Raw genomic sequence first — 72,089 nt, forward strand, 5'->3', positions numbered from 1 at the left:
CGCTCTTTATCCTCTCGCCACTGCCGCTGCTTTAATTCAGGTCCGCTCTCGGGCCGCTCTTTATCCTCTCGCCGCTGCTTTAATTCAGCTCTGCTCTCGGGCCGCTCTTTATCCTCTCACCGTTGCCGCTGCTTTAATTCAGCTCCGCTCCAGGACCGCTCTTTATCCTCTCGCCGCTGCTTTAATACAGCTCCACTCCAGGACCGCTCTTTATCCTCTCGCCGCTGCCGCTGTTTTAATTCAGCTCCACTCTCGGGCCACTCTTTATCCTCTCGCCGCTGCCGCTGTTTTAATTCAGGTCTGCTCTTGGGCCGCTCTTTATCCTCTCGCCGCTGCCGCTGCTTTAATTCAGCTCCGCTCCAGGACCGCTCTTTATCCTCTCGCCGCTGCCGCTGCTTTAATCTTCTTTTGAATTGGTTCTTCAAATCCCCTCCTGACCGGCCTCCCTACCTCCGCCCTTCATCAGCTTAATTTAATCAGGACCTCTGTGGGCCATCAGGCCCATCACCCTCGTCCTTCTAATACTGCACATTTCTTTGCATTGAACTGCAAAGACCATCTGCCCACTCCACTAACTTGTCCTTGTGCTCCTCATGAATACCTCTACTTTGACATCATCAGCAAACTTTGATATCATGTCCAAATGCTTCTTTGGTAGCCCCTCCCAAACCCGCGACCTCCACCACCTAGAAGGACCAGAGATTTTTCAAAATTTAAATTGAAACTAAAAGAGGTTCCAGCACAGATTCCCGGGGCACATCACTACCCTCACCCTGCCAATCTGACACTCATCCATCTTGGAATATGATGACACAAGTCATCTCAAAATAGCTCATTCCAACACGAAAAATTACAATGTAAATTGTCTATCATTATGAGTAAAATGGCACATGGCTGTTCCATTCTTCTCAATCAGCAGGCATGAAGTCAGTGCCTCTTTAATAATGTACGAGATTATAGAGAATCTCATCCTCTTTGTGCTCTCATGCTAATTTATGCTTTATGTCAGACGGATGCCAACTGCTGTGAAAAATCAAGATGAATCACAGGAGATAGGCATCAATCAGCAGCTCAGGTGACAATAAGACGTCCATTATCATAATCAATAGCAACTTGTGTCTCTAAAGAAATTGTCTCCTTTTGGGATTTTTTTTCTCTTTACTTCATTCCCTCTTCGCTGTCTCATTGTGAAGCAAAACGGCACAGTAACGCACGCTCGCTTCAGTGAGACACGATCTTATTCAAGCACTGAGGGAATCTGCCATTGGTGACATGCGTGGGGAACCGCGGCTGCGTTTTAAAAAAAAGCGCATGGAGGAATTTAGCGCCAGCGCGTCGAGCCGTGACGTGGGACCGGTGGCAGTCGCCATTTCCCCTGAGCGTTTAAAAATTTGTCAGTGCATTGCCATCAGATCTCATTAATAACGGCTTGGAAAGTGGCCTTGATTTTTGTTGCCCAGATATTGGCGGTCTTCAAATCGGGCGGACCACATTGTGCGCCTGATTCGCTGCCTGATCTTGTGAGGCATGATTTGAGCGAGCTGAGGGGAGAGGGGGCATGCGTCAGCCTCATACTAATACTTAGCTGCCCGTTAACAGGTCTTTATGCTGAACTTCAAGAACTTGAGCAAGGCTCCGTCCACCACTTTCAAGATGTTGAATAAAAAGCGAGGGAGATGTAAAACGTGCTGCCGATGTGCTGTCGCCTGTTTTGCACTAGCGTGCAAAGTCAAGATCTACCCCGAGTATTTCTTTCTACCAAATAAAAAATGCCAGTATTCCAAGCGTGTTGTTTACATATTCCCGTTGGGATGGCTGTAGTCATCTGGAACAAATTCTAAAGAAATTCTAGCAGATGAACTGTAAATCTAGTGGGATTTTCCAATGGATATAGAGTGGTGTAGTTAAATGGAGCATGTTGGTTGTATATATAATGTCACTTCTGCTTTACTCTTCATTTCATCCTTTAGTTCTTGCAGTGGGTTAAATCTCTCAGCGGCCTTGTCCCCCTCCCGTATCTTTGCAATCGCCTCCAGCGCTAAAGTCGCCCCCCGAACGGTAGGGGGGAACAGTTTGAACCCTACCCCCCCAGCGGAAAGCTGGCGAGTAGGGAGTTAAAATGCCCCGAGTTACCTAGCGGCCCTACAGCCACCAGGAGTCCGTCCATCTGCGATTTTAACCTACACTCCTGAGCAGGCGGCAAGGACACACACCCGAAGGTGTTGGGGTCCTTCTTCATGTACGGAGGCCGGGCCCCGCTGATATCACTGGGACCTGACTGCAACCTTAACTGAGGTCTGCCTGGGGAAGCCAAGTTATCTGATCTTACCTGGGTGGTGGTAGGGACACTGCAATTTGCCTTAGTGGTCCTGGAATCGTAGAAACTTACAGTACAGGAGGAAACCATTTGTGTGTGCTGTCTCTCTGAAAGTGCTATCCTCTTAATCCCATTCCCCATACCCTTTTAAATGTGTATTTTGCAAATATCTATCCACTTCCCTCGAAAAGCTGTTGGACCCTAATTTGCTGTAGCCGGGCATCGAACGTCATCTGCCCTTCGTTAGACTCAAGTTGCTGAAAGTGCGAGCTGACAACAGCACAGTGAGGGAAACAGGGCATCTGGGACCCGAGTGAAGAGGGCAAGCAACTGTGTATCTCCTTAATCAATCAGATTGAAGGATTGTGAAATTAACAGTGCAAGGACTGAGAAGGAAGTGTAAATAAGAGTGGGTGAATTCAGTGTCGATTTTTTAAATGATTTATTCACAGGATGTGGACGTCGCCAGCAAGGCCAGCCTTTATTGCCCATCCCTAGTTGCCCTTGAGAAGGTGGAGGTGAGTTGCCTTCACTGAATACATCCGAGTGGCCTGCTAAGCCATTTTAGAGAGCAGTTAAGTGTCAACCACATTGCTGTGGGTCTGGAGTCATATATAGGCCAGACCGGGTAATGATGGCAGATTTCCTCCCCTAAAGGACATCAGTGAACCAGATGGTTTTTTTTTTGACAACAATTCGGTAGTTTTAGACACTCGCTTAATGGCCCAGAAATTCCTGCGAGCGGAGGGCTGCGATTTGGAAAAATCTCCACCTGGACCGGAGAGCTCCCGGGAGGCGCAGAATTCTGTTGCTGTGCCTCTTCACACTGCCGGTGTGCAGGGCCCGCGTATCCCAGGGGCGCAGGTAGTTCGCAGCGTCCCTGGGATCACGTGGGCCATGGGGAGCCAATCAGAGCAGGGAATCTCCATTCATAGATTTGACAGGAAGACCTGTCAAATCTATGAATAGAGATCAGCCTCAAAACATAAGTAAAACTTCAAATACATTTTTTTTAAATCACGTTTTTAAAATGACTATAAATTACATAAATTAACTATTTTAAACAAAAATTTAAATTTTTGAAAAAATAATTAAAGTTTTTAGCAGGGCTAAAAATAAACTTACCTTTCTTTAAAGTATTTTAAAATGATAAATCAGTGGAAATTTTTTTTTAACTTTCTTCACCTCTTAGCCTGGTAAAAGCAGGCCTTGCGCCGAGGAGCTGTCGGCTGTGCGCCCGCTTTTCCAGGCGCAGCTGTTTCAGGCTTACCTGGACTGAAGCTACTGTGGAAGAAAATGGGAGTTCCAGCCGTACGCGCTGCCTCTCCGGTGCAGGCGTTTGACCAGTGAAGACCTTTCTTCAAAGAACGGAAGTTCTGGTTTCCAGCGCATGCGCAGTGCATGCCTAAAACCAGCACTTCCCTTGGCCCTACAGGTGAGTACCCAGCGCGTACACACCCGTAGGGAACGGAATTTATGGGCCTTTATTCCAGATTTATTGAATTGAATTTAAATTCCCCAGCTGCCACGGTGGGTATTTTGAACTCATTAGTCCAGGCCTCGGGAGTACTAGACCAGTAACATAATCACGATGCTACCGTACCCTTAGGAATCAGGTACAGGAAGAGAAATAAAGAGAGGGAAAGAAAGATTGGATTAAGAGAAAGATCAAAAAAGAGACTGAAAGGAAAAGTTAAAAAAATACGTTGTTAAAATCTCCAACAATAAATCAAACCTGAAGGAATGAGACTCCACACTTGTAATAGTTCATTTTCAGTGCCAGAGAGGTTGACTGGCAGTAGTTAACACTTATCACGTCGTTAAGAGGTATTAAACTGAAATGGACAAGACTTAACTTTCTGTGGCGGGTTTAGTCGGTATCTATTGCACAGATACAGCAGCTTCACACCGCATGAAGCATTTCAGCGGTGAGCCAGACCGCGAGATGTCGTTTCCGCAAAGCTAGCAGCGGAGCGGCGCAATTCAGGCAGCAACTTTTGGATATTTGAGTTTAACCACTGCCTCTGCCCCTCGCCTGCAGTTGCTGTGACGTTTACGCATAAATAACGGTCAGCTCCATTAGCCTCACCCTTATTTTGGCGGCAAACTATGGCCCGGTATGCATTTTGCTTCTGCCACTCTTTCATGTAAGGCATGGCATGTCCTAACCACACACTGTGTAAAAAAAATAAAATAGCCCCAACGTCCTCCTAAGTTCTTTTAGTGATAATCATAAACTTATGCCCTCAAGTTACTGACTCACCAACCAATGGAAATAGGTTTTCCTGATTTACCTTATCAAAGCTCCTAATTTTGAACACTTCTATCAGAAGGTCTGCTTGACGGTCTTTGTTCTAATGGAAAGAGCTCCAGTGTGTCTAGCCTCATCTGATAACTAAAGCCTCTCATCCCTGTTATCATCTTAGTGAATCTCTTCTGTGCCCTGTTCATGGCCATAACATCTTTTCTAAAATAAAACACACAAAACTGGTCACAATATTCTAACTGTGGTCTAACCAATGATTTGTTTAGGTTTAGCATTACCTAAAAGAAAGACTTTCATTTATAAAACGCCTTTAACGAGCTCAGAACGTCTCAAAGCACTTTACAGCCTATGAAGTACTTTAGAAGTGTAGTCACTGCTGTAATATAGGAAACGCAGCAGCCAATTTGCACACAGCAAGGTCCCACAAACGGCAATGTGATAATGACCAGATAATGTGTTTTTAGGTGTTGGTTGAAGAATAAATATTAGCCAGGGCACCAGGGCGAACTCAGCTGCTCTTCTTCGAAATAGTGCTCTGGGATCTATTTACATCAACCTGAGAGAGCAGGTTTAACGTCTCATCTGAAAGACAACACCTCTGACAGTGCAGCACTCCCTCAGTACTGCACTGGAGTACATCTTTGCTATTGTACTGTATACCCCTATTTATGTGTAACCCCTTCACGGTTCTCTAGGTATATGTGAGATGTGGTCTCTGTTGTAGACAGTATTCTATAGTCCAGTAAGGAGATCACTACTACAATGGCTTAATTCTAATGATCTTACTTTATAGTTTTAACGTCAGACAGTATAAGAAGATTACGGGTCAATGACCTAAATTAGACATTTGCATACATTAGAATGAATCTAGACATAATAAACATACATTCTCCATTTATATGGATTCAAAGGAGAATCTGTCCCTGTGTCCAAATTCGAGTGCACTCTTTCGTTGGCGCGCTTAAGTTGGAGCTCATGGTATGTATAATATCTGCAAGACTTACGACTCCGAACCCCTTCGTTGAATTCTCTTCACGATCACTGAATCCCACTTTGAGTTCTGGATGCAGAGCTACTAATACGAAGGGCGGCGGCCGAGTTTGGAAGCCCGGGACGGGATGCGGCAGCCATTTGCCTCCTGAGCCCTCTTTTTAGAGCTCCTGCCCTCTTTTCTTCCAGTCGCTCACGTTTCCCGCTCGAAAAACCCGACTCCACCCCTTCCTCCTGGGGTTTCTGCCTGGAGACTGCGCAGCCTCACTGTCTGCAACAGTTGATACTGGTGCAGAATTATGGAAAGTCTGCTCTTAGTCACATTGTGTCCTTAAAAGTTCTTGCTGTACCTTCACATGGGCAACTTTAACCCAGGGATTTATAACAATGATAATGAGTGTCTAAGTTAAAGATTGATAACCATACTTAGCGTACATAACATTTCCAGTGGGTATTACATATGAAACGTAGGATCCCAGTGAAACATAGAATCATAGAATCATAGAATGTTTACAGCACAGAAGGAGGCCATTTGGCCCATTGAGCCTGTGTCGGCTCTCTGCAAGAGCACTTCAGCTAGTCCCATTACCCCGTCCTTTCCCCATAGCCCTGCAATTTTTTTTCCTTCAGGTCCTTATCCAATTCCCTTTTGAAAGCCACGATTGAGTCTTTCTCCACCACCCTTTCAGGCAGTGTATTCCCGATCATAACCACTCGCTGCGTAAAAAAGTTTTTCCTCATGTCGCCTTTGGTTCTGTTGTCAATCACCTTGCATCTGTGTCCTCTAGTTCTCGACACTTCCGCCAATGGGAATAGTTTCTCTCTATCTACTCTGCCTAGACTGCTCATGATTTTGAACACCTCTATCAAATCTCTTCTCAACCTTCTCTGCTCTAATGAGAACAACCGCAGCTTCCCTAGTCTATCCACGTAACTGAAGTCCCTCATCCCGGGAACAACAACAGAAAATGCTGGAAACACTCAGCAGGTCAGGCAGCACCGTGGAGAGAGAAACAGAGTTAATGTTTCAGGGTAGTGGGAGGAGAGTGGAAAGGAGAGGAGAGGGAAGAGAGGAACAGAGGTAAGGAATGGAGGAGAGAAGATGGGAGGGGGAGGGTAGCAAGGGAGAGAACATGAGGGGCAGATGATAGGAGGGGAAAGGAGAGCGGGAGGAGAGGAGAGGAGAAGAAAGGGGAGGGGAAGAGATAGGAGAGGAGGGAGAGGAAAAGAGAGCAGAAGAGGAGAGGACAGAGGTGGGGAGGGGAGGGGATAGGAGAGAGGGAAAGGAAGAGGGAGAGGAGAGGGGGAGTGGAGGAGGCAAAGGAGAGGAGGAGGGAGAGGGAAAGAGAGCAGAAGAGGAGAGGACAGAGGTGGGGAGGGGAGGGGATAGGAGAGAGGGAAAGGAAGAGGGAGAGGAGAGGGGGAGTGGAGGATGCAAAGGAGAGGAGGAGGGAAAGGGAGAGGGAGAGGGAGAGGAAGACATGGACATAAATGTTACCAACCCCACTGTGGGTTAAATTAAACTTCCTCTATTTTAGGTTGTGGTGGTTGAAGGTCAATCATCACAGCACCAGGACATCGCAGTAGGAGTTCCTCACGGCAGTGTCCTAGGCCCAACCATCTTCAGCTGCTTCATCAATGACCTTCCTTCCAACATAAGGTCAGAAATGGGGATGTTTGTTGATGGCTGCACATTGTTCATTGCCATTCACAACTCCTCAGATAATGAAGCAGTCCATGCCTGCATACAACAAGACCTGGACGACGTTCAGGTTTGGGCTGATAAGTGGCAGGCAATGACGATCTCCAACAAGCGAGAGTCTAACCAACTCCCCTTGACATTCAATGGTATTAGCATCGCCAAATCCCCCACCATCAACATCCTGGGGGTCTCCATTGACCAGAAACTTAACTGGACCAGCCACATAAATACTGTGGCAACAAAAGCAGGTCAGAGGCTTAGTATTCTGCGTCGAGTGTCTCACCTCCTGACTCCCCAAAGCCTTTCCACCATCTACAAGGCACAAGTAAGGAGTGTGATGGAATACTCTCCACTTGCCTGGATGAGTGCAGCTCCAACAACACTCAAGAAGCTCAACACCATCCAGGACAAAGCAGCCCACTTGATTGGCACCCCATCCACCACCTTAAACATTCACTCCCTCCACCACCGGCGTACCGTGGCTGCAGTGTGTACCATCTACAAGATGCAATGCAGCAACTCGCCAAGGCTTCTTCGGCAGCACCTCCCAAACCTGCGACCTCTTCCACCTAGAAGGACAAGGGCAGCAGGTGCATGGGAACACCACCACCTCCAAGTTCCCCTCCAAGTCACACACCATCCTGACTTAGAAGTATATCGCCGATCCTTCATTGTCACTGGGTCAAAATCCTGGAACTCCCTCCCTAACAGCACTGTGGGAGTACCTTCACCACACGGACTGCAGCGGTTCAAGAAGGCAGCTCACCACCACCTTCTCAAGGGTAGTTAGGGATGGGCAATAAATGCTGGCCTTGCCCGCGACGCCCACATCCCATAAATGAATTTTTAAAAAGTCCAACTTGTCTATTACACCATATTCCATGATGGGAACTTGGTTTTAATTTAATCTAATGCAAAAACTGAAAGCCTTAATTGTTGCTCAATGCCAAAAGACTACTATTTTTACACAGCAAGTGAGAGTTTTAGCAGCATCAGATTTCCAAAGGTGTTGATGCATCTCCTGGGCAGCGACTGGCACTTACGCTTCTGCAGCCTGGCTCTGTCTCCTTTCCTCAGCTGTTGACACTGCCTGTGGCCTGGTTCCCACTAGGAAAACCTGCCGAATGAATAATGTATGAGCATGAGGTGGTGATGCATTGGCCACTACGCAAAGTAATGATATGCGGCAATCCCCAATTGCCAATCTAAAGGTGCCATTTCTTGGCTCTTCGTCAGGAACGTGTTGATGCTGGAGACATTGCTGCTTCCAAGGACATTGAGCTAACACCTTGACAGGGCTGGTGGTCGGGGCCTGATTGCATTCAGTTGCTCTTGGACACCATGGCCTCGCCCCCTCCCTCTCTCTGTAACCTCCTCCAGCCCCTACAACCCTCCGAGATATCTGCGCTCCTCCAATTCTGGCCTCTTGCGCATCCCCGATTTCAATTGCTCCACCATTGCCGGCTGTGCCTTCAGATGCCTGGGCCCTAAACTCTGGAATTCCCTTCCCTAAGCCTCTCTGCCTCTCTACCTCTCTCTCCTCCTTTCAGATGCTCCTTAAAACCTACCACTTTGACCAAGCTTTTGCTCATCGGTCCTAATATCTCGCCATGCGGCTCGGTGAGCAATTTTGTGTGATGACGCTCCTCTGAAGTGCCTCGGGAGGTTTACTCCCTTAAAGGCACTTTATAAATACAAGTTGTTGTTGTTCTTGACTAGTAACAAGAAAAATCAGCCAGGGCTGCTGCAGACAGTCGCTATCCATTGACTCATGCTGGAAAGTGCACCGGGTAGAATTTGACCTTTTGGCAACCGACCATCGGAGCGCACTGGTTGGCTGCCTGTTCCACCAACAAGGACCGTGTCAGCCATGGCTCAGTTGGTAGCACAATTGCCACTGAGTCAGAAGGTTGTAACTTCATAACCCCACTCCAGGGACTTGATCACGTAACCTAGGCTGACACTCCAGTGCAGTACTGAGGGAGTGCTGCACTGTTGGAGGTTTTTAAAAAAAATAAAATTTATTCGTTTTTATGGGATGTGGGCATCGCTGGCAAGGCCAGCATTTATTGCCCATCCCTAATTGCCCCTTGAGAAGGTGGTGGTGAGCCGTCTTCTTGAACCGCTGCAGTCCGTGTGGTGAAAGTACTCCCACAGTGCTGTTAAGGAGGGAGTTCCAGGATTTTGACCCAGCGACGATGAAGGATCGGCGATATACTTTTAAGTCAGGATGGTGTGTGACTTGGAGGGGAACTTGGAGGTGGTGGTGTTCCCATACGCCTGCTGCCCTTGTCCTTCTAGGTGGAAGAGGTCGCGGGTTTGGGAGGTGCTGCCGAAGAAGCCTTCGTGAGTTGCTGCAGTGCATCTTGTAGATGGTACACACTGCAGCCATGGTGCGCCGGTGGTGGAGGAAGTGAATGTTTAAGGTGGTGGATGAGGTGCCAATCAAGCGGGCTGCTTTTTCCTGGATGGTGTCGAGCTTCTTGAGTGTTGTTGGAGCTGCACTCATCCAGGCAAGTGGAGAGTATTCCATCACACTCCTGACTTGTGCCTTGTAGATGGTGGAAAGGCTTTGGGGAGTCAGGAGGTGAGACACTCGCCACAGAATACCTAGCCTCTGACCTGGTTATGTCTTTCGGATGAGATGTTAAACCGAGGCTCCGCCTGCCCACTGAGCTGGACGTGAAATATCCCATGGGACTATTTTGAAGAAGAGCAGGGGAGTTCTCCCTGGTGTCCTGGCCAATATTTATCCCTCAACCAACACCTAAAATCAGCCGACCTGGTCATTATCACATTGCTCTTTGTGGGAGCCTGTGGCGCAGAAATTAGTTGCCGCATTTCCCACATCACAACAGCGACTGCACTTCAGAAAAATCATTCATTTGGCTGTGAAGCGCTTTGGGGCGTCCTGAGGTCATGAAAGATGCCGTGGAAATATAAGCTATTTCTTTCTTAAAGGCGCTATCTAAAATGCAAGCTGTTGTTGCAGTGCGAAGGCTGGCAGGCCGGACCTAGAGCGCGTAGACGGGTGACAGAGGTTCCTGGGAACAAAATGGAGGCAGTCTCCCCAAAGCCGCGATTTGCCGACCTTCAGAATGATCGGTGGGAGGTCATGACCCTCCTCGACCCCTCTCTTCTCTCTTCTCTTAGGCAGCCCCTCGGCACCAAGGATGACTTGCTTCCACATTAAAAATGAGTTCTCAGGTGACTGGTGAGCCCAATGCGGGTGGGGGCAGACGGTGGTTGAAGGGGCGAGTGGGTGGGGTGCTTGGGTTGACGTGCCGCCTTCCGCTGTTTGTGCTTGGCTTCCGCTTGCTCCCGGTGAAGAGACTCGAGGTATTCGGTGCCTTCCCGGATGCTTCTCCTCCACTTTTTACGATCTTGGGCCAGGGATTCCCAGGTGTCGGTGGTGATATTGCACTTTTTCCAGGAGGCTTTGAGGGTGTCCTTGAAGTGTTTCCTCTGCCCACCTGGGGTTCTGTTGCCTTGTCGGAGCTATGAGTAAAGCGCTTCTTTTGGGAGTCTCGTATCGGGCATGCGGACGATGTGACCCGTCCATCGGAGCTGATCGAGCGTGGTCAAAGCTTCGATGCTGGGGATGTTGGCCTGAGCGAGAACACTGAAGTTGGTGCGCCTATCCTGCCAATGGATTTGCAGGATCTTGAGGAGGCAGCATTGGCGGCACCTCTCCAGTGCTTTGAGGTGCCTGCTGTACATGGTCCATGTCTCTGAAGCACACAGAAGGGCTGCTCTGTAGACCATGAGCTTGTTGCCAGGTTTGAGGTCCTGGTCTTCAAAAATTCTCTTCCTCAGGCGACCAAAGGCTGCACTGGCTCACTGAAGGCGGTGTTGCACTTCGTCATTGACCCCTCACTGGCTCCGACACTGTGTGGAACTATACCTTGGCCGGCTTCAACAGATTCAAGAGAGGAGGGGAGGAAAGGGCAAGAGGAAATAGACAGGAAATTTGTCTAGCTTCAAAGGTCCCTGGTTACTTTACGCATCAGTGAGCAGAAATAGGCTCAAATTGGCTTCCTGTGAAAACAACAACTCAAATATTTGTGCTTACTCAGTGAGGATAGCAATTCACTAATCTCCACAGTTTTGAGTGTTCAGCAGTTCAAACTAGCGCTGGGGGCCAAAATGTTATATTCTATAAAAGGGATCTTTTATCTTTTTTTTGTTGTGCCTGAACAATCTGTTTGCATTTAAAGCCATGGGGGGGAGGGCGGGGGGAGGGAGGAAAGGTTTGTGTGAGAGACAATCGCTTCAGTTAGTGAGGCCTTCTTCAATCGACAAAGAGATGCTGGAATGTTCTCCTGGATGCGGAACACGTTACTCATTGCTGCATAACTATACTTATTTATCTTATACCTACACTGCACATGGCTGATTGATCGGTGCCCATTGTTGAATGTAGACTGCAAGCTAAAGAATACCATTATTTTAAGCACTTTAAAGTAAGTGTATTGTTCCTTATCTCGGCTCATTTTCCAACCCAGCCTGGGGGCGTTTTTCCTTTACCAAAGGAAGCCAGATATCTGTGGATTCCGAACTTTAGGCCTGGAGTTATAGCTTGCTTTTTTTTGTGATCCAGGAACACATTTTTGAAGAAGGATGTTAGAGGCACATTGGAGAAGATGCCAAAAAAGAAAGGCAGATTATTATCTGAACGGCAATAGATTGGGAGAAGGGGAAGTGCAACGAGACCTGGGTGTCCTTGTGCACCAGTCGCTGAGGGTAAGCATGCAGGTGCAGCAGGCGGTTAAGAAGGCAAATGGTATGTTGGCCTTCATAGCGAGAGGGTTCGAGTACAGGAACAAGGATGTCTTGCTGCAGTTGTACAGGGCCTTGGTGAGACCACACCTTGAGTATTGTGTGCAGTTTTGGTCGCCTTATCTGAGGAAGGATGTTCTTGCCATGGAGGGAGTGCAGCGAAGATTCACCAGACTGATACCTGGGATGGTAGGAATGACGTATGAGGGGAGATTGGATCGATTGGGCTTATACTCGCTGGCGTTTAGAAGAATGAGAGTGGATCTCATTTGAAACTTACAAAATTCTAACAGGACTAGACAGACTTGATGTAGGAAGGATGTTCCCGATGGTCGGGGAGTCCAGAACCAGGGGTCACAGTCTAAGGATAAGGGGTAAGCCATTTAGGACAGAGATGAGGAGGAATTTCTTCACCCAAAGAGTGGTGAACCTGTGGAATTCTCTACCACAGAAGGCAGTTGAGGCCAATTCATTAAATATAGTCAAGAAGGAGTTAGATATATTTCTTAAGGCTAAAGGGATCAAGGGATATGGGGAGAAGGCAGGGACAGGGTACTGAATTTGGATGATCAGCCATGATCGCATTGAATGGCGGAGCAGGCTCGATGGGCCGAATGGCCTACTCCTGCTCCTATCTTCTATGTTTCTAGAGAGGTTCTTCTTCTTCTCTCTCTTAGGCAGCCCCTTGGAACCAAGGATGACTTGCTTCCACACTAAAAATTAGTTCTCAGGTGACTGATGAGTCCAAGGCAGGACCTACAGTCTCTGTCACAGGTGGGGAGACGGTGGTTGAAGGGGCGGGTGGGTGGGGTACTTGGGCTGACGGGCGCTCCTTGCGCTGCCTGCGCTTGACTTCCGCTTGCGCCTGGCGAAGAGACTTGAGGTGTTCGCTGTCTTTCCCGGATTCTTCTCCTCCACTTTGTGCGATCTTGGACCAGGGATTCCCAGGTGTCAGTGGGGATGTTACACTTTTTCAAGGAGGCTTTGAGGGTGTCCTTGAAACGTTTCCTCTGCCCACCTGGGGCTCTCTGAGAGGTTAAACCTAGCAGGGAAGACTGAACAGGCTGGGTCTCCTTTCTCCAGAAAAGAGAATGCTGAGGGGGTGACTTGATAGAGTTCTTTAAAATTATGAAAGGTTTGAAAGGGCAAATGTAGAGAAAATGTCTCCACTTGTGGGGGAATCCAAAGCTAGGCGTCTAAATGTAAGATAGTCAGGAATAAATCCAATCAGGAATTCGGGAGAGACTTCTTTGCTCAGACAGTGGTGAGAATGTGGAACTCGCTCCCACATGGAATGGTTGAGGGGAAGCTAGGTGAGTACATGAGGGGGAAAGGAATAGCAGGATATGCTGATAAGGTTGGATGAAGTAGGGTGGGAGGAGGCTAGTTTGGAGCATGTTGGGCCGAATGGCCTGTAAATTCTATGGGGGCACAGTTCCCATCATTAGCGCCCCCCCCCACCAAGGCGCTAACCACGCCTCCCGCAAAATTCCACAGGAGGATAGCGGCGGCGCTACCGGGTAAACCCCGACCTTCTGCGCCCGGAGATCATGACGTCATCTCCGGGCGCAGCGCCCCGGTAGCGCCTCAGCAGATAAATTCCCCCTCGCAGCAGCACCGGGCGAAGCTTTCCGATCGGTCATCCCGGCACTCAGCTTGACCGCGCGGCACTCCTGCACCCCGGTGCTCCAGCAGATGCCCCCAAAAAAAAGGCAGAGTTCGCAGCGGGGAGCCCTACCCTTTAATTGAAGGAAGATCCCCTGCAACGAGGCAGTGCCGCACATGGCCACGCGTGGCGCTGCTGAACCCATCGCCCCGGATCGGGACATTCCCTGCCTCTTGAGTGGAGGGTTTGATTCAGCCACATCCCTCTTGGAGCAAAAAAAGGGAACCTCTCAAATGTTCGAAAAGGTTAGTTCCTGTCAGTAACTTTTCAAACATTTTTGACTTAGCGCCCCAAATGGCCCTCTAGGGAAATTTCTCCCCCTATGTTATTCTATGTAAGAAGAGCAGAGATTTCCCCTGGTGTCCCGGCCAAAGCTCCTCTTAAGAGGGATATGGTGAGGAAAGAGGGAGGTGGAGTTGCTCTATCAAAAAGGAACAGGTTTTTTGGGCTAAATTCCCTTTTCCTGTCCCCAAAAATTCTAACGTTCTGGCTTCAAACTAACGTGCAGTTCCAATCAAATTTTCTGGGCCTGACCTGCCTAGCAGCAGCAAAGCAATCAGGACTCACAGAGCAAAGTCCCCACCACCTCCGAGACAGGAACAATGAGATCACAATGTCTACAGTGGGTGAGTCCTAAATAGTTGACAAAGGACCAATTAGCTCCGTGCAGACAATGTGACCCCTCAACAGGTAATTAAAGAATTGCAGTTTAACAATTCACACAAGAACCACCACACTCTCACCAGCTCACAATAACCCATCGGCTCCGAATGCTTAAAAATAAAACAGAAAATGCTGGAGATACTCAGCAGGTCAGGCAGCACCTGTGGAGAGAGAAACAAAATTAACATTTCAGGTCGGTGACCCTTCGTCGAAATTCTCTATATTTGAAGTCTTCCCTTCTTCTTCTTAGGCAGTCCCTCGGAACCGAGGATGAGTTGCTTCCACATTAAAAATGAGTTCTCAGGTGACTGATGAGTCCAATGTGGGACCTACAGTCTCTGTCACAGGTGGGGCAGACGGTGGTTGTGTTGAATTCGTGATTCTTAAAGTATGATGTTTTCCAATAACTAGACGGAGGCTGTAACTTAACAATCAACAGGTGTTTACTGGAGGAGGGCAGTCTAAAGACTAACAGTACAGAGGAATGCTCAAGGCTTATATACAGGTGTGGTCACTGCCGGTACTAAAGTATACAGGAGCTGTAAAAGTAGTTCTCTCTTAAAGGTACATACACTACAATTCCTCTCCTTTTAGATTAACAGTACCCATAACATTCAAATAACAGTTAACACTTTAACATGCACATTAAACTGAAATAGTCCATTTATAGATTCAGTCTTTGGGGCGGCTTCCTGATCCTTTCTGGATAGCGCCTTCCCTGAGGTTCTTGTTCTTGGTGCGGAGGCGATTCAGGCCACCTTTCGTCGGTTAGTTCATCAGTTTCCGCTGCTACTGTTTCTGAGGTAGATGCTACCGGTATGTCGGGTTCATCCTCAGGTATGCGAGACATGGGGTTGACTTGTTCCTGTGACGCTAGGATCTGGTCGACGTGGCGTCTCACAATGTTCTCCGCGACATCCACTGTGTACATTAATGGCCCCTGCCGTGTGCATATTGTTCCGGGTTGCCATTTCTCTGTTCGGTAGTCGCGGGCCAAGCCTGGTTGTCCTACATTGAAGCTCCTTGTCGGCTTCTCATTGATGTGCTGGAATTGCTTAACCTCAACATTTCTTCGCACATTTGGTCTGAGCAAATCCAGACGAGATCGCAACCTTCGGTTAAAGAACATCATGGCCGGGGTCTGGTTGGTAACTGCATGTGTCGCATTTCTGTAGGCTAACAGGAAATTGTCCACCTTATGCTGTAGTGGAATTTCATCATCGCACATGGCCCTTATCGCCTTTTTAAAGGTTTGTACGAACCTCTCAGCCAATCCATTTGTGGCTGGATGATATGGGGCGGATGTGTAATGCCTTACCCCATTCCTTCTCATAAATTTCTGAAACTCTTCGGACACAAACTGTGGTCCGTTATCAGAGCAAATCTGCTCTGGCAAGCCGTTCCTGGCAAATATGGTCCGTAGGACTGCAATCATTTTCTCTGTAGTGGTTGAGGACATTTTGATCACCTCAGGCCATTTCGAGTGCGCATCCACTGCTATTAAGAACATTGAGTCCATGAATGGACTAGCAAAATCAATATGCACCCATTGCCATGGAGAGGAGGTCCACTCCCATGGGTGTAGAGGGGCATGTGGTGGTGCATTTTGGACCTTCTGGCATCCTGAGCAGCTCTTTGTTAGGTCCTCAATTTGTTGATCGATCCCCGGCCACCACACATAAGCCCTAGCAAGGCTATTCATTTTCACCCCTCCCAGATGACCTTCGTGAAGCTCATTGAGCACTCTCTCCCTTAACTTGGGTGGAATTAACACTCGGGATCCACACATCACTGTCCCCTGGCATACTGACAGCTGTTCTCTTCTGGATGAGAATGCTGGCAACAGTGAGTCGCCATGAGTTGGCCATCCCTTCACCGTCAAATCATATACCCGAGACAGTGTCGGATCATTGCAGGTCTCCTTCTTGATATCCGCGTTAGTTACTGGCAATCGTTCAATTATCGCCGAATAAAATATTTCGATAGGGTGCACTGATGGTGCTTCCTCCACCGTAGGCAGTGGCAGGCATGATAGCCCATCAGCGTTTCCATGCTGTTTCGTGCCCTTATACTCTATTTCATATTGGTTCGCCCCTAGAAAAAGTGACCATCTTTGTAGCCGTTGTGCAGTCATCACCGGAACACCCGTCTTTGGAGTAAAGATGGAGACAAGTGGTTGGTGGTCAGTCAGCAAGGTGAACTTCTGCCCATGCAGATAGTGGTTGAATTTTTTTACTCCCCATACTAGGCTGAGGGCCTCCCTGTCTGGGCGTAGTTGCGCTCGGCTGAGGTTAGTGACCGAGACGCAAAGGCTACTGGCCTCTCCAACCCGTCTGGGAATTTGTGCGACAGCACCGCTCCAATACCATAGGGTGATGCATCACATGCCAACCGAATTGGTAGTGCTGGGTTGAAATGGGCCAACACCTCTTTTGATGTGATCAATTCTTTGCACTTCTGGAAAGCTCATTTACATTCGTCATTCCACTTCCATGGTACCCCCGTTTGCAGTAGGGTGTTCAGTGGGTGCAATACTGTAGACAAATTTGGTAAGAACTTATGGTAGTAGTTCACCAGCCCGAGGAACGACCTCAGTTGTGACACATTTTCCAGTGCTGGAGCCTTGACTACTGCCTCAACCTTTTCAGGGGACTTATGTAACCCCTCTTCATCGATAACGTGGCCACAATACGAGATCTGCTTCTGGAAAAACTTGCACTTGTGGCGATTAGCTCGTAGCCCATATTCCTTTAATCTAGTGAGCACCTTCTCCAGGTTGGCGAGGTGATCACTGTCATTTTCGCCCGTGACCAGGATGTCGTCCAAATAACACTGGGTCCCTGGAATCCCTTGCAGGACTTCATTGCCCTTTGCCAAATAGCCGGAGCTGATGCTACCCCGAACACCAGCCGGTTGTATTGGTAGAGACTTTTATGAGTGTTGACCGTGAGGTATTGTTTCGAGGCTTCTTCTACCTCCATTTGCAAGTATGCCTGGGCCACATCAATTTTGGTGAAGCGTTTACCTCCAGATAGCGAGGCGAAAATATCCTCAATCCGTGGAAGCGGATATTGTACCGTGTGAAGGACTGGGTTCACTGTCACCTTAAAATCCCCACGGATGCGGACTTTCTTTGGTTCCCCAGGCGTATTACTCAACGACCTCTTCATTACAGGAATGATAGGTGTAGCCCACTTGCTCCAGTCTACTTTGGACAGTACTCCTGAACGTTCCAACCCTTCCAGCTCTGCTTCGACGGCTGGTCGGATCGCATAAGGCACCGGTCTGGCCTTAAAAAACTTTGGGCTTGCATTTTCCTCTATTTTAATCGTCGCTGTTATGCCTTTTAGTGTTCCGAGTCCCTCCTGGAACACTTCTTGTGCGTCAGTTAGCATTTTTGACTGTCGTCCAGGTGTGACGTCGTCATCCTTTTTGGCCTCAACCTTCAGTGCCTGTATGGCATGCCAATCTAACTGTATCTTCCGGATCCATTCACGTCCTAGTAGTGGTGGTCCTCCATCTGGCAATACATATAGGTCCATTTTAGGTATTTCCTGGCCTTTGTATATCACGTTCACCCTTATTTTTCCTTTGGGGTAGACTTTTGGCCCTGTGTACGTCTTCAAGACAATCTCTGTAGCTTTCAAGGGTATATGTGAAAATAGCCGCTTGTAGTCCCTTTGGTTTATGACTGTTAGGGCTGATCCTGTGTCCAATTCCATTTTCACTTGGACTCTGTCTATCTTGAGCGTGACCCAGATAGTCTGGTGATCCTCCATTTTGATTACCTTATGTAGTTTCAGACAACCCAGCTCCTTGCTTCCGGAGTCTGTATCACTTTTCTGTTCATCTGAACTACTGCCCATCACCTTGTGTACCTTTTTGTACTTCTCCTGTGGAGATTTCTTGCTGCTGGTTTTCTTCCCTGACCTGCAGACTCTTGCTATGTGTCCTGCTTTTCCACACTGTCTGCACACTTGGTCCTTGAACCAACAATCCTTCTGGTCGTGCGTTGTTCTGCCGCAGCGATAACACTTCCCTGCTCCATATGACATTTCATTGGTGCCATATTCTTGCGGTCTCCGTTGTATCTCTGCAGCGCCCCGTGCGGCTGCTTCGTGTGATACTGCCATGCTGAAAGCCTTGTCCAGCGTAAGATTCTTTTCTGATAGAAGCCGTTTCTGGGTTCCTTGACTTTGAAGCCCACACACAAACTTGTCCCTTAATGTATCTGCCAGTCCCAATCCAAACTTGCAGTGTTTCGATAGCTTGCACAGTTCCGTTAAGTACTCAGCATTACTTTCATCTTTATGCTGGTTCCTTTTGTGGAACTTAAATCTTTCTGCTATCAGCAGCGGTGTGGGGTTTAAGTGGTCCTGTAGGATTTCCACTATGCTTTTGAAATTCTTATCCACTGACTTCTCTGGGGTTATTAGGTTTCGCAGTAAGCCATAAGTTTTTGCACCCATGGAATTCAACAAAACCAGTGCTTTCCTAGCATCTGGCACTTCATTCGCCCTGCAGTATACCTCAATGCGTTCCACATATTTTGCCCAATCTTCGACTTCATTGTCGAACGCAGTGATGCTGCCACTCTTCGGCATCCCTGGGTGTGATTAAGCTGTCTAAAATGGCGTCTCCCGCGCTCTCCCTTCTTCTCCGCTGGCACAAAATGGCGTCTCCCGCGCTTTCCTTTCTTCCCACGCTCGCCCTTCTTCTCCGCTGCGGCTTCTAAAATGGCGTCTCCCGCGCTCTCCCTTCTTCTCCGCGGCTCAATGGCATCTCCCGCGCTTCCTTTCTTTCCTCCGCGGACGCTGTTCAGCCCTTGAGCCCTGGCTGTGCTCTGCACGTTCTCCTGTGCACCTCTTCCGTTGCCGCCGCTCGGTCCTGAACCCGGCTGCTGCTTTATCCTCTCTCTCTTTTTTTTGTTTTTCCTCGACGCCGCTCGGTTTTCAACCCCCGGCTGCGCCCTGTGCGCTTCACCCTCTCTCTTACCCCGTCGACGCTGCTCGGCCTTTTCTGTGCCGTCGGTCGGCTCCAGCCGCCACTGTCCAGGTAGGGTCTGCGCTGTACCTGTTGCCAGTCTGTTGCTGGATCATCGTGGCTGGAGAACCAAGCCCGGCTTTCACCAGCCTCCCCTGCGATGTTCGCTCTCTGCCGGATGACTGGGCGGTTGCTCGTGGTCGACGCCCGTGCTTCTGGCCTCGACTTTCTTCCACCGCCCTCCCGGAGCGAATCCTTGAAAGGAAATGCAGAGTTGCAGGTCGATTCGAATCGGCCTCGTCGCCACTGTTGAATCCGTGATTCTTAAAGTATGATGTTTTCCAATAACTAGACGGAGGCTGTAACTTAACAATCATCAGGTGTTTACTGGAGGAGGGTAGTCTAAAGACTGACAGTACAGAGGCATGCTCAAGGCTTATAGACAGGTGTGGTCACTGCCGGTACTACAGTATACAGGAGCTGTAAAAGTAGATCTCTCTTAAAGGTACATACACTACAGGTTGAAGGGGCGGGTGGGTGGGGTGCTTGGGTTGACGTGCGCTCCTTGCGTTGCCTGCGCTTGGCTTCCGCTTGCTTTCGGCGAAGAGACTCGAGGTGTTCGCCACTTTCCCGGATGCTTCTCCTCCACTTTGTGCGGTCTTGGGCCAGGTATTCCCAGGATTCAGTGGGGACTTTGTAGGATTCGCAAAATTTCCACAGTTCCCCAAAGGTTCTTATTAATAAAAGGGGCCCTGTGTGAACATTTTAAAAAGGGTACCCAAAGATAGCATCCGCACCTCGTGGCCAAAAGCCTGTAAGATTTTAAAAGCTTGGACTCTGTGGCACAAGCAGCTTTTGGGGAAATCGAAGCCTAAAATGCAGTTTCTGTGAAGAAGGACTTTGTATTTTTGAAAAGCAGACGGCAGGGCTTTGAATATGCATTAAGCCAAATCGGAGACAGATCAAAACCAGTTAGGCCTATACTTGAGGCAATCAAGCAGTTTGCATAAACAATTGGAAACAGCTTAGGGAAGCCATCGAGGCTGGGCAGGCTGATTAAGATATATTAATAACAATACAGCTCAGACATCAGGCCAGTAGATGTGATTACCGGCCATCTAAAAACAGTTAGTGTAGATTGCTACCATTATTTGAACTAGCCCGCCAAGATTGGGACAATGAACTAACCTGATTTGGCGCGCAGATAAGGGCCATCCAAAGGAGTATAACTGAAGGCCCCGGGTAGCAATCTCTCTCTGTGGCTCTCGCTTTTCTTCTTGCTCCTCGCCCTCGTGGCTGCTGCTCTTCCCCCCCCGTCCCACGCTTGCTGCCTGGCCACCGCCCATGCCTTTCCCCACCCCATCAAGGACGCCCGGCATTGCACCAGGCGGACACGGAAAAACCAGGCCAGGCGAGGCGGGACGAGACGAGGTGAGGAGGCGAGACGAATTGGGAAGACGATTGAAGAAACACATAATCTAAGAATAAGGGGCTGCCCTTTCAAAACTGAGATGAGGAGAAACTTCTTCACTCAGAGGGTAGTAAATCTATGGAATTTGCTACCCCAGAGAGCTGCGGAAGCTGCAACATTAAATAAATTTTAAATGGAGATAGACAGTTTCCTAGCAGATAAGGGAATTAGGGGTTACGGGGAGAGGGCAGGGAAGTAGACGTGAGTCTAGATTCGAATCAGCCATGATCCTATTGAATGGCGGAGCAGGCCCGAGGGGCCGTATGGCCTACTCCTGCTCCTACTTCTTATGTTCTTATGACCGAATGGCCTACTCCTGCTCCTATCTTCTATGAAAGCTGTGTAGAAGCATTCTGCGTGTGCATGCTTCCAGTTCGTTACAGGAATGGGCTCGTTAAAAAAAAAGCCAGGAAGGGAGCGGGCTCGTTCGTAAAAAATGCAGAAACACCATGCTTCCGATCGTTGGAGCTCCCAGATTAATGTGCAGTAGGCTTCTGCACAGCTTCCAGTCGTTGGCAGCAGTCACTCTGAGCACTAAAACAGATTATCTGGTCATTATCACATTGCTGTTTGTGGGAGCTGGCTGAGTGCAATTTGGCTGCCGCGTTTCCTACATTACAGCAGTGACTCCACTTCAAAAAGTACTCCATTGGCTGTAAAGTGCTTTGGAACATGCTGAATTCATCAAAGGAGTTATATAAACACAAGTCTTTTAAGAGTTGGACTTAGCTGCGATGCCACATGGTGTTAGATTGTGTGCCAACACTAGCTGTCAAGGCTCACATGTGGATAATGGGCACTTGGCCAAGGTTTGGGGTGGGCAGTGAGTGGGGAGAGCCAGCGCCTGTGGGATCACATCTCAGCAAAGAATGAAGTCCTACAGGAGTAAAAGAAAATCTATCAAAAAGGGTGCAGTCGTCTTTTCCTGTTCCTAAAGATTCCAATAATCTCCCACTCAGCGGTCATACCATTGAAAGTCTGATGGACAGTAATTAAGGACTTCAGATGTACACTTGCGCCAGTTAAAAACAGCTTTAAGTAAACAAATGTTGACCTTTAATTATACTTAGTTTGACAGGATGCTATCATTGCTTAATTAGCTTGTTGTATTGCGGCGGTTCTTGTATTGTTTTTGACAAATAGATGTGCGTCAGTAATGCAAAGGATAAAATGTTTCTGCCTTGCTCCCCTGAAGGTGCTGACTTGTTTTGGGGCATGGTCCCAAAGGTTGTCATTCATTCTCCGGTACTTTATGCAACTGGCCATTTGTGAGACGGGGAGGGGTGGGAGGGGGGTAGATTTTCAACTTGGCACCCGAACGTAAAACTGGCGCTGGAGATTGGCCGCCCGTTTCAGAAACCGCCCCATTTGCATTCCCGTTGAATTTGATCCGCAGCAATGTCTTGCGACCCCTGTGAGTGTCGGCCGGCTATCCGACTGTGGATGCATCACATCTTCTCCTCACCCGATGTCAACTAATCCGGCAAGGGTCACTGAATAGCCTTCAGGACAAGGAGTTCTGCCTCGTGTATTCCCTTCTTAAGCTAAGGGATGCTGAGGCCAATTGTAACACGCCCACAATCATTAGGGCTGAGAACAACAAACTCAGTACAGATAATTTATTGAAACTGAGCCCATCCTTATCCATATGGCGTGTTAGTGCATTGGGCTGTAATTTCATCAGTGTGGGAGTTTGAAACCTATATTCATATATTGGAGTGTTAGCCTTGGCTATGTCGGTAGCACTCTTGTCTCTGAGTCAGAAGGTTGTGGGCTCAAGTCCTACTCCAGAGACTTGAGCACATAATCCAGGCTGGCTCCCCCAGTGCAGTGCTGAGGGAGCGCTGAGGGAGCGCTGCACTGTCAGAGGTGCCGTCTTTCAGTTGAGATGTTAAACCAAGGCCCCCGTCTGCTCTCTCAGGTCCCCTGGGCTATTTCGAAGAAGAGCAGGGGAGTTCTCCCTGGTGTCCTGGCCAATATTTATCCCTCAACCAACAGCTCTAAAAAACAGATTATCTGGTCATTATCACTTTGCTGTTTGTGGGAGCTTGCTGTGCGCAAATTGGCTGATGCATTATGACAGTGATTACATTTTAAAAGTACTTCATTGGCTGTAAAGCGCTTTGAGACGTCCGGTGGTCATGAAAGATGCTATATAAATGCAAGTCTTTTCTGAATTTACCTCTACTTCTTTCAGCACTGGTGCACCATGGCTGCAGTGTGTACTATCTGCAGGGTGCACTGCAGTAACTTGCCAAGGCTTCTTCGGCAGCCCCTTCCAAAACTGTGACCTCCACCACCTAGAAGGATAAGGGCATCAGGCGCATGGGAACACCACCACCTCTAAGTCCTCCTCTGAGTCACGCACCACCCTGACTTGGTAATATAGCGCCGATCCTTCATCGTCGCTGGGTCAAAAACCTAACAGCACTGTGGGGCCACCTTCACCACACGGACTCAAGAAGAAGGCGGCTCACCACCACTTTCTCAAGGGGCAACTAGGGGTGGGGAATAAATGCCGGCCTTGCCAGCGACGCTCACATCTCAAGAGTTAATTTTAAAAATGAGATTGTCATTCAAAGTATGTATTTGGATGTGTAATACTCTAAGGCGTGGTGAGGCCCTGTATGAAAGAAAAGCTTTCTTCCTGCAATACAGTCTTTGAAATATTTGGGAATATCGCAGAGATGGTTAATTCTCAGGCAGCCTCCCCACTCTGTGGCACTTTTGGTATCATAGGATTTAAAGGGCATTGCCACGGTTAATAGAGGTTTCTGATTGCAGACTTCCAATGCAGCATTCTCTTCCCTGAAGGAATGGGATAATCCCAGCTATGAAAGTTCGGAGGCAAGACTTGTCCTTCTCAATTCCTTCAGATAAAATTTATTACCAAAGATAGTAAAAAAAAAACTGATTTGAAAAATTTGATTAAATTCAGTCGTCCCTTAAGAATTGCAACTAAAGAGGTAGTCATCCAGTTATCCCTTCAAGTGCCCAAGAAATTGTGTTTCCCTGCATAATGCAACGTATTCAAAATGGGAATGAAAATCAAGAGTCGGATTTTCAGAGCATGACCACGTTGCCTGATTGCCTAACCTGGGGGTGTAAAAATAGGACCCCCTCCCCCCTCGCCCCTACCATCCCCATCACGATACCATGAGTTTCTCAAGTGCACTCACGTGAGTTTCTCCATGTTTTTCTGAAGGAGCACTGAAACACTCAGCGAGAGGAGGCCAGATACAGATGGTTCATTCGCCTTATTTTATAGACAAGAAGTGAAGGTGGCGGCCAACAGATATAGTCAAACCTCATCTTGATTCAACTAACTCCTCAAAAAACAAGTAAAAAAATATGAAACTGTGCCGCACTGTCCCCTATGATCAAGCTCGCTTCACGGTACCCGAGTCAGCCTTCTGACCATCGCTGGGCTTGAGATGAATTAGGTTTCCCCTTCACTAGGCTAGGCTTCCTCCCCAGACCTAGCTGGCCGATATCATGGGTGGGGGCCCTTCCTATTTTTACACCCCCGGGTTAGGCAACCAGACAATATGGGGACCCTCTGAAAATCAGACTCTTAGGACTACATAATGGAGAGGCAGTCACCACTGTACCTGAGTCACTGCCTGACATAAGAAAACTACTAGGCACTTGGTCTAAACATTAAACAAAGCTTTAATCAACTGTTTTACAACATGGAGACCTAGTTGTGTCCTTCACTAGTTCCTATTAAGAATGTCCTGCGCAAACCAGGCCCGTGCCTGAGTATTTATACTCTCCCTGGACAGCGCCACCCATAGGTCACTCAGTATTATTTCATAAGTCTTTTTTTCATGAATGACTGATTCATATCACTGCCCACATGTCTTTTTGACCTTCTCTCTTTGGAAAGGGAAAGGCTGTCCTTCCTTCCTGCCTTGCTTCATTCCCTCCTCCTTCCTTTCCCCCCCCTTGAATATTGAAGATTAAGGAGGTGATCTAATTGAGGGGTTTAAGATGATCAAAGGAGTTGATAGGGTAGACAGAGCAAAACTATTTCTTTTGGTGGGGCAGTCCAGAACAAGGAGGCATAACCTTAAACTTAGAACTAGGCCGTTCAGGTGGCAGGAAGCACATCTTCACACAAAAGGTACAGGAAATCTGGAACGCCCTCCCCCAGAAAGCTGTTGAGTTTGGGGGTCAACTGAAAATTTCAAAACTGAGGTTGATAGATTTTTATTAAGCAAGGGTATTAAGGATAATGGAACCAAAGCGGGTAAATGAAGTTAAGATACAGATCAGCCACGATCTAATTGAATGGCGGAACATGCTCAAGGTGCTGGATGGCCTCCTCCTGTTCTTATATTCTTATGTTTTTTTCCTTCTCTCCTCTCCTTCCTTTCCTCCTTCCTTCTCTCCTTCCTTCCCTCTTTCCTTCCTCTTGGTTAGATTCCCAGTCTGTACTCAGTTAGTTGATCTCATGGTCGGTGTGGTGCTACACTCGGTCTCAGTATTCCTCAGCTAGAGGTGGGCGGGGGGGGAGGCGGGGGGGGTTCCACTCTTGTTACTATCCTGCTGCTGGAAAGTGCATTGGGCGAGGACCGGATTGGGCTCAGCTATCATACCCCTACTGCCCAACATCATGGATTGGTGCGATATGGTCTGGAAATTCAGGGAGGTACAACAAAATGGATTCTAGCTTCTTTCAATCTTGTCCCAATGCAGAATAAATCAATGGAGAAAAAAAAGGTGAAGATTAATCCTGTGGCCTGGTTGTGGTTATTATACGACTGCTAACAGTCTGCTTACCTCTCTGTAAGGTGGCTTTCGCTATATTCTTTGTTTTTGCTTTGTCCTACCGCTCCCTCATTCCTCACTATGCTGTGCTACTTAGTGAGATGCCCCAGCCCAGCAGAATGCCCAGAATCACCCAAATGTTCACAGGAACAACTGAAACCTAGTTTGTGTGCTTTTAATGTATCTGGTTGCCAGATTACTGCAGGGAGTTGGAGTGAGCTTGTAAAAAGTTGGTGGTTAATTTTTCCAGGTTTTAGGGCCTTTTTGGCCCATAAACAGCAGCCAGAGGGGCCGGGCCCCTCAAAGGACAGTGTCCCCAAGATGAATTTAATCAGGGGAGAAACTGTTGTCGGAAGGGAGTGAGAAAGGCCCAAAGATTTGGGCCGGGATCCCTCGGAAGTTAGGAAAAGACAACACGGTGGTGGTTCAGTGCGAGGATAAGGACAAATGTGCTTGGGATATTATCCAAGCGGTACATGAGGACTGTGGCGAGGGAAGCTGCTTTGCCTGCCGACCAAATCGAATGTTCGGTTCGAGGTGACGGTCAGTGGCCGAGAGGAGGTGGAAAGACTTTTACTCAGTTTGAAGGTTGGCGATAAGTTCTTGGAGGTATCTCTGCTATATTCGGAATAAGTGGTGGTCTCATTCTTAAACTTGCCAGTTTATATTGAGGATGATGTGCTAATCAAAACATTGGAGTTGTCGGAAATTAAAATTTGCTCAGCAATAAAGAGGAGATACTATCCAGGAACACGGGTAGCAGATGGAACACATTACGTAAAGGTGCGGTTCCCAGAAGGGGTGAAGTCGTTACCATACAGCATGAAATTTGAGACAATGGAAGGAGTGCAGTACTTCCGAGTACTGCATGATAACCAAGTGAAGGTTTGCTACTATTGTCTTGCACACGACCATCTTGTAAGAAACTGTCCGGACTTGTACTGTTATAATTGCGGCGAGCCTGGACACATCGCTCAGAGCTGCAAGGCGGAGAGCTGTGGGGTGTGTCACAAAGGCCCTACCCGCTGTGAGTGTGAGGCAGAAGGAAGCCCCTTGAGTGACGAGCAGATGGGAGGAGGAGCAGGCACAAACCTAATGCAAGGAAGAGGCTGAAACAGCAGGGAAGTTTCAAAGAGGAGGTGAAAAAGTGTCGGAGGCTGCAGGAAAAAGCAACAGCTGTCCAAAAAGTTGAGAAGGAGCATGAGAGGAGAGGAGGGGAGGGCTAGAGATTAAATGATAGGGAGATTATCAGGCATAATTCACTTATTTGGAGCCATATTACATTGGTCTCGATTAATGTGAACGGACTGAGGGGTGAGAATAAATTGCAGCAGTTGTTGAAGTGTTTTAAAGGAACTGACTTGTTGTGTCTCCAAGAAACCGTTTGGGATGAGGATATCCTAGAAAGAGTTCAGAAGGTCTGGAAGGGAGAGGTGTTTGCAAGTTGTGCAAACAATAACCATAGAGGGATGGCTGTTTTGGTGAGTCCGTCCATAAAAGAGAACATTGCCTTGGTGGATAAGTACACTGAGGGGAGATTTTTACGGCTAAGGGTAAAAATGGAGGAATTTAATTGCAATATCTTTAATATCTATGCACCGAACGACCATTGCAAGTGTTGCGAGTTTTTTCGGGGGTTATTCACTGAAGTGGCAGAGGTGGAAAATCCTTGTATAGTGGGGGATTTTAATGTATTTTTATCTCAGATGGACATTTCAGCCCAGATGACCTTTAAGGATGATAACTCCAGAAGAATGATTGTTAAATTGATTGTAAATTTAAATTTGAGAGATTTTGGAGGGATCAGAACCCCATAAAAAGGGAGTTCTCCAGAAAAGGCTGGGTGGGTGATGTTTTAAAACAGAGCCGAATAGATTTTATGTTAATGCGGGAAGGGTTAAGTTCTGAGGTGATGGAGATTTATTACAAAAAAGTATTTTTTAGTGACCACTCAGCTTTGGTTCTTAGAATTAGGAGCAGCAGAGTTACGATCAGTTCAGGGGTGTGGATTTTAAACAATCAATATTTGAAAGAAATTGCTTAAAAAGAAGGGATTTTAAATATAATAAAGAATGCTCAGAAGGAACCTTCGTTCTTGAAAGAAAGAAGAGTTTGGTGGGACAATTTCAAATATGAGGTAAAAGTTTTTTTGGTACGTTATGGGAAAGGCAGCTAACCGGCATCGAGAAGAGAATATAAACAAAAGGTTTATGGATGTCGGTAAGGCAGTTGATGGAGGGGATAAGGGAGCTGAGACTAAGTTCCAGGTTTTAATGGAAGAGTGGAAATTATTGCAAGCTGAAAAATGCAAGGGGGCCATTCTCCGTGCAAAGGCTAAAGATACATTGGAGGGCGAAAGATGCACTAGATATTTTCCAGAGCAAGAGAATCTGCGACAGAGATTATCATTAATTGGAGAGTTGAAGGTTGGGGAGAAGATCATTAATGAAAGTGGGGAGATTATAGAGGCGGCTAGCAGCTTTTTTCAAGAGTTATATACAAAAGAAGACATTTCCAATTTGGCGATGGAGAAGGTTAGTGCTTTTATTGAAAAGGATTTAAAGGAGGATGAGAGAAGCATGTGTGACAAAAAAGTAGGAATAGCGGAAATGAAAATAGCGATAAGTGGAATGAAGGTGGGGGGGAAAGCCCAGGGTCCGATGGACTATGTGCAGAATTTTATAAAGAATTTTTCGAGATTTTAATTCCATTGCTGTTAGAGGTTTTTAAGGAGATTAAAATTGAGGGAAGCCTCGCTCCATCTATGAGGAGAGGTGTCATAAGCTTAGCTTATCAAACTAAAGGGGATAGAAGGGATCTGAAGAATTGGAGGCCCATCACATTATTAAATATGGATTATAAGATTTTGGCAAGGGTTATGGCAAATTGTATGAAGGAGGTGTCGCTGCAGATAGTTTTGCCCTCTCAGTCCTATGGAGTCATAGGCCGGGACATCGCAGACTCTGTGGTCTCAATCCAAGATGTGATAGAGCTCATGGAAGAGACTGGGAGGGAGGCTTATGTATTAAATATAGATCACGAGAAAGCCTTTGATAGGGTCTCTCATGAGTTTTTATTGATGGTTTTGGAAGCATTTGGATTTGAGGAAAATTTCATTGTGTGGATAAGGATTTTTTATTCAAACATATTTAGCTGCATTAAATGTAATGGTTTTTTTATCCAAGTATTTTCTGGTACAGAGGTCAGTGAGACAGGGTTGTCCCCTATCCCTATTGTTGTACATATTGGCAGCAGAACTGCAAAAGAAACAAGGTGTAGTTGGGATTGTGGTCCCCAGTTCTGGGCTGGTGTCGGTGATACACCAATATGCAGATGACACAACCTTAACATTGAGAAATGGGGAGTCAGTGAGGAAAGCTATGGATGTAGTGGAGGCATATTGTAGAGCTCCAGGATCCAGAGTGAATTATATTAAGTCCCAATGCCTGGTTGCAGGAAGGGGTAGGGGGTAATGGTTGGAGGAAAGTCCCTTTATGGTGGTGGAGGTTTTGGAAGTTCTGGGGGTGCATACAGGGTGCAAGAAAGACAGGGATGAAGTGGATCGATTAAATTGGGAACCAAAGGTTATGAAAATTAAAAAGATTTTGGGAATATGGGAAAGAAGGTGTTTGAAAGTGTAAGGAAGAGCAACAGTGGTGTCTGCTCTCCTGCTATCTAAGCAATGGTACTTATTGACGGTGGAGGATATTACTGAGTGGGCGGAAAAGTCCATCCGAGGGGCTTGTGTGAGGTTTTTATGGGAAGGGAAACCAGTCTTGGTGGCTTACAATACCATCATTGGACGGAGAAATCAGGGAGGACCCAATTTCCCAGATATTGATTTGAAGAAAAAATCCTTTAGAATCAAATGGGTGAAGAGATTTCTTCAGAAGTCAAATACAAGTTTTTGGAAGAGTTGTTTTGAGCATTATTTAAAACAAAGTGGGATAGGAGGGCAGGGGATATTGTATTTGGAATACAATAATATGTTTTTGAAATCGATTAAACTTCTCCCTAGGTTTTATAAGGGGGTTGTAGAGACTTGGGTGCAATTTTAAAAAAGTGTGCAGTTTATGCCCAATGGTGCTGAGGAAATTTAAGAACAGTCCTTATTTTTGAACAGGTGGGTCAACATTGAAGGAGAAGTATTGGCCCAGAACTTGGTGTCGGGGGCTTGCCGCGCGTGCAAGCCCCCGATGTGCACTTACCCGGCGCGCCAACATCTGAAACCTGGCCCGCAGTGGATTTCCTGTCAGTGGCCTGGTTCTGATGTCAGCGCGCTGTGCTAACCTGACCCAGCGGTGTAGTTAGTGCGATGTGCCGGCTGGGATCAGGTGAGCACTGTTCAGCCAATCATGGGAGGGGAAACTTCATTCATAAGTTTGAGAGTAAGAACTGTCAAACTCATGAAAAGTACTGCACCCCAAAACACTACTTAAACTTTAAATAAAATTTTAAAAAACATCCCAATCATTAAATTAAGTATAAATAAGTTAAAAAAAATAATTTAAACAATAATTTTTTTTTTTTTGAAAAAAATATTTTTTTAATAAAAAGGGTCTAAAACTAAACTTACCTTATTGTAGATTCTTTAAAATAATAAACCTGTGGAAAAAAAAATTCTAAATTGCACTAAAACACCACTTACCTGTAAAAATAAATACTTACGTGTGCAAATCCCCCAAAACAGAGGAAATCCAAGATGCACGCGCTGCCCCCTACAGCGCACACGCTAGCCTCTTCACCTCTTGGGTTAGAGGAGAGGAAATGCTGGTTTTCAGTGCATGCGCTGTGCATGCTGAAAACTGGCATTTCCTCCGGCCAGACGCGTGAGTACCCCTTCCGTACTCACGCGTTTGGGGAGGAATTACTGCCCCAATATTTAATCAAGGTTTTATAAAAACTGGTATTATATGTGTGAAAGATGTATTATACTGTGGCAAAGCCACCAAGGGACTCCTGTATGGCTATATAACTGCCTTTAACAGAGTGCTACAGCACCTATGTTTGTTTACTGTTTGTAAATAACCCATTCTTGGTAAGTTCCAGAACCAGCGTGATGACGTCATCACATTGGTCACATGACGTCCCGAACGGCGGGAAACGCGATGACGTCATGATGTCAGGCTGGGGGGTTCCCAGGTCAGACCTCGTGAAGCCAGCCTTAAGAAAAGACCTGTTGATCATTTCTCTTGCATTCCAATGTTTGTTCTTTAGTTTACATTAAACTTTGTTTAATTATCGGACTGGCTCGACCTCAGTATTTCAGCTAGGGATCTGACGATTCCTACAATATGAGGTAATTCCAGGTCGGTTGCCAGAAGCGATAGTGAGGGACATGGTGTGGGAGGAGGATCAGGAGGTAGAGGAAAAAGCAATCATGATCATGTATGAGAAGATTGTGAGGGCAATGCCACAGGATTGGATGGAAGAAATAAATGCGGAAATCTGCAAAGGAAGTACAGGAAACTTTTTTTTATCCGGCACCGACGAGACCGACGTGGTGCCGGTTCATCAAAAATTCCGGATAACCGAAAGCTATAGTAAAAGATACGGAGCTGAGAGCTCCGTATAAAGCAACAAACCCTGTTGCTTAGCAACAGGATCAGAACAATGGCCACAAGTTCCAAGCATCTCTGTAGCTTAGCAACAGCTGCAGCCACGCCCTTGCACAGCAACAGATCGAGGAAGGCAAGTAATAAAACTTACCTGAACCTACTCCTGAATTTTGCCGGTTAACTAAGATTTCCGGTTATTTAGGTGCCGGTAAATCGAAAGTTTCCTATAAAATGCATCCCGCTTTTCCAAGCTTTCTGCTGGAGAAAGGGGGAGAGTTGATCCAATTTGACAACTGTAATACTCGAGATTTCTATGAGGTATTTAGAGAATGGAGGTTCAAGACAAATGCTGGTCAGGAGTTTTGGCAGAGTATATAGCCACAGTTGGACTTCAACAGGATTTGGAAGGGAGTGTGGGTGAATTTTAAATGTCCAGAGTGAATTGAACTGGATTTCAAATTGGCTCATAACTGGATTTTTACCATGACGGTCTTGTGTAAGATTGGACGAGTGGAGGGGACAACTTGTCCAGTGTGTGGGACACGGGAATAAAACTCTGTCCCATTTACTGGTGTTATGTCCACAATTAAATGATTTTAAGTACTATGTTCGACAGTTGTGTGAGGTTATTTTGCTGGGTGGGGACCGAAGAGCAAGAATGGGAATCCCGTGGGACTCAATTTTGAGATGGGGATTGCAGGAGAGTCTGCCTGAGTCTAGTGGAGCAGCAATTAATTTAATGTTCAGTTTGGCTAGATTCATGATTGTGCAAAGAAGGAATGTTCTGGTTTTTAAGGGGAGGAGAATCAATCTAAAAGAGTATTTTAAATATAAGCTAAAAGATCATTATAAGGCTCTGTGGATGTTTTATTCAGAAAGGAATTCTAAGATAGTATTTTATGCTCAATTTTTAAAGTACAATCGATTAATATATGTTACGGGAGACAAATTAAACTTCAGGTTTTGATGTTAATATGTGGTGGATGAATGACTGTACAGAGCGGCGGAATGGATTTGAATGATACAATGGAATGATCACAATGTTGTAAATGTTCTTAATGTTCAATAAATGATATAATTTAAAAAAAAGTGGGTTGCAAAAAAAAAAGTGGGTAGCAAAAATAAAAGTGGGTAGCAAAAATAAAAGTGGGTAGCACACTCGCCTCTGAGTCAGAAGGTTGTGGGTTCGAGTCCCACTCCAGGGACTTGAGCACATAAAGCTATGCTGACACTCCAGTGCAGTGATGAGGGAGCGCTGCACTGTCGGAGGTGCTGTCTTTCGGATGAGACATTAAACCGAGGCCCCGTCTGCTCTCTCAGGTGGATGTAAAAGATCCCAATATTTATCCTTGAACCAACATAACAAAAGCAGATTATCTGGTCATTGTCACATTGCTGTTTGTGGGAGCTTGCTGTGTGCAAATTGGCTGCCACGTTTCCCACATTACAACAGTGACGACACTTCAAAAAGTACTTCATTGGCTGTAAAGCACTTTGAGATGTCCGGTGGTCATGAAAGGCGCTACATAAATGCAAGTCTTTCTTTTAATTTCTTAGGGCTAGATTTTCTACTGTGTCCTCACTGGCCCCACACCTGTGGGGAGGTGGGGCCCAGTGTCCTGGCATAATTTCCTCCTGCTTTGCCTTGTTTAGTCGCTGCCTGGATGCAGGTGAGGCTAGGCCCGGGTTAGTGGTAATAATGACCCCCATAGTCTCCTAATGGAAAGGGAGGACCTACGCGCTCCCATTCCCATTTTGGCTCAATGGATTTACCTTTTTAGGGCTCAGCCTCTTTGTGGCTTTTTTGCCCCTTTAAGTAAGTGGCCCAGCCAGGATTTTCTTGCCTACGTCAGCAGGCTCTGCTTTAGCGGCAGAGTGGCTGCCAGGAGCCTGGCCCATGTCTATATTGACCTGTGACCCAGGGAAATGGGTTGCGGCTGAAGTGGGGTCAAAGGGCCGGGTGGAATTCTCACCCTGCAAGTACCCCACCGCTACGAGCTACATTCAGCCCACACTTACCAGCAGCATTCGCTGGTAGTGATCGGGATTGGGAACTCCAGCTGAATTTTTGTTCCTCTTCCTAACCCAATTGGTGACAGCACTGCACCCAGAAAGAAAGAAAGTAAGAGAGAAAGAGAGAAAGAAGGAAAGAAAGAAAGGGAGGGAGGGATGAAGGGAGGAAGGAAGGGAGGAAGACTTGCATTCATACAGTGCTTTTCACAATCTTAGTAAATCCCAAAGCGCTTTACAGCCAATTAAGTATTTTTGGAGTGTAGTCACTGTTGTAATGTAGGCAACACGGCAGCCAATTTTCACACAGCAAGCTCCCACAAACAGCAATGTGTTAATGACCAGATAATCTTTTTTTTATTGATCTTGGTTGATATTGGCCCCGGGGATAACTCCCCTGCTCTTCTTCGAAATAGGGCCATGGGATCTTTTACATCCACCCGAGAGGGCAGACGGGGCCTCGGCTTAACGTCTCACCCGAAAGACGGCACCTCAGCACTGCACTGGAGTGTCAGCCTAGATGATGTGCTGAAGTCTCTGGAGTGGGGCTTGAACCCCCAACCTTCTGACTCAGCGGCGAGTGTACCAAGGCCGACAACACCTTCAGCAGAGGAAGGAAGGAAATTTGGGGCTGAGGGGGGGAGAGAACCTTTCTGTTTAAGGAAAACAGAGTTTCAGTTCTGAGCCCCGCTGTGGACCTATCAGCACAATGAGTCACATATGGATTTCATCCAGTACAATCAAAACTAGCAGCGTTAAACAATATCATTATTTAATAACTTCTGCCATAACATTATTTGTTGCAAAGTTAGCAAATTAGCCAAATAACATCATGGCTGCAGATAATAGAAAATCGTTATTGTCATAAAGTTGCGGTCTACCCATCCACGACGCCTCAAAACACTATGGATATGGTACAGTGCGATTGATATGTTATCCAGCAGTCGACACTAATTGTTCCGGTTATGGCAACCTTGGATTAATATTGGCTCATTATTCCTGCAGTTTTGTGCACCTGATATCTATTACTGGTAGCTGCGACTGTGGCATTTTATGAATTGTATATAATTACTGTGCAGCAGTCACACATGTATTTGAGTCGGTACGCCATTTATTAAAAAATTAATGTAGCGGCGCCAGTACAATTGCATCTTGCTTTGATTAGCATGTGATTTGTCTTTGATGCAGAAAATCTATATTTAAACTAATTTGTCTTTTGTGACGTTATCAGTGCTGATAGCAAATTTCAAGGAAAGTTATGCCAAAGAAAGACTAACGCCTCTCATGGCCTCAGGATGTCCCAAAGCACTTTACAGCCAATGAAGTACTTTTGAAGTGTGGTCACTGTTGTAATGTGGGAAACGCGGCAGCCAATTTGCGCACAGCAAGCTCCCACAAACAGCAATGTGGTAATGCCCAGATAATCTGTTTTTCGGCCATGTTGATTGAGGGATAAATATTGGCCAGGACACCAGGGAGAACTCCCCTGTTCTTCTACAGAACAGCGCCTTAGAATCTTTTACAACCACCTGAGAGGGCAGATGGGTTTATCGTCTCATCCGAAAGACAACACCTCCGACAGCGCAGCACTCCCGCAGTACTTGGACTGCAAGTGTCAGCCTAGACTACATGTTCGAATCTCTGAAGTGGGACTCTGAACCCATGGCCTTCTGCCTCAGAGGAGAGAGTACTAACGCCGAGCCACACCCTGACTAACTGAGGTTAGGGGGCGGAAAGGCCAGCACAGTTCTGGTCTCCGCAGGACAGGAAGGATATTGCGGCTACTGAAAGGATACAGAAAAGTGATTGAGTGGAGGGAGGGATTGTCTTATGAGGAAAGCTTATATAAATTGGGCATGTTCACACTGGAAAAGAGAGCGTTGAATGGTGATATCATTGCTGCTCTTCTGGATTCTAAAGGGACTGTACCTACATTTGATTGTTATCCAGCGGCTGGTGTTGGAATGACCTGTGAGTGTGTGTGAGAGTGAGTGAGTGAGTGTGTGTGAGTGTGAGTGTGTGTGAGTGAGTGTGTGTGAGTGAGCGTGTGTGAGTGAGCGTGTGTGAGTGAGTGTGAGTGTATGAGTGAGTGAGTGTGTGAGTGTGAGTATGGAAGTGAGTGTGAGTGAGTGTGAGTGAGTGTGTGAGTGTGACTGAGTGAGTGTGTGAGTGTGAGTGAGTGTGTGAGCGAGTGAGTGTGTGAGTGTGAGTATGGGAGTGAGTGTGAGTGAGTGTGAGTGAGTGTGAGTGAGTGTGTGAGTGTGACTGAGTGAGTGTGTGAGTGTGAGTGAGTGTGTGTGAGAGTGAGTGTGTGAGTTTGAGTGAGTGAGTGTGAGTGAGTGTTAGTGTCTGTGTGTGTCTGTGTGTGTGTGTCTGTTTGTGTGTGTGAGTGTGTGTGTGTTTGTGAGTGAATGTGTGAGTGAGTGTGAGTGAGTGTGAGTATGAGTGTGTGTGTGTAATGAGTGTGTGAGTGTCTGTGAGAGTGTGTGAGAGTGTGTATGTGTGTGTGAGTGAGTAGGTGTGTGTGTGAGTGTGAGTGAGTGTGAGTGAGTGAGTGTGTGAGTGTGTGTGAGTGTGACTGAGTGAGTGTGTGTGTGAGTGAGTGTGTGTGTGTGAGTGAGTGTGTGAGTGTGAGTGAATGTGTATGTATGAGTGTGTGTGCGTGTGTGTGAGAGTGTGTGTGTGTGTCTGTGTGTATGTGTGAGTGAATGTGTGTGTGAGTGAGAGTGAGTGTGTGTGTGTATGAGTGAGTGTGTGTGAGTATGACTGAGTGTGTGAGTATGTCTGTGTATGTGTGTGTGAGTGTGAGTGAATGAGTGTGACTATGAGTGAATGTGTGAGTGTGTGGAGGTGTCTGTGTATGTGAGTGTGAGTGAGTGTGAGTGCGAGTGTGAGTGAGTGTGTATGAGTGTGTGTGTCTGTGAGTGTGTATGTGTGAGTGTCTGTGTGTATGTGAGTGTGAGTGTGAGTGTGAGTGAGTGTGTGTGTGTATGAGTGAGTGTTTGTGTATGAGTGTGAGTGAGTGAGTGTGAGTGAGTGATTGTGAGTGTGACTGAGTGAGTGTGTGAGTGAGTGTGTCTGTGTATGTGTGTGTGAGTGAGTGAGTGTGTGAGTGAGTGAGTGAGTGTGTGTACAAATGTGTTTGTGAGTGTGAGTGAGTGAGTGTGTAATTTTGTGCGTGTGTGTATGAGTGTGAGTGAGTGAGTGAGTGTGTGAGTGAATGTGAGTGAGTGTGAGTGAGTGGGTGTGTGTGAGTGTGTGAGTGAGTGTGAGTGAGTGTGTGTGTGTGAGTGTGTGTGAGTATGGGAGTGAGTGTGAGTAAGTGTGAGTGTGTGAGTGTGAGTGAGTGTGTGTGAGTGAGTGTGTGTGAGTGTGACTGAGTGAGTGAGTGTGTGTGTCTGTGTATGAGTGTGAGTGTGTGTGTGTGAGAGTGAGTGTGTGAGTGAGTGTGTGTGTACTAACGTGTGTGTGAGTGTGAGTGTGAGTGAGTGTGTAATTTTGTGTGTGTATGAGTGAGTGAGTGTCTGTGTGAATGAGTGTGTGAGTGAGTGAGAGTGTGTAGTGAGTGTGAGGGTGTGAGTGAGTGTGTGTGAGTGAGTATGTGAGTGAGTGTGTGTGAGTGTGTGTGAGTGTGTGTGTATGTGAGTGTGAGTGAATGTGTGTGAGTGGGTGTGTGTGAGTGTGTGTGTGAGTATGGGAGTGAGTGTGAGTGAATGTGAGTGAGTGTGTGTGAGTGAGTGTGTGTGACTGAGTGAGTGTGTGAGTGAGTGTGTCTGTGTATGTGTGTGTGAGTGTGAGTGAGTGAGCGTGTGAGTGAGTGAGTGTGTATGTACAAATTTGTGTGTGTGTGAGTGAGTGTGTAATTGTGTGTGTGTGTGTATGAGTGAGTGAGTGTCTGTGTGAATGAGTGTGTGTGAGTGTGTGTGTGAGTGAGTGTGAGTGAGTGAGTGTGTGTGTGAGTGTGAGTGTGTGAGTCTGTGAGTGCGTGTGTGAGTGTGTATGAGTGAGTGTATGTGTGTATGTGTGAGTGAGTGTGTGTGTGTGAGTGAATGGGTGTGTGAGTGTGTGTGAGTGTGAGTGAGTGTGAGTGTGAGTGTGTGTGTGTGTATGAGTGAGTGTGTGTGAGTGTCTGTGTGTGTGAGAGTGTGTGAGAGTGTCTGTGCGAGTGTTTGTGAGTGTCTGTGTGTGTATGTGAGTGTGAGTGTGTGTGTGAGTGGGTGTGTGTGAGTGTGTGTATGAGTGAGTGTGTGTGTGAGTGTGTGAGTGTGACTGAGTGTGTGTGAGTGTGACTGAGTGAGTATGTGTAGAAACATAGAAGATAGGAGCAGGAGTAGGCCATTCGGCCCCTCGAGCCTGCTCCGCCATTCAATGAGATCATGGCTGATCATCCAAATTCAGTAACCTGTCCCTGCCTTCTCTCCATACCCCTTGATCCAATTAGCCTTAAGAAATATATCCAACTCCTTCTTGAATATATTTAATGAATTGGCCTCTACTGCCTTCTGTGGTAGAGAATTCCACAGGTTCACCACTCTCTGGGTGAAGAAATTCCTCCTCATCTCTGTCCTAAATGGCCTACCCCTTATCCTTAGACTGTGACCCCTGGTCCTGGACTCCCCGACCATCGGGAACATCCTTCCAGCATCTAGTCTGTCTAGTCCTGTTAGAACTTTATAAGTTTCGATGAGATCCCCTCTCATTCTTCTAAACTCCATCGAGTACCATCCCAATCGACCCAATCTCTCCTCATACGTCATTCCTGCCATCCCAGGTATCAGCCTGGTGAATCTTCGCTGCACGCCTTCCATGGCAAGAACATCCTTCCTCAGACAAGGCGACCAAAACTGCACACAATACTCAAGATGTGGTCTCACCAAGGCCCTGTACAACTGCAGCAAGACATCCTTGTTCCTGTACTCAAACCGTCTTGCTACGAAGGCCAACATATCATTTGCCTTCTTAACCGCCTGCTGCACCTGCATGCTTACCTTCAGCGACTGGTGCACAAGGACACCCAGGTCTCGTTGCACTTCCCCTTCTCCCAATCTATTGCCATTCAGATAATAATCTGCCTTCCTGTTTTTGACACCAAAGTGGATAACCTCGCATTTATCCACTTTAAATTGCATCTGTAATGCTTCTGCCCAATTACCCAACCTGTCCAAATCATCCTGGAGTTTCTCGGCATCCTCCTCACAGCACACATGCCCACCCAGCTTTGTGTCATCTGCAAACTTGGAGATATTACATATAGTTCCCTCGTCCAGATCATTAATATATATTGTGAATAGCTGGGATCCAAGGACCGATCCCTGTGTTACCCCACTAGTCACTGCCTGCAACTCGGAAAAAGAGCCATTTATTCCAACTCTTTGCTTTCTGTCTGCCAACCAGTTCTCTATCCAAGTCAATAGCTTGCCCCCAATCCCATGTGCCTTAATTTTACATGGGACCTTATCGAAAGCCTTTTGAAAATCCAAATACACCACATCCACTGGTTCTCCCGTATCTATTTTACCAGTTACATCCTCAATAAATTCCAGTAGATTAGTCAAGCACGATTTACCTTTTGTAAATCCATGTTGACTTTTTCCGATCCGGTCACTTTTTTCCAAGTGCTCTGCTATTACAGCCTTTATAATGGACTCTAGCATTTTCCCCACTACCGATGTCAGGCTTTTTGAACAGTGGGGTAACATTAGCTACCCGCCAATCCATGGTAACTGTTCCAGAGCCTATCGAATTTTGGAAGATGATCAGCAATGCATCTACTATTTCTAGGGCCACTTCCTTAAGTACTTTAGGATGTAGATTATCAGGCCCTGGGGATTTATCGGCCTTCAATCCCATCAATTTCCCCAACACCATTTCCCTACAAATACTGATTTCTATCAGTTCCTCCCTTTCTTCAGACCCTATGTTCCTCAACATCTTTGGGAGGTTATTTGCGTCCCCCTTTGTGAAGACAGAACCAAAGTATGTATTTAATTGGTCTGCCATTTCTTTGTTCCCCATTATAAATTCCCCCGATTCTGACTGCAAGGGACCTACGCTTGACTTCACTAATCTTTTTCTCTTCACATATCTATAAAAGCTTTTACAGTCAGTTTTTATGTTCCCTGAAAGCTTACTCTCATACTCTATTTTCCCCCTCTTAATTAATCCCTTTGTCCTCCTTTGTTGAATCCTAAACTGCTCCCAATCCTCAGGTTTACTGCTTTTTCTGGACAATTTACATGTCCTTTCCTTGGATCTTATGCTATCCCTAATTTCCCTTGTTAGCCACGGTTGAGTCACCTTTTTTGTTTTATTTTTATGCCAGACTGGGATGAACAAATTCTGTAGCTCATGCATTCGGTCTTTGAATGTTTGCCATTGCCTATTCACCATCAACCCTTTCAGTGGCATTCCCCAATCAATCCTACCCAACTCGCTCCTCAGACCATCGTAGTTTCCTTTATTTAAATTCAGGACCCTAGTCTCTGAGTCAACTATGAGTGTGAGTGAGTGTGTCTGTGTATGTGTGTGTCAGTGTTTGTGTGAGTGAGTATGTGAGTGTACAAATGTGTGTGTGTGAGTGTGAGTGAGTGTGTAATGTTGTGTGTGTGTGTGTGTGTCTGTGTAAATGAGTGTGAGTGTGAGTGAGTGTGTGTAAGTATGTGTGAGTGGGTGTGAGTGTGAGTGTGTGAGTGTGTGTGAGTGTGTGAGTGTGTGAGTGTGTGTGTGAGTGAGTGAGTGAGTGTGTGTGTATGTGAGTGAGTGTGTGTGTGTGAGTGTGTGAGTGAGTGTGAGTGAGTGTGCGTGCGTGCATGAGTGAGTGTGAGTGAGTGTGTGTGTCTATGTGTGTGTGTGTGTGTGTGAGTGAGTGTGTGTGTGTGTGAGTGTGTGTGTGTGTGTGAATGTGTGTGTGAGTGAGTGAATGAGTGAGTGAGTGTGTGAGTGAGTGAGTGTGTGTGAGAGTGAGTGTGTGTGTAATTTTGTATGTGTGTGTGTGTATGAGTGAATGAGTGAGTGTCTGTGTGAATGAGTGTGAGTGTGAGTGAGTGTGGGTGTCTGTGTATGTGAGTGTGTGTGAGTGAGTGTGTGAGTGTCTGTGTGAGTGAGTGTCTGTGTGAGTGAGTGATTGTGTGAGTGAGTGTGTGAGTGAGTGTATGTGAGAGTGAGTGTGTACAATTGTGTGTGATTGTGAGTGAGTGTGTAGCTTTGAGTGTGTGTGTATGAGTGAGTAAGTGTCTGCGTTAATGAGTGTGAGTGAGTGCATGAGTGAGTGTGTGAGTGTGAGTGAGTGTGTGTGTGTATGCGTGTGTGTGAGTGTCTGTGTGAGTGAGTGAGTATGTGAGTGAGTGGGTGTGTGTGAGTGTGTATGTGAGTGAGTGGGTGTGAGTGTGTGAGTGTGTGAGTGAGTGTGTGTGAGAGAGAGTGAGTGAGTCCATGAGTGAGTGTAAGTGAGTGTGTATGTGTGAGTGTGTGTGTGAGTGAGTATGTGTGAGCGAATGTGTGAGTGAGTGCATGTGTGAGTGAGTGTGTGTGAGAGAGTGTGAGTGAGCGTGAGTGTGTGTGAGTGTGAGTGTGTGAGTGAGTGTGTATGAGTGAGCATGAGTGTGAGTGTGTGAGTGTGAGTGTGTACAATTGTGTGTGTGTGTGAGTGAGTGTGTAATTTTGTGAGCGTGTGTGTGTATGCATGTGTGTGAATGTCTGTGAGTGTCTGTGTGAGTGAGTGAGTATGTGAGTGAGTGGGTGTGTGTGAGTCTGTATGTGAGTGGGTGTGAGTGTGTGAGTGTGTGAGTGAGTGTGTGTGAGAGAGAGAGAGTGAGTGAGTCCATGAGTGAGTGTAAGTGAGTGTGTATGTGTGAGTGTGTGTGTGAGTGAGCATGTGTGAGCGAATGTGTGAGTGAGTGAGTGCATGTGTGAGTGAGTGTGTGTGAGTGTGTGAGAGAGTGTGGGTGAGCGTGAGTGTGTGTGAGTGTGAGTGTGTGAGTGTGAGTGTGTACAAATGTGTGTGTGTGTGAGTGAGTGTGTAATTTTGTGAGTGTGTGTGTGTATCTGTGAGTGTGAGTGTGTGTGTGAGTGTATGTGTGAGTGTGTGTGGGTGTCTGTGTATGTGAGTGTGAGTGAGTGAGAGTGAGAGTGTGTGTGAGTGTTATTGTATCCGTGTGTTAATGGAGACACGGAATGCAGGAGTTGGTTTAACAGGTGTTTACTGAACAAAGTCTGGAGGTGAACTAAAAGATACAAGACACTATACAGGCTTATATACCTGAGTGGTCACTACCGGTATTACAGTACACAGGGGCTCTTAAAGGTACATACACTACAATTCCTCCCCTTTTAGATAATTGGTACATAACATTTTAAGTAATCATTAATTAACATGATTACAAGAACAATAATCTACACATTTGCTGCAGTTAATCAATTATAAGTCAGTCTCTCTGGAGGCTTCCTGACTCGGTCGGATAACGCCTCAGTGGTGTAGTAGTTTTCGGTGGTGTAGTAGGTTCTTTTGGCAAGGTCGATTCGGCTTGAATGCCAGTGTCGGGTTCATCTGGTTCCAGTATCACCAGATCGGAGGTAGATACTATGGGTATCTCTGCTTCATCACTAGGCGTATAGAGTTGTGGTGTAGGTTGTCCCTTTTCGGATGACTTTATGATCTGGTCAGCATGGCGCCTTATTATACTTTCTCCAATGTCCACGGTATACATCAGCGGTCCTAGTCGTGTGCAAATAGTTCCAGGCTGCCATTTCTCGGTACGGTAGTCCCGGGCCAAAACTTGTTGACCTATCTGGAAGGTTCTAGTTGGCCTTTCATTCATGCCTTGAAATTGCTGGTTCTCTACGTCCCTTCTGATGTTTGGCTTGATCAAATCCAGCCGGCATCTTAATCTTCTATTGAAAAACATCATGGCGGGAGTTTGGTTTGTAACCACATGTGTTGCATTCCTGTACGCAAACAAGAAGTTATCTACCTTATGTTGTAGATTTATGTCTTCATTACCCATGGCCTTTATGGCCTTCTTGAAGGTCTGGACAAACCTTTTAGCTAATCCATTGGTGGCGGGATGGTATGGGGCGGACGTGTAGTGCTTAACCCCATTGTTTTTTAAGAACTTCCTGAATTCTTCGGACACAAATTGCGGTCCATTATCAGAACAGATCTGTTCAGGCAGCCCATTCCTGGCAAATATGGTCCTTAATACTGTGATGGTTTTTTCCGTGGTGGTGGAGGACATCTTTATTACCTCCGGCCACTTGGAGTGTGCATCAACCGCGATTAAGAACATTGAGTCCATAAATGGACCAGCAAAGTCGATATGTACCCTTTGCCATGGAGATGAGGGCCACTCCCATGGATGTAGAGGGGCTTGTGGTGGGATGTTTTGGACCTTCTGGCATCCTAGGCAGTTCTTGGTCGTTTCTTCGATGTCTCCATCGATACCTGGCCACCACACAAACGCTCTGGCTAGGTTCTTCATTTTCACTCCACCCAGATGCCCCTCGTGAAGCTCCTTTAGCACTTTATCCTGGAGTTTGGGTGGAATCACCACTCTGGATCCACACATCAAGGTTCCTCGGCACACTGACAGCTGTTCTCTTCTTTGCGAGAATGCTGGCAACAGTGGTTCGCCATGTGCTGGCCATCCCTTCACCGTTAAATCGTAGACTCGTGAGAGAGTCGGGTCATTTCTCGTTTCCTTTTCAATGGTAGAATTTGTTACTGGTAGACATTCCACTATGGTTGAGTGGAACATTTACCACTGGGTCCACTGTAGGTGCCTCTTTTACCATTGGCAATGGTAGGCGCGATAAACCATCAGCATTCCCATGCTGTTTTGATCCTTTGTATTCTATGTCATATTGGTGTGCCCCAAGGAAAAGGGACCACCTCTGTAGCCTTTTCTGTGTTCCTTCACTTAGGAGACCGCAGATGAATTTGCCTCGTAGAGAATCTGCCAGTCCTGCCCCGAATTGGCAGTGCTTTGACAGCTTTCTTAATTCGGTGAGGTAATCAGCGTTACTTTCATTCTTGTGCTGATTCCTCCTGAAGAATTTGAATCGTTCCGCTATCAGCAGCGGTGTTGGGTTTAAGTGCTCCTGTAGGGTATCAACAATCTCCTTAAAATTCTTGTCCATCGGTTTGGCTGGAGTGATTAAGTTTCATAACAGCCCGTATGTCCTTGCGCCCATCAGATTTAGAAGTACCGATGCCTTTTTATCATCCTCTACTTCATTCGCTGTGCAATATACCTCCACTCTTTCCACATATGTGGTCCAATCCTCTATATCACTATCGAAAGCAGTAATATTGCCAGTCTTAGGCATCCTGAAAATCAAAAATGGCGCCTCCCGCGCTTTCCTTTCTTCCCTGCCGAGAAAAAAATGGCGCCTCCCGCGCTTTCCCGCTGCTGCCGCTGCTGACAACGCTGTTCTCCGTGGTTTTTATTTACACAGATATTTTTAATAGTTGGAGACTCGTTCCCGCCGGACTCTCTGGGACTTTTCCCTCCCTCTGCTTGGTCCGAGCGCTGACCTGCTTTGCAGCGCCGGCCGTCTCCCGAGTGCTCCACCCTCCGTCTCTGTTTGCCTCCGCCTTCCGACTCGCTGCTCGGCCCCGCTGCAGAGCCACCCGATCGAGCCCCAGCCCGCCGACCAGGAAGGATTAGTGCAGTGCCTGCCACCAGCCCGGCTAGCTGGTGAAACCACAGTTTTTCTTTTTTTTTTCTTCTTTTTTTTTTCTTCGACCTTCGTCTGAGGAATCGATCTCCTTGAGGTGCTGCCGAATTGCAGGTAAGTCCGTTTCCAATTTGTCGCCACTGTTGTATCCGTGTGTTAATGGAGACACGGAATGCCGGAGTTGGTTTAACAGGTGTTTACTGAACAAAGTCTGGAGGTGAACTAAAAGATACAAGGCACTATACAGGCTTATATACCCGAGTGGTCACTACCGGTATTACAGTACACAGGGGCTCTTAAAGGTACATACACTACAAGTGTCTGCGTGAGTGTCTGTATGAGTGTGTGAGTGAGTATGTGAGTGTGTGAGTTAGTGTGTGAGTGTGTGAGTGAGTGAGTGTGTGTGTGAGTGAGTGAGTGTGTGAGTGTGTATGAATGTGTGTGTGGGTGAGTGTGTGTGAGTGTGTGAGTGAGTGTGTGTGTGTGAGTATGTAAGTGAGTGAGTGTGTGAATGTGTGAGTGAGTGAGTGTGTGTGAGTGTGAGTGAGTGTGTGAGTGAATGGGTGTGTGAGAGTGAGTGTGTGAGTGAATGGGTGTGTGAGAGTGAGTGTGTGAGTGAATGGGTGTGTGAGAGTGAGTGTGTGAGTGAATGGGTGTGTGAGAGTGAGTTTGTGGGGGGATGTGGGAAGGGGGGAATTTTCAGCTTTGCTACATTGGCGGTAAGCTGGCGGAGCGGATTGCCTGTCGGTTTTAGAATCCGCCCGATTTTCATTCCCGATGAAGCTGGGGTGGATTGTATACCAGATGGACGATTCACTCCGCCAGTTAAGCACCCACGCAGCAAAGCTGAAAATTACCGCACGAGATTTTTGGGGGAGGATATGATTGTCCCTGACTGCGATGCTTTCCACACACAAGCAGCTCACCAACGCTAATTGTTCAAGTTCGCACATGAACTGGGTTAACCACAGAAACATATCCCAGTAAAGGTTAGTACCTGCAGGAGAGATGGGAAGAAACTTGGAAAAGGAAATCCTCTGCTGTTATTGTTACAGATGTTGAGATAAGGGACACGATCCTTCAGGTAGTAGTGTCACCGTGACTCTGATGGAGCTGATCATGGAGACTGCTCAAGTACACCAGTCCATTGGTTCCTCAGGAAGTCCTGTTTTGGATAGTTCTCATGCTAGAGTGTGGACGATTAACCCAACAGTTTGGTCAAGAGGTAAGACATAAGACACTATGGACCAACATTTGCGATCAGAGGCTTCCCGCAGGCGGACACCTCCGACCTGCAAAATGTCTACGAAAGTACCTGGGGGGAAAAATTCAGTATCGCCCCGTTTGGGGCGCCATTATCGGCCGTGCGCAAAGTTTAGCGCCTGGCGCTAATTATCGCCTCCGACAGCAAACTTGGCTTTTATCGCCCCTGGAGGTGATTGGAGCACTAAATCAGGCGCTTCACACCTGTCTTAAGGTGCAAAGGCTGAGGAGCGAGGCGCTACCTCAGAGCGCTGGCGAAGCAAGGAAGGGCAAATCAAAATGAACCTGCAAAGTGCTGCTCAGTACCCAAAACTCCTTCACACAGCGTTGAATCTCTCCAGAAGTCTCTCTCTCTCTCTCTCTCTCAGAATGCGTGGTGCAAAAATATCACCGACAAAAAAAGGCAGGAAGCGGTCGCCTTTAAATAGCGCTCCCCCAGTCCCTTTCTGACAGCAAAACGTTACCCTCAACCTGTCGTTGCTAGCGGCAGGTGGTAAGGGAGGGGGCGCCACTCAATATCCGATCCGGGGCGCTACCGGGGCGTTGCGCACTCGACTGACGTCACGATCTGCCGGCGCAGGAGATCGTGGCGGTAGTGTTTAGCGCCGCCGCAAAATGTCTACATAATTTCGCGAGCGGTGCAAACATCGCCGCGCCCGGCCTCTAGTTGCTTTGCGCCCCAATTGGCCACCTCTTAAGGCGCTAACTGGAGGCACAAACAACTGAATTTTTCCCCCCTGGTGGCCCGGGTGGAATGGTGCCTTGCGCTCCTGGGCCTCTCCGGGTCCGCGCGGGCCGAGCCCGACGTATCGCAGGGACGCAGGCGGTTCGTAGGTGCTTCTGGGATCACGTGGGCTGGCCCAACCAATGGAAGAGTATGAATGGGGATCACCTAAAAATTACAACACGTTAAATCATTTTTTTTTATATTACATATTTAAAATTAATTAAAATGTCATTTAATTAAATATTTTAAAGAAGAATTTTATTTTTTACAGGGCTAAAAATAAACGCACCTTTTCGAAGCATATTTTTAATTTATAAATGAGTTATCAAATTTCATTTTTCTATTTTTTAAAACTCTTAAGCCTGCTTTTACAAGCAGGAGGAAGTTGTGCAACTCTCCACCCGCAGAGGTACTTCTCCCTGGCAGGCGGATGATCTGAATTCTTGACAGATCGCAAGTGCCGGGTTTCAGTGAATGTGTTTCGCAGGCCTGAAACCGGCACTTGCGCGGCCTCTTCGGGCGCGTACGAAACCTCATACGCACCCGTGGGGGGGGGGGTCGCAAAATACGGCCCAAAATCATGTGTTTCTGGAGATTGTCTTTGAAGACTTGCTCTGACCTGACTGCCATTGGTGGAATGAAGGTGCTCACAGTTGATTGCAGGACCAGGAGATGAAAGACTTGTTCGTGGACTTCATGCATTATAACAGACATTCATGATCACATTGTCATCGTGAAGTTTTGTGGGGAGATTTGTCTTATCATTAGATTTGCTTTTTCACTTATTTTGTTGCAGATTCATTTTTGTAGGAAGAATGAGGAGAGGATATAAACGAAATGGTAGAATTTTAAAGGGGGTTCAGGAACAGAGAGACCTGGGGTTGTGCGTACACAAGTCTTTGCAGGTGGCAGGACAAGTTGAGAAGGCTGTTAAAAACACATATGGGATACGAGGCTTTATTAATAGAGGCATTAGGCTGGATTTTGATTGAGGAGGCGTGTAGGAGGTGGGACTACAACGTTCGGGGTTGTAGTCCCGCTTCCATCGAGTTGTGGTCAACCCACGCGATTTTCACTTGATTGACCTTGTTGAGCCCACCCAGCGGGCTCAGCAGGCCAATTAAGGGCCACCTGGCAACAGGTAACATCACAGACAGACATTTCATCTGTCAAAAGCTTTTGACAGATGAAATATCAGCATTTGACAGCTCTTTGAAGCTGTCAAACACTGACAATCTGTACTCCAAGTTAATTCCTTCCTCTCAGGCTGATTTAGAGATCTCTCCAGAACAGAAAGCTGAATGCTGCAATTTTTGACAGCTCGCGGCCATTCTGCTTTCTGTGCCGGTAAGATGAGGGACTCCCGAGACCTGAAGGAAGGAAGGCTGTAAAGGTAAGTAAAACTTCTTTAAACACTTTACACACACCAAACACACTCACCTCTGCACTCATGCATCCATCACTCACCTGAACACCGACATCGCGACCCCTCCAAGTCCTTCAACCCAACGGCCCGCCTGCTCTAACCTGGCATGGTTTGGAGCCGTCGGGAATCCCACACGACACCCCTCAAAATAGGGATTAGGCTAAAAACTGCCTGTTAACTACCTGTTAACAGGCAGTTAATTGGCACTAATCCCCTTCCCGCCTCGGGGAGGTGGGTCCCAGTGCGGGTCGGGTATCCGCCTCCTTTGAAACTGGCATGGAGGCGGGTTGGGGGCGGGATGGGTTCGTGCCCCCCCCCCCGATTTCGAGATTTTAACCCCCCACACACCTCCAATCCCACCTCCACGGCTCAATGAAAATCCTGCCCATAGAGTAGAAAAACAAGCAAGTTATCCTAAACCTTTCTAAAACACTGGCTCGGCCTCAGATAGAGCATTGTGTTCAATTCGGAGCACCACACTTTAGGAAGGATGTCAAGGCCTTAGAGTGGGTGCAGAAGGGATTCACCAGAATGGTACCAGGGATGAGGGACTTCAGTTGTGTGGAGAAACTGGAGAAGTTGGGGTGGTTCTCCTTAGAGCAGAGAAGGTTAAGAGGAGATATAATTGAGGTGTTCAAAATCATGAATGGTTTTGTTGGAGTAAATAAGGAGAAACTATTTTCAGTGGCAGAATGGTCGATAAGCAGAGGACACGGATTTACAGTGATTGGTAAAACAACCAGAAGCGACATGCTGAAGCATTATTTTACGCAGTGAGCTGTTGTGATCTGGAACACGCTGCCTGAAAGAGCGGTGGAAGCAGATTCAACAGTAACTTTTAAAAGGGAATTGGATAAATACTTGAAGGGAATAAATCTGCAGGGCTATGGGAAAGAGCAGGGGGGGAGTGGGACTAATTGGACAGCTCCACCAAAGAGCCGGCACAGGCACAATGGGGCGAATGGCCTCCTTCTGTGTTCTATCATTCTATGATTCTGCTACTGCGGTGTGGCTTCCTGTTATTTACCCGGCTAGACACATCTTGCGGCTCCTTCATCACACTCCCTAGGCAGCGATGGCCTCTGTGCTGCTTTCTTATATTGCTTTGTAACCTGAAATGCTAGCAGACATCTCTAACATCTTGACTACGCTGAGCAAAACTTGAAGGCCATTTAAATCTGGCCGGGTTGCTCAGATGAATACAGATATTCAATGACAACAGATTTCTGCCACAGCCAGATATCATACACAATACAATTCTTCAAATGCAGCCTGAAAGCTATTACATGCTGGTTGAACTGGACTGAACTCTTTGGACACTATCTAAAAGTTAGATTAAAGTTGGATGTTATTTAATCAGAAAAAATCTAGGGAAGGGTGAGGGGCCCATCGTGCAGGAGTCCACCAGGGTGGAAAACATGACTGATCACATAGATTGATTTTTTGTTGAGTAAGGGTATCGAGAGTCATGGAGCAAAGCTGGTAAATAGAGTTGAGGGGCCGATCAGCCACGATCTCATTGAATGTTTCCCTTGGCTGGGGTGTCTAGAACCAGGGGCCACAGCCTCAGGATAAAGGGTAGGCCATTCAGGACTGAGACGAGAAGAAATTTCTTCACACGGAGGGTGGTGAATCTTTGGAATTTTCTACCCCAGAGGGCTGTGGAGGCTCAGTCATTGGGTATATTCAAAACAGAAGTCGGTAGATTTCTGACTAGTAAGGGCATCGAGGGATATGGCGATAGGGCTGGTGAATGGAGCTGAGGCAGAAGATCAGCCATGATCTCAGTGAACGGCGGAGCAGGTTCGAAGGGCCGAATGGCCTACTCCTGCTCCTATTTCTTATGTTCTTATGAATGGCAGAGCAGGCCCGAGGGGCTGAATGGCCTCCTCCTGTTCCTAATGTTACTATCTAAGCTTTTATTGTAAGGACACTTCTTCAAAACTGTTTCTCTCTCGGTGGCATAGTGGTTAGCTCTGTTGCCTCACAGCGCCAGGGACCCGGGTTCGAATCCGGCCTCGGGCGACTGTCTGTGTGGAGTTTGCACATTCTCCCCGTGTTTGCGTGGGTTTACTCCGGGTGCTCCGGTTTCCTCCCACAGTCCAAAGATGTGCAGGTTAGGTTGATTGGCTATGATAAATTGACCCTTAGTGTTAGGGGGATTAAATACGTGGGGTTACAGGGATAGGGTGGGATATGTGTCGGTGCAGGCTCGATGGGCCGAAATGGCCTCTATCTGCATTGTGGGGTTTCTGTGATTCTCTCTCGCTCCACAGATGCTGACTGACCTGCTGAGAGTTTCCAGCATTATCTGTTTGTTTTGTTTCAGATTTCCAGCAGAGAGTGGCTAGAATGTGGTAACTCGCTCCCACATGGGAGTGGTTGAGGCGAAGAGCATAGATGCATTTAAGGTGAAACTAGATAAGAACATGAGAGAGAAAGTAATAAAATCATTGGCCAAAGATCTCGAGTGGAGGTGAGGAGAAATGTTTTCACTCCGAGAGTTGTCGGGATCTGGAACGCTCGACCTGAAAAGGTGATGGAAGCTGATTCCATCGATAATTTTAAAAGGGAGTCGGACGGGTACCGGAGGATGAGGAGCTCACAGGGTTACGGACAATAAGCGGAGCAGTGGGACTGAGCACGACGGGCCGAATGGCCCCCTTCTGTGCTGTAACTTTCTATGATTCTGTGATTCTAAGATATGCTGATGGGGTGAGATGAAGAGGGGTGGGAGGAGGCTCGTGTGGAGCATAACCACCGGCATGGACCAATTGGGCCCAATGGCCTGTTTCTGTGCTGTAAATTCTATTTAATGCCTGTAGTCTATTTTTGCTTTCTTGTGTATGCTCTTCACTCGGAGCTGCACCCACCCCGCTGCCGTAACTTTGCCGGGAGTGTGGCAGAAACTCCGCATGTACGCCCGCTAGCGGGGGGGGGCGGGGGGGGCGGTTCTGTCATACATCCGGCTATGGAACAGGAGATCCCAGCCTTCATGTTCTCTCCGGCAATGCGAGAGCTGTGAATAGGAGAGCTTTACCTATAGGGAGCAGTGTTCCAATTCTGGAAAAACTCACGGGGAAAAATTTGGTTGCTTTGCGCCTCCTGTTTGCGCCCTAAGAGGGCGCTAACGGGGGCGCAAAGCAATTAGCGCCCAGACGCGGTGATGTTTGCGCCGCTCGCGAAATTGACCAGACATTTTGCGGCGGCGCTAAACACTACCGCCACGATCTCCTGCGCCCGCAGATGGTGACGTCAGTCGAGCGTGCAACGCCCCGGTAGCGTCCCGGACCGGATATTGAGTGGCGCCCCTGCCTTTCCGGCTGCCGCTAGCAACGACAGGTTGAGGGGAGCGTTTTACATTCGGGAAGGGGCTGGGGCAGCGCTATTTAAAGGTAGCCTCTTCCTGCCTTTTTTTGTCAGAGATGTTTTAGCACCACGCATTCTGAGAGAGAGAGAGAGAGATTCTGGGAGAAAAAGAGAGACTTCTGGAGAGATTCAACGCTGTGTGAAGGAGTTTTGGGTACTGAGCAGCACTTTGCAGGTCTTTTTGATTTGACCTTCCTTGCATCGATTTAGAAGAGACTATGGAGGCTGCACTGATTCGGGGCGTCGTCCTGCATCTGCAGATTCTGAGGTATCAGAGACACAGGGAGACCTGGCTGCCAAGAGAGGACAGGATATGTTCTCACTACAGTCAGGGAGTGGTGGAGACAGAGATGCACTTCCTCACAACTTGCGGAAACTATCAGGACATAAGGGAGAATTTCTACCCAAAATTCACAAAAATTCAAAAATCTGAATGACCACCAGAAACTCCCATATCTATTGGGGAACAGAGAAAATGTGTAACTATAGCGGCAAACTATGTTACAGCTTGCCACAAGCAGAGGGACAGCCAGTGACACATTAAATCTAAGAAAAGATTATATGCATATTATATGTGTGTATATCTATGTATACATGGGTATACTTGTCTATACACTGTAAGTCTAGATCGGTGTTTATGTGGTCAATCATACATGTATTTCTGTGCTTTGGCAACATAAGATGTATCTTGTCATGCCAATAAAGCAATTTGAATTGAATTGAATTGAATTGAGTGGCAACCATGGCCAGAGGGAGAAGGGCCAACAGGCCTCTGCGCAGGAGACCTTACCCTCTCAGGGTATTCCAGGAGCAATTCGTCTACATTCATTTGTCTGAGGAGCATTGTTTACGCAGGCTGCACTTCAGCAAGGAGGTGGTCACTGAGCTCTGCCACCTGCTGCAACCAGATCTGTAGCCTCAACTGAGGACCAGGACGTCTCTGTCAGTGGCAGTGAAGGTGACATGGCTCTGAATTTTTATGCCACCGGCTCCTTTCAAGCAGCTACTGGGGACATCGCCAACATCTCCCAGTTTGCTCTCCATTGTTGCATCGGGGAGGTGACAAATGCCCTCTATAAAGGAGATGCCAGTACATCTCTTTCCCCATGACCCAGACCAGAAATAAAGGTTCTGAATTGGGGGAAGGCCGATTTTAATATGATAAGGCAGGATCTGGCCAAAGTGGACTGGGATCAGCTACTTGTAGGAAAATCCACATCAGAGCATCAGAAAGGAAATAGAGAGAGTACAATGCCAACATGTTCCCGTAAAGGTCAAGGGTGGGACCAACAAGCCCAGGGAACCCTGGACGTCAAGGGATATACAAGAATGGATTAGAAAAAAAAGGGAGGCTTTTGGCAGATACAAAGGACTAAAAACAGTGGAAGCCCTAGAAGGGTATAGAAAGTGCAGGGGGTAATTAAAAAAGAAATTAGGAGAGTGAAGAGGGGGCATGAAAAAACACTGGCGGGCAAAATAAAGGAAAATCCCAAGGTGTTTTATAAGTCATAGAGTACAGCACAGAAAGAGGCCCTTTGGCCCATCATGCCCGCGCTGGCCATTAAGCCCTATCTATTCTAATCCCATTTTCAAGCACTTGGTCCGTAGCCTTGCATGCTATGGCGTTTCAAGTGCTCATCTAAATGCTTCTTGAATGTTGTGAGAGTTCCTAACTCTACCACCCTTTCAGGCAGTGAGTTCCAGATTCCAACCACCCTCTGGGTGAAAAAGTTTTTCCTCAAATCCCCTCTAACCCTAACCTTACCTTGAAACTATGCCCCCTGGTTATTGACCCCTCTACTAAGGTGAAAAGTTCCTTTCTATCTACCCTATCTATGCCCCTCATAATTTTGTACACCTCAATCAGGTCCCCCCTCAGCCTTCTCTGCTCCAAAGAAAACTACCCCAGCCTGTCCAGTCTCTCTTCATAGCTGAAGCACTCCAGCCCAGGTAACATCCTGGTGAATCTGCTGTTCACCCTCTCCAATGCAATCACATCCCTCCTATAGTGTGGCGACCAGAACTGCAAACAGTATTCCAGCTGTGGCCTAACTAACGTTTTGTACAGCTCCATCATAACCTCCCTGCTCTTATATTCTATGCCTTGGCTAATGAAGGAAAGTACCCCATATGCCTTTTTAGCCACCTTATCTACCTGTCCTGCTGCCTTCAGGGATCTATGTACATGCAGTGCACATTAATGATTTAGATATGAATGTAGGAGGTATGATCAGTAAGTTCGCAGATGACACGAAGATTGGTGGAGTGGTAACGAGCGAGGAGGGAAGCCTCAGGCTACAGGACGATATAGACGGGTTGGTCAGATGGGCTGAACAGTGGCAAATGGAATTTAACCCTGAAAAGTGTGAGGTGATGCATTTTGGGAGGACTAACAAGGCAAGGGAATACACAATGAATGGTAGGACCCTAGGAAGGACAGAGGATCAGAGGGACATTGGTGTGCATGTACATAGATCCCTGAAGGCAGCAGGACAGGTAGATAAGGTGGTTAAAAAGGCATATCGGATACTTGCCTTAGTTAGCCGAGGCATAGAATATAAGAGCAGGGAGATTATGATGGAGCTGTACAAAATGTTAGTTAGGCCACAGCTGGAATACTGTGTGCAGTTCTGGTCACCACACTAAAGGAGGGACGTAATTGCATTGGAGAGGGTGCAGAGGAGATTCACCAGGATGTTACCTGGGCTGGAGCGCTTCAGCTATGAAGAGAGACTGGACAGGCTGGGGTTGTTTTCCTTGGAGCAGAGAAGGCTGAGGGGGGACCTGATTGAGGTGTACAAAATTATGAGGGGCAGTGATAGGGTAGATAGAAAGGAACTTTTCCCCTTAGTAGAGGGGTCAATAACCAGGGGGCATAGTTTCAAGGTAAGGGGCAGGAGGTTTAGAGTGGATTTGCGGAAAAACTTTTTCACCCAGAGGGTGGTTGGAATCTGGAACTCACTGCCTGAAAGGGTAGTAGAGGCAGGAACCCTCACAACATTCAAGAAGCATTTAGATGAGCACTTGAAACGCCATTGCATACAAGGCTATGGACCAAGTGCAGGAAAATGGCATTAGGATAGGGCTTGATGGCCGGCGTGGACACGATGGGCCGAAGGGCCTCTTTCTGTGCTGTATAACTCTATGACTCCATGACCCGGGCCAAGCAGCATGAACGCGCATGTGGCTTTGCTAGTATAGCGGGCTTCCCCATGGTGCAGGGCAACATTGACTGCACGCATGTGGCATTGCGGGCACTGCATGAAAATGCAGAGTTATTCCGAAACCGCAAGGGCTACCACCCCTTAAATGTGCAGTTGGCCTGTGACCACAGACTGCAGACTGCACCAACTCTGCATGGGCGGCAGCAGTCTGGGCTGGCTGTGTTGCAGGCGGTGGCAAGTGCAATGGGGAAGTGACAGTGGTGGGAGCAAGAATGCTGTCATCCTGAGAGAGGACAGCACCTTCCTGCTCGACCGACACACTGGCACTCCCACGGGGCAGCACCTCAGCATCCGGAGCAATCTGCTCAAGCACAGATTGCTAGCCTGCTGCGGCACCGTGAGAGCCCCAGGGCAATGTGGCTGAACCAGCGACAATGGCAGCAGTCTGTGCTTGCGTTGTATCAATCTGAGTCTGCATGAGACCAGCCTGAGATTGGATCACGGCAACCAGTGACTGAATTGCAGCACTAAGCCGTTGCGTGTCCAATCCATCAATGCTTTTGGGCACCCTTCCCATTGCACCCATGAGCTCAGTGTGCATGCTCAAGGCCTGGCTAGTCATGGCCGCAACGATGCACTCCTCCTCTGCATCCTGTGCAGCAGGACTCGATGGCCCACTCTCCCTCCGGGGAGATGGCCTTCGAGCTTTCCTAACCCCATGGCATTGCTGCAGCCCGCTGGGTCCCGGAGCTTCGTCCTCATGAGACCCTTCCCCCCTGCTCCCCTCCAGGGAAGGCGTGGTCCCAGTGTGGCCATGGGCTCCCTCGGGAGACGCAGGTGGTGAGGCTCCGGCTTCCTCTTCCTCCTCGCCTGGGGCGTCGCTGCCACTGGTTGGTTGAGGGACAGGCTGGTCAGCTGGCGGTTCACAATCTGAAAGCTGGGAGGTAGAAGAGTGGCTTTAGCGTGAGGACAGGGGGCAGTAAGGGAGCAAGGACTGGAGACATTTAGCAAGTTGAATTGAAAGTGTAAAAGGCTGGTGTTGTGAGGGGCAAGTGGAATCTTATTGAAACATATAGGATACTGAGGGGGCTCGAGAAGGTAGATGCAGAGAGGACTGTGGTGTATGTGCCTTTAAGAGCCCCAGGTGTGCTGTAATGCCGGTAATTGCCACTCGGGCTATATAAGCCTGTATATTGTGTATATCCATTAGAACCCCCCCCAGACTTTGCTTAGTAAATACCTATGAACCAACTCCTGTCTTCAGTGTCTTTATCAACACACGGACACTACAGTGGCGACGAAGTGGAAACGGACTTACCTGCAATTCGGCAGCACCTCAAGGACATCGATTCCTCGGGCGTCCAGAAGACTCAAGGAAGTGAGAGAAGCTGTGGTTTCACCAGCTGGCCAAGCTGGTGGCAGGTACTGCGCTAATCCTTCCTGGGCGTCAGGCTGGGGCTCCAGCGGCTGGCTCTACAGCTGAGACAGGCAGCGAAATCGGAGGCAAGCAATAACGGACTGGGAGGGAGCACTCGGGAGACGGCCGGCGCGGCAAGCAGGTCAGCGTTCAGACCTCCGGCGGGAACGAGTCTCCAACAGTAAATTAAAAAAAAAAGAGAATGGAAACCACAGTAAACAGCGTTGTTATCGGCAGCAGCGGCGGGAAAGCGCGGGAAGCACCATGGCCTAGAAATTGGGTTCTGGCGTAGGCAGGGCTTTAGCGCCGGAAGTTAGTGCCGGCGCTAAGTCCCCCTGCGCGCGCCAAAAATTCAGTAGTGCCGCGCCCAAACGGCTGCCGGCGCTACTGAAGGGTCTTTGCGGCGGTACATCGGCGCTAACTGCCGTTTCGCGCCGCAATTCCGGCGCTGCGGCACCCGATGCGGTGCGGCAGGCTGGGGACGTGCAGGCCTCCTCCTCCCGTTAAGGAGGAGCTGCCTGCACCCGGCCGCGGCCCGTGCAAATCAGCTTAAAAATGAGCCCGGCACCTCGGACAAGTGCCGGGCTTGCATCTGTTCCGGGGGGGGGGGGGGGAGAAGTCCGGGGAGGGAGCTGCGGGCAGGCGGCCGGCGGGAAAGTGGCCGGCCGCCGCGGGGCCTTTAATGCGCCGGCGCAAACTGGAGTAAGGCACCTCTGACAGAACGTTGCTTGCGGCTGCCACGGGCGAGGCGGCCGCAACTCAATTTCGGAGTTCGGGCGGGTTACCACGGCAACCGGGACGCTGCGCACACCGATGACGTCATCGGTGCCGGCGCAGCGCTACCGGTGCAACGCCGATTTAGGGCCCCAGGGAATTTTTAAACTGGCCATAACTCTGGCGCTAGTCCCTCTAGCGCCTCTAAAGCTGCGCTAAGGCAACTGAATTTCTAGGCCCATATCTTTGCTACAGAAAAGAAAAAAAGCGCGGGAAGCGCCATATCTTTTCTGAAATGCCTAAGTCTGGTAATATTGATGCTTTTGATAGTGAAATAGAGGATTGGACCACATACGTGGAAAGAGTAGAGGTATATTGCACTGCAAATGGAATAGAAGATGAAAAAAAAGCTTCAGTACTTCTGAACTTAATGGGCGCAAAGACATACGGGCTGTTACGAAATTTAATCACTCCATTCAAACCAAAGGACAAGAATTTTAAAGAAATTGTTGATACCCTGCAGGAGCACTTAAACCCAACACCGCTGCTGATAGCGGAACGATTCAAGTTCTTCAAGAGTCTGTGTGGAGTTTGCACATTCTCCCCGTGTTTGCGTGGGTTTCCTCCGGGTGCTCCGGTTTCCTCCCACAGTCCAAAGATGTGCGGGTTAGGTTGATTGGCTATGATAAATTGACCCTTAGTGTTAGGGGGATTAAATATGTGGGGTTACGGGGATAGGGTGGGATATGTGTTGGTGTAGGGGTTACGGGGATCGGGTGGGATATGTGTCGGTGCAGGCTCGATGGGCCGAAATGGCCTCTATCTGCACTGTGGGGTTTCTGTGATTTCTGTGAACACAAGAATGAAAGTAACGCTGATTACCTAACCGAATTAAGAAAGCTATCAAAGTACTGCCAATTCGGGGCAGGACTATCAGATTATCTTCAAGACAAATTCGTTTGCGGTCTCTTAAGTGAAGGAACACAAAAAAGACTGCTTTCTGAAAAAGATTTAACATTGGACAAAGCTTTCAGTATGGCTGTATCATACGAAGCAGCAGCAAAAGGAGCTGCAGAGATACAACAAAAGACACAGGACTTCGGCACCCATGAAATGACACAGGGTTTCGAAAGATGTTATCGCTGCGGCAGATCCACCCATAACCAGAGGGACTGCTGGTTCAAGGACAAAGCACGCAGGCAATGCGGAAAGATTGGACACATTGCACGGGTATGCCGATCTGGACAAAATAAATCCACTGACAGAAAAAAAAAAATCAATGAAGAAAAGTACAGGAAGGTACAAATGATGACGGACAGTAGCTCCGAAGGCCAGAAGAGCGATAGCGACTTCGAAAACAAGAGACTAAGCTGTCTCAAATTACATAATGTACTTGCCAAAGATGATTACCAAACCATTTGGGTTACCCTCACAATAGCAGGGTCCCCAGTTAAAATGGAGCTAGATACAGGATCAGCTCTAACCGTAATAAATCGACGGGATTACGAGAGGCTATTTTCGCATATACCTCTAAAAGACACATCCATTATCTTAAAAACATATACGGGGCAGAAAGTATACCCCAAAGGAAAAATAAGGGTGCCTGTTGTATACAACAGCAAAGAAATACAAAAGTTGTATTTATACATTCTACAAGATGGTGGTCCACCGTTGTTGGGACGTGAATGGATCAGGAAGATACGTTTAGACTGGCACTCCATTCAGGCACTGACGGTGACCAGTAAGGAAAAAAACAATGATGACATCATACCTGAACGATTAAAAGACATCTTGGCCAACGCCAAAGAAGTGTTTCAAGAGAAACTAGGAACCTTGAAAGACATCACCGCCTCAATAAAAGTGGAAGATGCAGCAATTCCCAAATTTTTTAAGGCAAGACCGGTGCCATACGCTATACGTCCAGCAGTCGAGGCAGAGCTGGAGAATTTGGAAAAAGCAGGCATATTATCCAAAATAGATTGGAGCGAATGGGCAACACCCATCGTTCCAGTCATGAAAAAAGCATTGAATAAAGATAAATCTGAAGAACAGAGAAAAATTCGCATCTGTGGTGACTTCAAGGTGACTGTAAACCCGATCCTTCACACAGTACAGTATCCTTTTCCGAGGATAGAAGATATTTTCGCCTCACTACCCGGAGGGAAACGTTTCACCAAAATTGACTTGGCACAGGCATATCTACAGATGGAGGTTGAGGAGGCCTCTAAAAAGTATCTCACGATAAACACACACAAAGGCCTGTACCAGTACAATCGACTGGTTTTTGGAGTAGCATCAGCTCCAGCTATCTGGCAAAGAGCTATGGAGCAAGTCCTGCAAGGGATTCCGGGGACTCAATGCTACCTAGACGACATCCTTATAACAGGAGAAAACGATAAAGAGCACCTTGCCAAGTGCGAATTTTTCCAAAATCAGATATCATATTGTGGCCACATAATTAATAATGAAGGGTTGCATAAGTCACCTGAAAAAATTGAAGCGGTTATAAAAGCCCCAGCACCTGAAAATGTTTCACAATTAAGGTCATTCCTAGGATTAATAAATTACTATCATAAATTTTTACCGAACTTATCAACTCTCCTACACCCCCTTAATGAACTTCTACAAACAGGGGTGATTTGGAAATGGAACGAAGACTGTAAACGTGCCTTCCATAAATGCAAAGACTTAATCACATCCGAAGAAGTTTTGGCTCATTACAACCCATCACTGCCAATCAGACTGGCGTGTGATGCATCCCCTTACGGCATAGGAGCAGTATTATCCCATAAATTCCCTGATGGCTCAGAACGGCCGATAGCTTTTGCGTCACGCTCATTAAACTCAGCTGAGCGTAACTATGCCCAAATCGACAGGGAAGCACTCAGCCTGGTATGGGGAGTGAAGAAATTCAACCATTACCTACACGGACAAAAATTTACCTTGTTGACTGACCATCAACCCCTCATCTCCATATTCAACCCTAAAAAAGTGTTCCCATTATGACAGCGCAAAGGCTACAGAGGTGGTCCCTTTTTCCAGGGGCACACCAATACAACATAGAATACAAAGGGTCAAAACAGCATGGGAATGCTGACGGTTTATCACGCCTACCGTTGCCAACGGTAGAAGAGGCACCTACAGTAGACCCAGTAGAGATGTTCCACTCTACCATAGTGGAATGTCTACCAGTGACAAATTCTGCCATTGAAAGGGAGACGAGAAATGACCCGACTCTCTCACGGGTCTACGATTTAACAGTGAAGGGATGGCCAGCACATGGCGAACCACTGTTGCCAGCATTCTCGCAAAGAAGAGAACAGCTGTCAGTGTGCCGAGGAACCTTGATGTGTGGATCCAGAGTGGTGATTCCACCAAAACTCCAGGATAAAGTGCTAAAGGAGCTTCACGAGGGGCATCTGGGTGGAGTGAAAATGAAGAACCTAGCTAGGGCATTTGTATGGTGGCCAGGTATCGATGGAGACATCGAAGAAATGACCAAGAGCTGCCTAGGATGCCAGAGCGTCCAGAACGCTCCACCACAGGCCCCTCTACATCCATGGGAGTGGCCCTCATCTCCCTGGCAAAGGGTGCACATCGACTTTGCTGGTCCATTTATGGACTCAATGTTCTTAATCGCGGTTGATGCACACTCCAAGTGGCCGGAGGTAATAAAGATGTCCTCCACCACCACGGAAAAAACCATCACAGTATTAAGGACCATATTTGCCAGGAATGGGCTGCCGGAACAGATATGTTCTGATAATGGACCGCAATTTGTGTCCGAAGAATTAAGAAAGTTCTTAAAAAACAATGGGGTTAAGCACTACACGTCCGCCCCATGCCATCCTGCCACCAATGGATTGGCTGAAAGGTTTGTCCAGACCTTCAAGAAGGCCATAAAGGCCATGGGTAATGAAGACATAAAACTTCAGCACAAGGTGGATAACTTCTTATTCGCATACAGGAATGCAACACATATGGTTACCAACCAAACTCCCGCCATGATGTTCTTCAATAGAAACCTAAGATGCCGGCTGGATTTGATCAAGCCAAACATCAAAAGGGACGTGGAGAACCGGCAGTTTCAAGGCATGAATGAAAGGCCAACTAGAACCTTCCAGATAGGTCAACAAGTTTTGGCCCAGGACTACCGTACCGAGAAATGGCAGCCTGGAACTATCTGCACACGACTAGGACCACTGATGTATACCGTGGACATCGGAGAAAGCATAATAAGGCGCCATGTTGACCAAATCATAAAGTCATCCGAAAAGGGACAACCTACACCACAACTCTATACATCTAACGATGAAGTAGAGAAACCCATATCTACCTCCGATCCGGTGATACTGGAACCCGATGAACCCGACACTGGCATTCAAGCCGAATCAGCCTTGCCAGAAGAACCTACTACACCAGCAGAAACTACTACACCCCTGAGGCGTTATCCGGACCGAGTCAGGAAGCCTCCTGAGAGACTAACTTATAATTAATTAACTACAGCAATGTATATTATTTTGCTTATAACATGTAATTAATAATTACTTAAAATATGATGTACTGGTTAGCTAAAAGGGGAGGAATTGTGGTGTATGTGCCTTTAAGAGCCCCAGGTGTGCTGTAATGCCGGTAATTGCCACTCGGGCTATATAAGCCTGTATATTGTGTATATCCGTTAGAACCCCCCCCCAGACTTTGCTTAGTAAATACCTATGAACCAACTCCTGTCTTCAGTGTCTTTATCAACACACGGACACTACAAGGACATTTCCTCTCATGGGGAAATCTAGAACGTGGAGGCACAGTTTCAGAATAAAGGGTCGCTCTTTTAGAAATGAGATGAGGAGGAATTTCTTCTCTCAAAGGGTCGTAAATCTGTGGAATTTCTGCCCCAGAGAGCTGTGGAGGCTGGGCCATTAAATACATTTGTGCTGTCTCTCCCTCCAACTCAACCTTACTGTATGTACATAACCTACTTATATATGTAAATAATTACCTGTTAGGGCCGTTGCCCCTTTAACTTACCTTTAGAGCCATTGCCCCTTTAAGACGCGCCTTAGCGTGCTGACGTCACGTCAGGTACGACGTGACGTGCGTGAGGCGGCTGCCGGCCCGACTCGGCCCTCCAGAAAGGCCGCCGGCACAGCCCGGCCTAGCGTCTTCGGTCGCATCGATCAGCCGCCGGGAGCGCCGCTATCTTCCGCTCCCGCGGCAAGCACCGGCTCAGCCTGGCTTCCAGCTCCCGCTCCCGACTTCGGCCCCAACGGCCAGCGACGCAACGACCAGCAAACGTGATGACGTCACAACCCCGAGCGTGATGAGGTCATCACGCTCCCCACGGGACTGCGAGCTCATTCCTCGTGGAGCCTCCGCCGGAACAGGACCTGCGCCACGGTGCTCCTCAGTTGTATTGTCCCCATGCTTGAGTCTTGGAAATTGTTTGTCTGTAAGTATTTTAGAATGCTACAGATGAGTAGCGTACACTGTATGTTGTAGAAAATGTTTAGTTGTAACTTTTCTCTGTCTAGCTGGTTAACTAGTAGCTGTATTTTGACACACTATGTACAGGGCTAATATAAAGAGAATGCCTTCCAGTTTGCTAAATGAATATTCGTTAGCCAAATGTACTGTGTTGCCCAGGCGTACCTAAATTTGTGTATACATATCAGTTATGCGTTTGTAGACTAATGTGTGCTTCCATTTCTGTGTTGTATTTCAGTTTTACAATAAGAATCTTTCAATAAAGCGTTACAAGAAAAGTCAAGCCTTGTGATTTTACGGGAAGATATCAAGTTGTTCACTATCTGTCTAGCTCTGCATAGGATCGCGTTGCGAGGGCAGAATAATAAAAAGACAGCAGCACAGCGGGCTCAAGCACAAGAAGATACCACTCGGCTACCATGAGTCTACGCTCAGGAAGACAATATGCCACAGAGGACGTCGACCAGCCAATCGAGAAGCATGAGCCTCTCCCAGCAAACGATGCCAAGTCACAGTCCTCTAAAGCAGCCTCTAGATCATCTCGGCGGTCCAGCAGACCGTCGTCACTGACAGCTCTCCCAGCAAACGACGCCAAGTCACAGTCCTCTAAAGCATCCTCTAGCTCGTCTCGGCGGTCCAGCAGACCGTCGTCATCGACAGCTCCTGCAGCTGCCAAAGCACGTGCCAAGGCAAAAGCTGCCCAGGCTCAATTGGCCTTTGCTGAAAAAGAAGCCAATATGATGAAGCAGAGAGCCGACCTCGACGCTAGTGTGATGAAGCACAGAGCTGAACTCGCCGCCAGTCTCCACATTCTCCAAAGCCAGAGAGCTGCCGCTGCCGCTAAAGCTGAAGCCGCAGCTTATGAAGAAGGTGAGGAGAGCGAAGGCGGGGAGCCCAGCCAGGAAACATATGTTCTGGAACAGCCCCTCAGTCCAGTGCAACGTACAAGTGAGTATGTCCAACAACACTCCAAATTGTTCTTCAAGGAAACATCCAGGTATCTCGACGTAGAACCAACTACTCACCACAGCAACAAACAGCCTATTTTCGGAGACACTGAGCTTAAAAAAGAAACAAGTAAGACTTACCTGCAGAGACCTCCACAACACTCGGCCAATCCAGCCAAGCAGTCCTCACCCGAGCCACAAGGTGCACAAGACCTCGCTAGGTACCTTACTTGCCGAGAATTGTTAAGTTCAGGCCTCCTAGAATTTGATGACCGTCCTGAAAATTATTGGTCATGGAAAGCGTCCTTCCTGAGTACCACCAAGGACTTGAATCTGTCAGCCAGAGAAGAACTAGGCTTGATGACAAAGTGGCTAGGAGCTGAGTCGTCAGGACAGGCGAAGAGAATTCGCTCAGCGCACGTCCTCAATCCCACAGCAGGCCTCAACCTGGTTTGGCAACGTCTTGAAGACTGTTATGGGACACCAGAAGTCATCGAACACGCACTGCTCAAGAAGATTGAGGACTTCCCGAAGCTAACCAACAAAGATAATGTCGAGCTCAGAGAACTGGGCGACATTCTCCTCGAACTGGAGTGTGCCAAGGGAGAAGGTTACCTGACCGGCCTCTCGTATTTGGATACAGCTCGTGGGGTAAACCCAATAGTGGAAAAGCTCCCCTACAACTTTCAAGAGAAATGGATAGCTAAGGGATCCAAGTACAAGGAGGACAATGGAGTGGCATTTCCCCCCTTCTCTCTCTTCTCCAGGTTCGTCCAACAACAGGCAAAGGTGAGGAATGATCCAAGTTTCACTTTCTCCACCTCCAGCAGTTACGCTCCTTCGAGAACAGAGAAACCCACAAAGTACAGCAATAAAGCCTCTGTGAGTGTGCACAAAACAGATGTTCCAGCCGAACCTTCAGTCAACCAATCCAGTTCTGCTAGGAATAAAGTGGATGACCCAGATCGTCAGTGTCCAATACACAAGAAGCCCCACCCACTCAAGAAGTGTCGGAGCTTTAGAGACAAGCCTATTGATGAGCGCAAAGCATACCTGAAAGAGAATCGCATCTGCTTCAGGTGTTGTGGGTCGACTATGCACATGGCAAAAGACTGCAAGGCGACAATCAAGTGCTTTGAGTGCAACAGCGAAAAACACATCGCGGCCCTGCATCCAGGTCCTCCTCCTTCAACCACCGAGAGTGCTGCGGTTGACGAAGAGGATAGCGGGGAGCAAAGCGAAAGCACATCTTCTTCAGTCACCTCCAAGTGTACAGAGGTTTGTGGAAATGCAAGCAGCCCACGCTCATGCTCCAAAATCTGCTTGGTTAAAGCATATCCTGCAGGGAAAAAGGAGAAGGCGATCAAAATGTACGCAGTGCTTGATGAGCAAAGTAACAAGTCTCTAGCGAAGACCGAATTCTTCAATCTCTTTGAAGTCAAGGCCAGCGCAGCTCCGTACACGCTAAAAACCTGTGCAGGGACAACAGAGACTACAGGTAGGAGAGTTGGGAACTTCATGATCGAGTCCATGGATGGGAAACTACAGCTTCCCCTCCCCACCCTAATTGAGTGTGACATGATGCCAGACGATAGGACGGAAATTCCCTCCCCAGAGGTCGCACACTATCAGCCCCACCTACAGCCAGTTGCCGACAAGATTCCAGCTGTGGACCCGGACGCTCCAATCCTCCTGCTCTTGGGAAGAGACATCTTAAGGGTGCACAAGGTGCGTGAGCAAATCAACGGGCCCCACAATGCTCCTTATGCACAGCGGCTTGACCTGGGATGGGTCCTCGTGGGTGGAGTTTGCCTGGGAACAGTCCACAAACCAGCGGACGTCAGCGTCTATAAAGCAAACGTGTTGCACAATGGCCGCACATCCTTTCTCAGCCCATGCCCAAACAGGATCCAGGTAAAGGAAGACTACGATGGCATGACGCAGCATCATAGGTCAACCTCCTCTGCCTGTGAGGAAGAGGCAGGCCTCACTGTGAGCACAGACAGCCTAGGATGCTCAGTGTTCGAAATGTCCAAGGATGATGACAAGCCAGCACAATCCATGGACGACAAAGCTTTCCTAACCATCATGGATGAGGAGGTTTACCAGGACGATGGACACAGCTGGGTGGCACCCTTACCATTCCACTCTCCCAGAAGCCATCTTCCGAGTAACAGGGAGCAAGCTATGAAGCGCCTCTGCTCACTCAGGAGAACACTGGAGAAAAGGTTAGAAATGAAAGGCCATTACATAGAGTTCATGCAGAAGATGCTGGACAACGACCAAGCCGAGCCCGCTCCACCTCTGGAAGAAGGTAAAGAACACTGGTACCTGCCAACATTCGGTGTGTATCACCCACAAAAGCCAGGCCAGGTACGAGTTGTGTTCGACTCAAGTGCTGAATGTAAAGGAGTGTCTCTGAACGATGTACTCCTCAGCGGCCCAGACTTGAACAACACCTTGTTGGGAGTTCTTCTGCGGTTCAGGAAAGAACCCATAGCCCTGACAGCAGATGTGCAGCAAATGTTTTATTGCTTCGTCGTCCGAGAAGACCACAGGGACTATCTCCGCTACCTGTGGCATGAGGACAACGACTTCAACAAGAATGTGGTGGAGTACAGGATGAAGGTCCACGTGTTTGGAAACAGCCCTACACCTGCTGTGGCTATCTACTGCATGAGGCGAGCCGCTCAGAAAGGTGAGCAAGAATATGGCTCCGATGCGAAGCATTTTGTTGAGAGACAGTTCTATGTTGACGATGGTCTTACCTTGGTTACCACACCTGAAGAAGCAATAGATCTCCTGACAAGAACCAGAGCGATGTTGGCAGAGTCCAACCTGAGACTACACAAGGTAGCATCGAGCAGTGGACAGGTGATGGAAGCCTTCCCTGCAGAGGACCATGCCAAGGATCTGAAGGATTTGCACCTTGGAGTGGATCCTCTCCCCCTTCAACGGAGCCTGGGGCTCTCCTGGAACCTGGAAACAGACAGCTTCACATTCCTGGTGTCCCGTGAAGAAAGGCCATTCACACGGAGAGGCGTCCTGTCCACGGTCAACAGTTTGTACGACCCTTTGGGGTTCGTAGCTCCCATAACAATGCAAGGAAAAGCATTAGTACGGGAACACTCATCGGATCAGAGTGAGTGGGACGCTCCACTCCTCCCAGAAAAAGAAGCAAAATGGAACCTATGGAAGGAGTCCTTGAAGGCTCTCGAAGACCTGCACATAGAGAGGTGCTACATTCCAGGCTCGCTGTCTTCAACACAGAGAAGAGAGCTGTGCATCTTCTCAGACACTTCCACAGTAGCAATAGGAGCTGTGGCCTACTTGAGAGCAGCTGACACCGATGGGAAATACCATGTGGGATTCGTTATGGGGAAGTCCAAGTTGGCCCCTCGGCCTGCCCACACCATTCCACGTCTCGAGCTTTGTGCAGCTGTGTTGGCTGTTCAACTGTACGAGTTGATCAGAGACGAGATTGACATCGATGTGGACGCCGTCAAGTTCTTCACGGACAGCAAGATTGTGCTTGGTTACATCCACAACTCCACAAAAAGCTTTTATGTGTATGTTTCCAACCGGGTGACTCGTATCAGACGATCCACTCACCCTGACCAGTGGTGCTATGTCTCCACAGACCTGAACCCTGCAGACCATGCTACCAGGTCTATACCAGCAGCACACCTACAGCAAAGCAGTTGGTTCTCGGGCCCCTCTTTCCTGTCTAATGTCAGCACAGAGGAGACTCCTGAGTCCAATCCCTTCACCCTTGTGGAGCCTGAAGCTGATACTGAGGTTCGGCCTGAAGTTACAACCCTGGTCACCAAAGCCTCAGAATCTCAGTTGGGCTCACAACGCTTCGAGCGATTCTCAAGCTGGAGAACACTCTGCCGAACCACAGCCCGACTCATTCATGTAGCAGCATCCTTCAAAGGGAATTCGGACAACATAGAACGCAAAGGATGGAAATGTTCTAAAGAAGTATCCAGCACAAGTGAGCTTGCACAAGCCAAAGGTGTGATCATTCGCTCTGCCCAGCATGATGTCTTCAAGGAGGAATTCAAATGCCTTGAAGAGGGACAGACATTCCCCAAGCAAAGCCCACTTAAAAAGCTCAACCCAGTTACAGGCGAAGATGGTTTGCTCCGGGTCGGAGGGCGCATATCATCCGCAGACTTGTCAAGAGAAGAAAAGCACCCTCTGATCATCCCGCGCACCCATCACATTGCCACACTACTCGTGAGATACTATCATGAGCAAGTGGCTCACCAAGGACGACACATAACAGAAGGAGCTATCCGAGCAGCCGGATACTGGATAATCGGGAGCAAGCGCCTGGTTTCTTCCGTTATCCACAAGTGTGTTACCTGCCGCAAGCTACGAGGGAGGTTAGAGGACCAAAAGATGGCAGACTTGCCCGCTGACAGACTCACTCCAGAGCCTCCATTCACCAGCGTGGGCCTTGACGTCTTTGGGCCATGGACCATCATGACGCGTCGCACAAGAGGAGGTAGTGCAGGCAGCAAGCGCTGGGCGGTGCTCTTTACGTGCATGTCTACCAGAGCCGTGCACATTGAGCTGCTCGAATCCATGTCAACAGACAGCTTTATCAATGCACTGAGGAGGCTTTTCTCAATCCGTGGTCCAGCCAAACTTCTCCGCTCTGACAGAGGGACTAACTTCGTGGGTGCCTGTAAGGAGTTGGACATCCACATGGATGATGCAGCAGTAGGAAGCTACCTCCAAAGGAAAGGATGCACGTGGGTGTTTAACCCCCCGCATTCATCCCACATGGGTGGTTCATGGGAGAGGCTCATCGGTGTTGCCAGGCGTATTCTGGATGCCATGCTGCTTCGGACGGGACCTACTCGTCTCACACACGACGTCTTGAGCACTCTCATGGCTGAAGTCATGGCGATCATGAATGCAAGACCCCTGGTGCCGGTGTCCACTGACCCAGACATGCCTGCAGTCCTCACCCCAGCGATGCTCCTGACTCAAAAGATGAGTGCTATTCCAGCCCCCCCTGGAAACTTTGACATGGCTGAGCTGCACAGGAAGCAGTGGAAGCAAGTCCAGTGTCTTGCAGACACTTTTTGGAAGAGATGGAGAGGAGAGTATTTGTCCACCCTACAGAGCCGTAGGAAATGGACAGAAGACAAGCCAAATGTCAAAGTGAGAGATGTTGTCTTGCTGAAAGACAGCCAAGCACACAGAAATGAATGGCCAGTGGGACTGGTCATCAAAACTCTGCCGAGCAGAGACAAGAGGGTCCGCAAGGTGGAGGTGAAGATCGTCAAGGAGGGGACTGTCAAAGTGTTTCTGAGGCCAGTCTCAGAGATCGTAGTCCTCCTTTCTGAAGAAACCTAGAGAAGGGACTCTGAGTATGTTGCAGACAAAGGACGTTTTCTTCAGGTTTATTTTGTATCTGTAGTGGTACAAATGGAATTGTACCAAGCGGGGAGTGTGCTGTCTCTCCCTCCAACTCAACCTTACTGTATGTACATAACCTACTTATATATGTAAATAATTACCTGTTAGGGCCGTTGCCCCTTTAACTTACCTTTAGAGCCATTGCCCCTTTAAGACGCGCCTTAGCGTGCTGACATCACGTCAGGTACGACGTGATGTGCGTGAGGCGGCTGCCGGCCCGACTCGGCCCTCCAGAAAGGCCGCCGGCACAGCCCGGCCTAGCGTCTTCGGTCGCATCGATCAGCCGCCGGGAGCGCCGCTATCTTCCGCTCCCGCGGCAAGCACCGGCTCAGCCTGGCTTCCAGCTCCCGCTCCCGACTTTGGCCCCAACGGCCAGCGATGCAACGACCGGCAAACGTGATGACGTCACAACCCCGAGCGTGATGAGGTCATCACGCTCCCCACGGGACTGCGAGCTCATTCCTCGTGGAGCCTCCGCCGGAACAGGACCTGCGCCACGGTGCTCCTCAGTTGTATTGTCCCCATGCTTGAGTCTTGGAAATTGTTTGTCTGTAAGTATTTTAGAATGCTACAGATGATTAGCGTACACTGTATGTTGTAGAAAATGTTTAGTTGTAACTTTTCTCTGTCTAGCTGGTTAACTAGTAGCTGTATTTTGATACACTATGTACAGGGCTAATTTAAAGAGAATGCCTTCCAGTTTGCTAAATGAATATTCGTTGCCAAATGTACTGTGTTGCCCAGGCGTACCTAAATTTGTGTATACATATCAGTTATGCGTTTGTAGACTAATGTGTGCTTCCATTTCTGTGTTGTATTTCAGTTTTACAATAAGAATCTTTCAATAAAGCGTTACAAGAAAAGTCAAGCCTTGTGATTTTACGGGAAGATATCAAGTTGTTCGCTATCTGTCTAGCTCTACATAGGATCGCGTTGCGAGGGCTAGCTCTGCATAGGATCGCGTTGCGAGGGCAGAATAACATTTAAGGTGGAGATAGACAGATTTTTGCAAGATAAGGGAGTGAAGGGTTATGGGGAGCGGGCGGGGAAGTGGCTTTGAGCCCAAGATCAGCCATGATCTGATTGAATGGCGGAGCAGGCTTGAGGGGCCAAGTGGCCGATTCCTGCTCCTATTTCTTATGTTGTTATGTTCTTATGAATGAGAGAGGAGAGAAAGCTGATGAACTTACCATTGCTGTAGGGGGTCGACTTCTCCACAGCACCTATCACCTGGCTGGCAACGATCCTCTGGACGCGCACCTCCAAATCGCTGATGGTCTGCAGCTCAGCCGGCCCTCCACCCGTCCTTTGCAGCTGGTGCCTGTTGTGAGATAGCTTGGCCTGCAAGAAAAAGGATGGCGTCTGAGTAAATGTGCAGCCAGGTGCTTGCCTGATGTGCCTCCCATAGTTGAACAATCCTTAATGTATGCAAAGTGTGGAATGTGCGTGTGTGTTTTATGAGATGGCCATAGATCTTGGATGAGTGTTGGGCATTTGGGGTTTTTAAACCCTCTGGGCACAGAGTGAGGTTGAGATGGAGGGATGGAGAGGTATTGAAAAGCAGCCACACACCCTGAGCACCCGAGTGAGGCCGTTAAACTTCTTCCGTGGGTCCTGGGCACCATACTCCTGGAGGAGACGTGCTGAGCCACCTCCCTCCACACTCTTCTATAGTCGTGGGGCAATGGCCCCCTGCCACTCTCTGGGTAGAGTACTGGCCTTCGGCGTTCCACTGCGCCAACCAGAGCCACCAAGGCCCGGTCACTGAAGCGCTGAGCTCGTTCCCTGGGCCTCTCCATTCTTCTTTGCAGCAGAATTCAAGTTCAGTTCTGTCCAGGCTGAGATTCAAGGCTGCACTGAGCAGGGTGGATGGAGAGCAAGATCGACCCTCCCCTTTAAGAACTGACCGGCGCCAGTCTGTCTGTGTTCCATTGCTGATTGACATCACCTGAGCTTCACCAGCGCTCTGAGTTAGCGCCTCGCTCCTCGGTGTTAGTGCCTTAAGAGAGGTGTGTTGCGCCTGATTTAGCGCTCCAATCACCTCCTTGGGTGATAGAAGCCAAGTTTGCAATCGGAAGCGATAATTAGCGCCAGGCGCTAAACTTTGCACCCGGACAATAATTGCGCCCCAAATGGGGCGATACCGAATTTCACCCCCTCAGGCTTATGAATTGTGAAGGTGTAAAGCTGCATTGAGCACAGAAGCACAAACTGAGCTCTTTGGTGGCTGCAATGCAAGAGATGTCACAGTCCCTTGTGACATCAATAAATAAAGAAGGATTAAAAAGTAAGAAAGACTTGCATTTATATAGCGCTTTTCACGACCTCAGGACGCCCCAAAACACTCTACAACCAATGAGGTACTTTTTGAAGTGTAGTCACTGTTGTAATGTAGGAAACACAGCAGTGAATCTGCGCACAGCAAGCTCCCACAAACAGCAATGTGATAATGACCACAGATAACCAACATCACCAAAACAGATTTAGGGATAAATATTCTCAGGATTCCCCTGCTCTCCTTTGAAATAGTGCCATTGGATCTTTTACGTCCGTCTGAGAGGGCAGTCCATCCGAGAGACGGCACCTCCGACAGTGCGGCACTCCCTCAGCACTGCACTGGAGTGTCAGCCTGGCTTTACATGCTCTGGACTCTGGAGTCAGACTTCGACCCACAACCTTCTGGCTGGGTGGAGCCATCAAAGGCAAGAGGTGGTAGCGAGTGGCATCAACTTGGAAAGAGACGTGAAAATAAACTTTCCTATAAATATAAATAACAAAGAAAAGAGAATGTCAGACTCCAAATGACTACCTACACCTATGACGGGTGCAAAATTCAATATTCTGCACTAAAAGTGTTTGATTTTTTTCCTCACCAATCATCTCTGCCAATTTCTGATAATTTAGTTCAACAAATGTGCATAATGTCATGCCAACTTCCACCGTGGAAATTTTTCGGCCTGCTCCAATCGCTTGTGGTGCCATGGCGAACCCACCTACACACTACTGCTTATTTGTTCCATGTCACATTTGCATCGAACTGTAGCACAAGAAAGCCAGATAACTGGAGGCAGCCGCATATCACATTTTTGCATTAAGTGAATTAGACTTTGACTTCTTTTCAGAAGAGAACTGTGCGACGGCCAAAATCCAAGTGAAATTAGCTCCCACTCATGTTGGTGTACAGCGGGACTGCCTCCATCTGATTGTGCCACCAACAAACCGGGAGCAAACTATCGATCAGGGAACTTTGTTTAATTGCAACAAAGTGCAACAAGACCTGGGCGTCCTTGTGCACCAGTCGCTGAAGGTGAGCATGCGGGTGCAGCAGGCGGTTAAGAAGGCAAATAGTATGTTGGCCTTTGTAGCGAGAGGGTTTGAGTACAGGAACAAGGATGTCTTGCTGCAGTTGTACAGGGCCTTGGTGAGACCACACCTTGAGTATTGTGTGCAGTTTTGGTTGCCTTATCTGAGGAAGGATGTTCTTGCCATGGAAGGAGTGCAGCGAAGATTCACTAGGCTGATACCTGGGATGGCAGGAATGACGTATGAGGAGAGATTGGGTCGATTGGGCTTGCACTCGCTGGAGTTTAGAAGAATGAGAGGGGATCTCATTGAAACTTATAAAATTCTAACAGGACTGGACAGGATGTTCCCGATAGTTGGGGAGTCCAGAACCAGGGGTCACAGTATAAGGATAAGGGGTAAGCCATTTAGGACAGAGATGAGGAGGAATTTCTTCACCCAGAGAGTGGTGAACCTGTGGAATTCTCTACCACAGAAGGCAGTAGAGGCCAATTCATTAAATATATTCAAGAAGGAGTTGGATATATTTCTTAAGGCTAAAGGGATCAAGGGATATGGGGAGAAAGCAGGGATAGGGCACTGAATTTGGATGATCAGCCATGATCGCATTGAATGGCGGAGCAGGCTCGAGGGGCTGAATGGCCTACTCCTGCTCCTATCTTCTATGTTTCTATGTAATTCAAAATAACAACAGAAAACGCTGAAAAAACTCAGCAGGGCAGGCAACATCCATGGAGAGAGATATAGGCCTAGAAATTCAGCCGCGTTTGCGCCCACTTATTGGCTAAAGAGTGGTTTGCGCCGGAAGTTTGTTAGTGCCCGAAATTCAGTTGGTCCCTAAAATCGGCGTTAGCCGGTAGCGCTGCGCCGGCACCGAAGACGTCATCGGTCTGCGCAGCGCCCCGGTTCCAACGCGATTGCGTGCCGAAGGCCAAATTCAGTTGCGACCGCCTCGCCCGTAGCGGCCGCAAACAGCGTTTGAAAAAC

Source organism: Somniosus microcephalus, chromosome 8 (assembly GCF_052327205.1).
Source record: "Somniosus microcephalus isolate GS21.2 chromosome 8, FLI_Smic_1.0, whole genome shotgun sequence".
In the NCBI taxonomy this organism is placed as follows: Eukaryota; Metazoa; Chordata; class Chondrichthyes; order Squaliformes; family Somniosidae; genus Somniosus; species Somniosus microcephalus.